At 36.4% G+C, this 72089-nt stretch overlaps 2 protein-coding genes and 1 long non-coding RNA gene across 3 annotated transcripts; 1 reads left to right on the forward strand and 2 right to left on the reverse strand.

Moving 5' to 3' along the window:
- Nucleotides 1-23501: 23501 nt before the first annotated feature.
- Nucleotides 23502-23931, reverse strand: LOC136207131 (uncharacterized). Its single transcript, XR_010676597.1, has 2 exons — nucleotides 23822-23931; nucleotides 23502-23750 (listed from the first exon to the last, which is right to left on the reverse strand). It is a non-coding gene; the product is annotated as an uncharacterized lncRNA (long non-coding RNA).
- Nucleotides 23932-28541: 4610 nt separating this feature from the next.
- Nucleotides 28542-30386, reverse strand: LOC136206703 (uncharacterized GPI-anchored protein At5g19250-like). Its single transcript, XM_065997848.1, has 2 exons — nucleotides 30298-30386; nucleotides 28542-29259 (listed from the first exon to the last, which is right to left on the reverse strand). The coding sequence occupies exons 1-2, from the start codon at nucleotides 30371-30373 to the stop codon at nucleotides 28772-28774; spliced, it is 564 nt and encodes a 187-aa protein (XP_065853920.1). The 5' UTR covers nucleotides 30374-30386; the 3' UTR covers nucleotides 28542-28771.
- A 4064-nt stretch (nucleotides 30387-34450) lies between these two features.
- Nucleotides 34451-35830, forward strand: LOC136207156 (NADPH-dependent aldehyde reductase 1, chloroplastic-like). Its single transcript, XM_065998440.1, has 3 exons — nucleotides 34451-34717; nucleotides 34779-35514; nucleotides 35596-35830. Exons 1-3 carry the CDS (start codon nucleotides 34592-34594, stop codon nucleotides 35616-35618), a joined length of 885 nt encoding a protein of 294 aa, XP_065854512.1. The 5' UTR covers nucleotides 34451-34591; the 3' UTR covers nucleotides 35619-35830.
- Nucleotides 35831-72089: the final 36259 nt, after the last annotated feature.

The raw sequence follows: 72089 nt of genomic DNA on the forward strand, positions 1-72089 counted from the left end.
AACGTGATAAAATAAAAGAATAACTAAATAAATAAAAAACTATAACATAAAAATAAAGGAAATGAATAAATTAAATAAAATAAAAGAGTCTAGTCCTCGGATAATACCTTAAATTCGGTATCTGACAGTCGAAGCCGATTGATTCCACGAGTCGTGATTTTCCGGTTTTTGTGTTTTTTTTAGTAAAAATTTAACTTTGGAAAATTTGGATTTTTTCTCTTGTCAATTAAATTGGCAAGGGAAGGCTTGCCCCCAATACACCCTTGTGGTGGGACCCCTCCCCGGACCCTCGCTCAGCGGGGACGCGTAATGCGACCGGGCCGCCCTTTTTTTTTTTTTTGGGAAAAAAAAATATTTTCTCCAAAAAATTGACTTTCTCTCTCTAAAAATGTTTAGAGTGAGAAAGCTCCAAAAATTCTCCTCCCTCTTCTTCAATGCATGGGGATCCGTGCCTTTTATAGGCAAACAGATCCCCGGTGAAATGGGCGACGTCCGAAAAAAATCGGGCGTCGCCCAAGAGGGTTGGGCGGCCGCCCAACAGCGTTGGGCGAGCGCCCAACGTTGGTGGGGCGCTCGCCCAACGGCCACCGGGGTGCGTATCGAGCCGCCGGGCGCGCACGCCCCGCGGCCGTCGAGCGTGCGTCCCGTGCCGTCGGGCGCCCACGCGTCGCGGCCGCCGAACGCGCGTTCCGTGCTGCCGGGCGCTCACGCCCTGTGGCCGACGAGAGCGCGCCCCGCGCCATCGGGCCCGTGCATCGCTCGGACGTCGAGCGCGTGCCACTTGTTGTTGGATACGTGCATCCGACGGACGTCGAGCGCGCGCCTCGCGCCGCCGAGCGGGCGTCCGACTGTGGTCGACCGCGCGTCGGATGCCGCTAAGCACTCGCACCATGCCGCTAAGCATTCGCGAGCCACCCCATTGGCGACAGCGGCTCGCAGTAACTCTTTCTTCCTTATTATGTACTTATTACTCTTTATATATTTTTTGTTGGTTTTTTTTTTTTTTCAAAAACTTCCGGAATCAATTGCTTCAACCGTCCTGTTTCCAGGTTTTCATCACAGGTCCTCCGACTCGGTGTCTACAATTCCATTTTGCCCTTATTTGCCTAAAATGATCAGAAAACGAGCCTAAACAAAAAAAAGTTAATAAAACATTTCCAATTACTAATTAACTCACACAAAGGCATATAAATGCGAGAATTGCTCGTTTATTTATGAAATAACACTAAAAACCGTCCTAAAACCGTACCCAAAGATAGGGGTTTTTGACCCCTATCAAACCTCCTCGCACTTAAAACTTTACTTGTCCCCAAGTAAACTAAAAAACTAAACCCGCAATCACGAGCAAGCTAGAAAACCTCCCGGTTTGACTAGGTGCTTGACACAATTTCGAGCATCTGTAATTACATGCATTCGAAAATACAAAGTAGAGACACGATATCCAAAAGCCGCATTTCAATTATCATAGGTCATATGTTTTAAGAAAAAGGACACATGTTCAATTAAACGAGCTTAAGGGGATCGCTAAGTAAAACACCTCACCATTGGTAGTTCACTCATTTCACACAATTTTGGTGGCTAAAGTGTTTACTCTCGGCTTATGTTCTTGCTTAGGATTACGTTGACTTTGCACGTTCATCTGAGTTCCTCTACTATGCTATATGACTCCGATGATATCAAAAACAGCCTCGAATTGGGGTTGTAATGTGGTTAGAGGGTTAACTGTACAACAAGGGTTAGTAGTTCTAGCGCTAGAAAAACAAAGTTTAAAATGGCTTTTAGCAAATATGAAGTGATTGAGCTTTTTATTCGTTATATTTTTTTTTTCTTTGAGACGTTTTGATTTCAAGAACTAGGGAATGAAGTTCTCCCTTTTTATTCGTCTCTTTTCTTTTCTTTTTCTGTTTTTCTTTTTCTCTTTTCTCTTTTCTTCTTTTTTTTTTCTTTTTTGGATAGTGATGCTCATTCACTTCTTAGCCTTTTGGCTTACTACTATGATGCCATAAACAAAGATAAAGCGCTAGAAGAAAACAAAGGCTCAATGCGAGCTTTGCAAAAACTGGGTTAGGACGAAAGAAAAATCTACAAACTACAAAAATATAGGCTCAAAGGGGCTTCCTAGAGTGGATGAAAAAGAGAAAATAAGGTAAATAAAAGGGTTAATTCTAATGAGGCTGATTTCATCGTCTATCATCTCAAATCATTGCATGTAGGTTCAACTTAGTATTAGGTGCAAAATCTGTAATCTTTCCACAAGTCAAAGCATTCACACAAAAAATGTCAAGAAAAAGAGCTTTTTGATGTTCGCTCTTAGGCTCAAATTCAACTCACAATTCTTGGGTTTCAATTTTTTGTTTACTAGTTCTCCCCAAACTCAATTTTAACATCACATGCCTTCAATTCTTAAGTTATCTACCTAAGTAATGATTTTAGCATTTCTTCAAAAGTAGGGTCTAAATGCAAACTTTAGCTCATGCTTTTACAGATACAAGGATTGTGTCCTACACCTAAACTAGTTGTCATGCAATCTTGGATTCGGTTCTCAGCCCTCAAGGACAAATAACGAAGTTTAGATTCGAAGGAGGTTCACGGTTTTAGGTCCTAAACATGCAAAAACATAAATAAAATCCGAAAACGCCAAACTAAACTAGACACGACGCAACAAAAATTTAAAAATTGTACAATTTTTGTAAGTTTGTCTACCCCTCCTCCTCACACTAAAAATATGCAATAAGTTCCAACATTGCATCACAAACCATAAAGAACAAGTGTAAAAAGTTAGGGTGGAGAAGACAACTTACTGATCGGCCGGGGGAGGTGGCCACGGCATGTTGTAGCGCTCACAGTAATCTGCCGCTATATATTCAAGGCCTGTGAGTCTCCGGTCCATGTTCTGCTCGAAGTTAGTGAACCGTTGGTCCATTTGTTGAACAGTATCGAAGGTCCAAAGGTTAAGGTCTCTCATCTCTGCCATCATGGTGTTGATGGCTTGGAATTGGGCCTCCGTCCCCGGCTCTTGGTGTTCTGTTTGGTCATCTGCTTCTACAGCTTCTTCTCCCTCAGGTTCGTCGTGCTTTCTCTCTCTTTGTCGTGGTGGGTTTCTTACCCATTTTCTTGCTCTCCCGCTTGAGCTTGCTCCTCTAGATGGGTCCCTATTTAAAACTGCATGAAAAGTAGACCTTCCCAAAAATGTGGAGTTAAGCAAGGTGGGTGGAAACCATCTTCGTTGATTTTCAAATTTTTGAATTGGTTATCAAGGAAGTTGGTTACCAAATGTCCAAGACCAAGTGATCCGCGTGCTCGAGACCTTATTGCTCTCATTTTTTCCTAGCAAGTTGTGAGCCACAAACTTGTGTATAAGGTTTAACAATGGGTCTAAGAGAGCGACCGGGCTAGCAGTGCGGGAGTCATAGTCTGATGAGCCTGTTAGTTGGAGCCAGGCATCATCTGGTATTATGGGTTCCTCAAAACCCGAGACTGCCTCTGGGTGGTTATAGACTCCCATTAAAGATGCTATCACAGTGTCACTGAGACGATAGGGTCTACCATTCAGTCTGAAAGAGTACTTTCCTGTTTCTATGGGCGGTTCCTTTTTCAAGGTGGTCAGAAATTCCATAGTGAAGTTATGATACACTAGGGTCCTTTTTGTGGCCAGTTTATACCAACCTTGGAATTTTAGGATTTCATTGAAATCCTTTTCCAAACCTATAGATGCTAGGTATGACTGATCAACAATGACTCGAGTTGCAAGGTCCTGCTTAGAGAACCGTGCATACAACAACCCCTCACGCTCATCAACTAGTCCAAAAGTAGGATTATACTTAGCTTGTAGGGTGTCACTGAATTCGATGTCAGAGTCAGCTTCATTGTCAACCATGATCTTGGCCTTGCCTTTCATTCCCATAGTACCTGAGAGATAGACCAAATGGACTAGTTAGAATTTCTTCACAAACATAAACATAAACCCCCAAACAACCAACAATTAGGCATAAACCATAGCTTAGAAACTTAGGGACCAAAACCATGAGCTTTCAGTCTCTAAGTAATTTACCCGTAATTCCAAATTCGTGCAAAATCAACGATGCCAGCGACCAAAATGCGTTAAGAATGTGATTTAGAATTCCATTGGTAAGTTTTCAACTATAAACTGAATAGTTGAACTTTGAGCTAAAATGGAGATTTTACCCAATTTGAGCAATTTCTCCAAATATTCACAAATTAAGAACAAAAATCATACCCAAACCACATATTGATCATAATGTTACTATATATTGCAAGAATGTCAAGAATTAAAAGCAAATAAAAGGTTATTTGAGAAAAAAGATAAAAAAACCCAAAACTTAGGTTTATCTCAAATCTCAAAAATTAACATCCTAAACTAAAATCTAAACCTAGAAACATGTTAGAAATCAAAAATAGGTAAGAATCCATACCTTAGTTGTTGAATTCGGGTTAGTATGGAGGATTTGGGGGTTAGGTTTGTGAAAAAAGAAAAAAGAAAAAGAGAGAAGGAAAGAAAGAAGAGAATAAAAGAAAGAAAGAAGAAGGAGGTAAGGAAGGGGATGATGAGTCATCCTCTAACCTTATCTTTTTTTTTAATTCGGGATTTTTAGAAATCCCGAACGGCTTTGTGTCGGCCGAGCTGGCTGGCTCGGCCGACCGGCTGGGCGAGCAGGGCGTCAGCGCCCAGCTCGCCCGAGCTGGGGTGCTGGGTGAAATATATATATATATATATATATATATATATATATATATATATATATATATATATTTTTTTTTGAGAGTATGGGGAGTGAAAAACTTGACAAATTAATTACCAACACGAAAATTATGAAAATAACAACCAAAATTAACAAAAAGAAAAGAAAAGATGCAGAAATAATTGTTCAAGCTTTGAATTTAAACCGAGGAGAACTCGATTTCTCCCCCTTACTCAATCCTTTCTCAGGATCTTTGGATTCTTCTCCGTTGTGTTTGGGAGAGAATCTTGTGGCCTTTCCTTCCTGTCCCTATTGATCTGGGCTACCTGATTGCTCAGATCCTTGCAGAAAGCTTCATTGTTGGCAAGCCTAGCCGAGATCTCATTCAAGAAGGTAACCACCTCGTCAGATTCCTTAGGAGGTTGCATTGGCCCTTGATTTTGCTGTTGATATGGGGGTATGCCAAGCCCCTGCTCTCTATGTTCCTGAACAAAACCGCTGGGAGGTTGAAGCACATTCTGATTTGAATTCTCGTAAGATAGGTTCGGGTGCTGAGGCCTCCTATAGTTGTTGTTGTTGCTGTAGGAGTTGTGGTTGTTGGGGTTGTAGTTGTTATAGTTCTGGTTGTACCTCAGTTGCCCCCCAACATAATTGACCATCTCCACCCCATCTTCAGCGAAAGAGCTCCCTGCCTGACAGTCCTTTCTATGGTGGTCGCCGCCACAGTGCACACAGGTGGGAGGTTGGCTGAATTTCGCCAACAGGACGTCCATCTTCCTATTCAAATCCGCAACAACCGGATTTTGTTCTTGTTCTTCCACAGCAAACACCCGCTGCCTTGTGGGGCCAGCGAGTTTCTCCTCTTGCCACTGCACACTTTTCCTAGCCAGCTCGTTAATCATGTCATACGCCTCTGTTGCTGTCTTCCTGATCAAATCTCCACCCGCTGTGGAGTCTACGACCGCCCTATTAGTGGGTGTCAATCCGTGATAGAAGACTCTCACCAATTGATGCTTGGGTATGTCATGATGAGGGCACATGCGCAGCATTTTTCTGAACTGGGTCCAAGATGTGTGGAGCGCTTCGTGCTCGGGTTGGTGGAAGGATGTGATCTCACCCCTTAGCATTGCTGTCTTCGAGGGAGGGAAGTAGTAGGACAAGAATTGCTTCTCCAATCCTGCCCAAGTCGTGATTGATTCGGGCTCCAGTGTACAAATACTTTCCAAAGCTTGCCCAGTTAGAGAAAATGGGAACAACTTTAGCCTAGCAGCATCTTGGGGAACCCCATTTGTTCTCGCAGTGTATGCGCACATTAGGAAGCGATCAAGATGATCATTCGGGCTCTCATGTGCTTCCCCTCCAAACAATCCGGTCTGTTGAATCAAGTGAATTATGCCGAACTTGATTTCGTATGTATTGGCCGAAATATTCAGAGTGGCAATGCCGGACAAATGCTGGTGTCGGTGTGGTGCCAGGATCTCACTCATCAGACGAGTGTCAGTTTCTGGCCCGATGTTCTCAGTGTTCCGTTCATTGTCAGTCATTTTGAAAGGCTCGATGATCTCGTCTTGCTTCAGTTTTCCAATCTGTTTGCTTCTGCGAAGAGTACGTTCAAGTTCAGGGTTAAGAGGGACACACGATATTCTCGCTGATCTTGTAGGCATATGCTGAGAAGAAATAAATACAAGAAATAAATGAAAGCAGAAGTTTTTCCTATGAAAGAAAATTATACACATCATACAAGGTCGCACAGTTTTATACAAGTATTCTTATTGGTTTATATTGACAGATATAGATTGGTGTACATGTGTTGGGCGATTTCCGCAAGTGCACGGTTTCGCTTGTAGTAATAAAAAGATATCGATCCCACAGAGAACGCTTTTTAACGAAAACTTATATTAATTCAGTTTAAATACAATTTAAGGTTTATAAAATAAATAAACGTTATTTGAAATTGGTTTGGTTTTGAAATTGATTGAATAAGAATTAGGGTAGAATGTGTAGAGTGTTAGAAATGTCTTCTGATTTAGGGATGAATTTACAAAACAGGAACATTTAGTTCTTTTTAGAAAAACGATTAAATGTATTCATTTACATTAAGCAAAGAAGTCAACTTTAAACTTTGTACATTATGAAAATGTAATATCATAAGCTCCTTCAATGTATTGGGCTTTGAACTGCTTTCGATCTTAATCCAAAGTATCGTGCCCTAATCAACCTGGTACTAATCTTTAACATTAAAAGTACCAACTCGTTTAGGTTGTTCAACAAAGTTTCCTTGTAATGATTTTGAATTTAACTACGTTTTAATGAAAACACCAGAACTCACTTTAGTGGATTGGTTACCATAAGTGCTACTTAAAAATGAATTGAAGAGAACCAACTTTATTAGATGAAATATGAATTGAAACAAGTTTACAGAGAACAGAAAGCATGGAAACTTTTGACGATTGCAAGTGAAAGGTTGTCAATTCTTCCCTTGGGCTTCGTTAGAGTTTGTCAGACTCCGGGGCGGATCCTCTACTCAATCTTCTCGTTGTATCTTCGTTATAGGGATGCGGACGGCCTCTACCAAAATGTAAACTAATAAGACCGAATCTAAACGCTACTGTGTTTGTAATTATCTTATAAACAATGTGTGTACACCATATTGCTTTTTACAGAATCGAACTCTAATCTTTGACTCATTTCTGAGTCAGAGTTTCTACATAAACTTTGCTCTAATCTAACTCTCTCAATATTACATTACATAACATCTTTTCTCTTCATATCAACTCTTTATTTATAGATGTTGAAGGGTTGTGATTGAAGTGATGTGTCCTTTATGAAGAGTTGTATCCGTTGGTTAAGAGTCGTGTCCGTTGTGAAGAATTGTGTCTATTGTGAAGAATCATGTCCGTTGTGAAAGGACGTCTTTATCCACTTGAACGAACGCGTTTCTTGGATTTTAAACATGTGTTCATTATACTTTGGCAGAATTTCTGCACTTACCGAGAATGGAAATTCTCTACCGAGGATGGGGGAGCTGACTTTGGTCTTTCACACGAAGGGAAGAAGGTGGCTGGCGAAGCGTGTCGCGGTCGAGGATGCAGGATTCGCGGTCGCGGCACGGAGCTTTTCCGGGCCTTATTCTTTTGTCCTCGTCCTTGATTTGGCGCTTTTGATTTACATCGTCTTTGACTCCTTTTGTAGGGTTTTTCTTCTGTTTTTGAGCTCTTTTCGTTCCTATTTGGATTTTACCAAATATTTAGGTACCTTGCAATAAAGAAAGATATTTGGAAGTAAAAGTACTCTAAATAGATATAAATAACATAAATTCATAACAATATTGATGTAAATATTAATGATATTTTAGGTATATTTTGGGCTTAACAAATCTCCACACTTAATCTTTTGCTAGTCCCTAGCAAAATTTTACTGAACTTATTCTTTAACTAATCTCTTTTTTGAAAATAAAACATATATCTTTGTGTTTACCTTTTAAATTAGTTAAGCCGAAAAGACTAACTTCGCATGGCAAATTTATACGCAAAATATCAAACTAACTTAGTATAAATACGATATATCATTCGTCTTGTATTTCAATGTTTAAATTGAAGTATTCGGGACGATGTAAGCACGCATGTTATTGAGTCTTTCATCTCAAGGCATTTCAAAGCACCAAATTTCCTTTCCCAAACCTAAATTATTATATATGATTTATTAAGTTTAATTTATTTGCTTAGTTACGCCCGTGATAAGGGTGGTCTCGACCGTAACTTTATATGCATTTTATTTGTGTTCGCTTAAGAGGTACCGACCATGCCATGGGTGGACGCAATCGTTACTTTAAACTTTAAACACGCTTAAATTTGTTTTGTTTAAACGTTCCTTTCATACCTCGATTGTGATAAGGGTGGTCGCAACCGTGGCCAAAAGTACGCTTTTACTTATTTATTTCTTCCCTTTCATACCTCGACTGTGATAAGGTTGGTCTCAATCGTGGCCAAAAGTTAAGAATATGATTTATTTGATATGAATTATAAATTGGGAAAAAGAAAGATAGCACATTCATCCTATATTGACTTAAAATCCAACATGTATTATGGCTAAAGTTTCCTTAAAAACTTCAATTGGTGTTAATGTAAGACAAAATCAAAATCGAGCTAAAATTTGTTAGTTCAATTTAATGCCTATAAACCTAATTGAAAATTTAAAATAAGATTTATTGTATCATGAATTGCATGATATGAAATAGAGATTAAAAATAAAGAATTTTTTACTTAAATACATTCACTCGAGACAATTTTTACTTAAAATCGTGTCGAAGATTTGTGAAAAATTTGAAAAATATTACCCGTATAGAAATATTATTTCTATAGATAATGATAACCTAAAAATAATCATAAGAAAAATGTTAAATAAATTGTGTTGCAATATATGTTGCATTTGCATAAAAGAAGTGTTGCATTTATAAATTATTCTTATTCGTTGCATTTATTCGTACTGAAATAAAATGATATATGTAATATCTCCTCCCACACTTAAATTGGACCATGTCCTCATTGGTGCAAAAATTGATAAAACACGAAAAATGGTACGAAAATAAGTCATACGAATGAAGAAAGAAAAAGTAGGAAATTAAAGTATCCAAATTATGATATTAAAATTGTACCAAACATAATATAAAATAGGAGTATTGTAACAAATCAAAATAAATGAGTAAAGAAAAGATTAGATATAACCTGATTACGTGATCGTGAATCTGGTGGAGACGGTGTGGTCACTACGCCTTGACGACGGAAAAATGATAATAACCGGCGTCGGGTTGACGTGTGTTCTCTCCTTAAAATATGATATTGGTGCCCACCACGGATCATCTTTGGAATGCTTGTAACGATATCATCTAACCATACTTTTGTGCTTGTGTGTAGGAAACAACATGCCCTTGTGCTTTGCATCCTCTACATTTCCATCATCATAATGCATATCGTCATCCCCACCAAAATGGGTTTGCTCATTACCATCCTCTTTAATACGAATCTCTTCATCCCCAACTGCATAAATTGGAACCGTTGCCCTTCCGAATCTGAAATGATGCTGAATGGATCCATATTCAACATGCAACAAATTATTAGAGGTAAAGGAATCCTAATGAGTAACCTTCTTATGTTTAGGCATGGTGTGGAAAACTTTTAAAGGTGTGGTTGGGAAAGAAGTATATTGGGTAGGTAAAAATTTGGTAAAAGTAAAGGTGATATGATGTGGATTTAATTGTACGGGGAAGAGTATGGAGTGTGTAATTTGGGTAAAATGGAAGGTGATGTTAGGTTTGTGTAAGGGATAGGTACATATAGGGGTGAAATATAGGTGTTTAGGAGTTATTGAAGGAACAGGAAAAAGTTGAAAAATTGTGCAAAATCGGATCCTAATTCCGTCCTACAGATCGTGTGTCGTGACCGAGATTCATGACTCTCGATCGCTGAAATACGCGAACAAAACTCTGTTTGTGCAATTTTTTGAGTAAATATGTCCTATAAATGAAAACATGTATACCTGAAACTTAAAAGCACAAATGAAAACATTAAATTCAAGGTAAACCAAAGGTTTATCCTTAGGAAATTGGAGAAATGAAACAAATAAATGCCTTAACAGAGTTAATGTAGAATCAATGTTCATTAATTCACATAAGGTAAATTAATCTTCTAAAATATAATGAATGTAAATTCATATAGATATTTATTCATGCTTAAAATATGAACCTTATACAAAATAAACCATCATTTAAATAATGAAACATTTAATCGTAGGCATTAACCTTATTCTAATTGATACAAGTTTATATGAAAAATTTGTATGTTTTATTTTAATAAGTTCATACTGATATATGCAATAATCAACACAATATAAGTTCATGATTTCATAATTAAATTTAAACTCAATGATTGCATGAAAATGAAAATTTATTAGCATGTGCAATAATTGATAATAATCATAATTTATTAGCATTAAAGTGATTCATACAGATTCAGGTGTTATCAGTGTAAAATCTGAATAGGCATAAATCAGAATGAAAAATTTTGATATATGAAATGAAATGAAGTTGTATTGCATAACACATGTGTACATAAATGAACAAAAATATATGTACAAGAAAGATTAAAAACAAACCTACATACAAAAACAAACAAATGAAAATGAAACAAATCAAATTATTAATCACTTATTTATATTAAATCTGAAACTTTAAAACTTATGTAGATGAATGAAATGATATACAGAGTCATTTTAACATCACATACACATTCATGTTTGAAGGTTATACTGACTCATTTTAATATTATATACAGATCCATTCTAATAACTTGCATAGTTAACATATACTAATAAAAAATAACCAAAGAATCAAAGTTGTATGCTATCAAAATTGAAAAATATATGTATAAAACAAAAATTAGAATTATCATATCAAATGAATGTTAATGAATTTGTTCAATATTTATTAATGAGTATACTGTATTAGTATGTAATATATATGAAAAGTCAGATTTTCAGAAACAGTTCTGAAATGAATACAGATTCATTAAAAATAATTGCAAATGCATGTTAAAAATTATATTGTTTCATTTAAACTTAAATTCGGATGTATTCGTATAACTTGATTGGTTAATGTATATTTAAGCAAAAAGAATCAAAGAATCAAACTTGATAATTTTATTAAAATTAGAAGACATATAAACTAGTTACAGAAAGAACAAACACAAAAACAAACCTATATACAAACGAAATATAACAAATAGGTTTATAATTTCTTCGTTCTTCATCATGTGTATGAATGGAAAACGGTGCACCATAGCATTCTGATAAATCAGGACGCTTGTTGCGTACAGCAGTAATCTTCTTGGAAGATTTATGCTTGGTAGTTATGTGTTGGAAATAGGAAAAAGTCTCTGGAACTTTTTGAAAGGTTTGAATAATTGAGAAGAAATCAGAATGGTTTGAAAGAGATGAAAAGTATGGAATCTGATTTTCTCTAATTATTTATAATGATGTTAGGAAGGATTAAAATGTCTGTTGTTGGTTTTGAAAGGAAGAAAAAGTTTCTGTAACTTAATTTTTAAAGGTGTGATAACTGAGAAGAAATCAGATTTTGTTTGATAAAGATGAATAGAAAATGTAAGTAACAAAAAAAATCTGATATTTTCCAATTATTTATAATCAATCCAAGACAAATCAATGTGTCTGTTGGGATTAAAAATGTGTAAATTTACACCATTTGGACATGAAGAAACTTAATTTTTCAAAACTTTCAACAATGGTGCATGAATTTTTAAGGTACAGGTCTGATACACCCGTACCGCGACCGAGACTTCAGGAGCCGCGGTCGCGGCACGCTAATTTTAATTTTTTTTTTAATCGCTGAAGTTACCGAGAATTCTGATCCTCGGTAAGTTCAGAAATTTTTCTTTTCTCTTCCTTTCCCTTAAAATTTTAAAATCCTGAATTCTCAACTGAGAATTCAGATTCTCTATAAGTTCAGAAATTTTCAAGGCTTTGAAAGTAAAATTCTCAACTGAGAATTCACATTCTCAGTAAGTTCAGAAATTTATTTTTCTTCCTTTTGCTTGGACAAACTTAGAACATGACTTAAATAAATTTTTATTGATTTTAAACTCGAAAAAACTAAAAATTAAAAATCATAAACAAATGTAAATTAAATTTAAAACAAGTAAAGATAAAAATAAAACAACAAACAAGATTAAGGATAAACAACAAAAGGTTTGAAAACTTACCTGGAAATAATTTCAATTTGGAATCAAAAAGTAGAATTGCATCCCAAACTTTGAAATTATTTTTATATCATTTTTTTTTCTTTTTGTTTTTCTATTTTTTTTAGCATTTTCTACTTTTTTAGCGCTTTCTTTTTTTTTCCTTCGTCTTCTCAATTTAAGGATCTAATGATTTCGGTTGAATGTCCGAACTTCTGGTTCAGCGCATGAAAAAAACTACGCACATGAACCGAAACTTTCAAAACTATATTAAAAGTATACAATTCCTTCCTGGAGGATAAGGTAATTTCTTCCTACTTCCGGTATTTCTGTTGCGAAGATGTAGGAGTTTAAGGTAGTGATAAAAAGGAAATTATTTGGGTTTAGTGTAGGAATTAAATAAATTTCTTAACAAAGAGATAAGATTTTTGGTGAAGGGTTGAGTTTAAAGAAAAGAGGTAAAGGTGTTTGGGAAAAGGTAAATTTTCTGGAAAAGTCATATGTCACGTCTGACATCCTGTTTCAAAAATTTTCTTTCCTCTCTGATGTATCTGCAAGCCGAATTTCTTTTCTATAGACTCCTTCTGTGAATATATTGATGATCAAATCTCCAGTTTATTGTTGAAAAGACTTGGATTTTTTATATCTGCAAACATCTAATTGCAAACGTTAAATATCAACGAGGATTTAGTCCTAGTGACCATCCTCAAAAACAAAATAAAAACTATAAAAATAAATAAATAGATGTATAAACCAAAATTCGAAATAAAACACGAAAAACATAAATTTTTGTTAAAAATTTGGCGTTCCCCGGCAACGGCGCCAAAAACTTGTTGAGCGATTTCCGCAAGTGCACGGTTTCGCTTGTAGTAATAAAAAGATATCGATCCCACAGAGAACGCTTTTTAACGAAAACTTATATTAATTCAGTTTAAATACAATTTAAGGTTTATAAAATAAATAAACGTTATTTGAAATTGGTTTGGTTTTGAAATTGATTGAACAAGAATTAGGGTAGAATGTGTAGAGTGTTAGAAATGTCTTCTGATTTAGGGATGAATTTACAAAACAGGAACATTTAGTTCTTTTTAGAAAAACGATTAAATGTATTCATTTACATTAAGCAAAGAAGTCAACTTTAAACTTTGTACATTATGAAAATGTAATATCATAAGCTCCTTCAATGTATTGGGCTTTGAACTGCTTTCGATCTTAATCCAAAGTATCGTGCCCTAATCAACCTGGTACTAATCTTTAACATTAAAAGTACCAACTCGTTTAGGTTGTTCAACAAAGTTTCCTTGTAATGATTTTGAATTTAACTACGTTTTAATGAAAACACCAGAACTCACTTTAGTGGATTGGTTACCATAACTGCTACTTAAAAATGAATTGAAGAGAACCAACTTTATTAGATGAAATATGAATTGAAACAAGTTTACAGAGAACAGAAAGCATGGAAACTTTTGACGATTGCAAGTGAAAGGTTGTCAATTCTTCCCTTGGGCTTCGTTAGAGTTTGTCAGACTCCGGGGCGGATCCTCTACTCAATCTTCTAGTTGTATCTTCGTTATAGGGATGCGGACGGCCTCTACCAAAATGTAAACTAATAAGACCGAATCTAAACGCTACTGTGTTTGTAATTATCTTATAAACAATGTGTGTACACCATATTGCTTTTTACAGAATCGAACTCTAATCTCTGACTCATTTCTGAGTCAGAGTTTCTACATAAACTTTGCTCTAATCTAACTCTCTCAATATTACATTACATAACATCTTTTCTCTTCATATCAACTCTTTATTTATAGATGTTGAAGGGTTGTGATTGAAGTGATGTGTCCTTTGTGAAGAGTTGTATCCGTTGGTTAAGAGTCGTGTCCGTTGTGAAGAATTGTGTCTATTGTGAAGAATCATGTCCGTTGTGAAAGGACGTCTTTATCCACTTGAACGAACGCGTTTCTTGGATTTTAAACATGTGTTCATTATACTTTGGCAGAATTTCTGCACTTACCGAGAATGGAAATTCTCTGCCGAGGATGGGGGAGCTGACTTCGGTCTTTCACACGAAGGGAAGAAGGTGGCTGGCGAAGCGTGTCGCGGTCGAGGATGCAGGATTCGCGGTCGCGGCACGGAGCTTTTCCGGGCCTTATTCTTTTGTCCTCGTCCTTGATTTGGCGCTTTTGATTTACATCGTCTTTGACTCCTTTTGTAGGGTTTTTCTTCTGTTTTTGAGCTCTTTTCGTTTCTATTTGGATTTTACCAAATATTTAGGTACCTTGCAATAAAGAAAGATATTTGGAAGTAAAAGTACTCTAAATAGATATAAATAACATAAATTCGTAACAATATTGATGTAAATATTAATGATATTTTAGGTATATTTTGGGCTTAACAAATCTCCACACTTAATCTTTTGCTAGTCCCGAGCAAAATTTTACTGAACTTATTCTTTAACTAATCTCTTTTTTGAAAATAAAACATATATCTTTGTGTTTACCTTTTAAATTAGTTAAGCCGAAAAGACTAACTTCGCATGGAAAATTTATACGCAAAATATCAAACTAACTTAGTATAAATACGATATACCATTCGTCTTGTATTTCAATGTTTAAATTGAAGTATTCGGGACGATGTAAGCACGCATGTTATTGAGTCTTTCATCTCAAGGCATTTCAAAGCACCAAATTTTCTTTCCCAAACCTAAATTATTATATATGATTTATTAAGTTTAATTTATTTGCTTAGTTACGCCCGTGATAAGGGTGGTCTCGACCGTAACTTTATATGCATTTTATTTGTGTTCGCTTAAGAGGTACCGACCATGCCATGGGTGGACGCAATCGTTACTTTAAACTTTAAACACGCTTAAATTTTTTTTGTTTAAACGTTCCTTTCATACCTCGATTGTGATAAGGGTGGTCGCAACCGTGGCCAAAAGTACGCTTTTACTTATTTATTTCTTCCCTTTCATACCTCGACTGTGATAAGGTTGGTCTCAATCGTGGCCAAAAGTTAAGAATATGATTTATTTGATATGAATTATAAATTGGGAAAAAGAAAGATAGCACATTCATCCTATATTGACTTAAAATTCAACATGTATTATGGCTAAAGTTTCCTTAAAAACTTCAATTGGTGTTAATGTAAGACAAAATCAAAACCGAGCTAAAATTTGTTAGTTCAATTTAATGCCTATAAACCTAATTGAAAATTTAAAATAAGATTTATTGTATCATGAATTGCATGATATGAAATAGAGATTAAAAATAAAGAATTTTTTACTTAAATACATTCACTCGAGACAATTTTCACTTAAAATCGTGTCGAAGATTTGTGAAAAATTTGAAAAATATTACCCGTATAGAAATATTATTTCTATAGATAATGATAACCTAAAAATAATCATAAGAAAAATGTTAAATAAATTGTGTTGCAATATATGTTGCATTTGCATAAAAGAAGTGTTGCATTTATAAATTATTCTTATTCGTTGCATTTATTCGTACTGAAATAAAATGATATATGTAATATCTCCTCCCACACTTAAATTGGACCATGTCCTCATTGGTGCAAAAATTGATAAAACACGAAAAATGGTACGAAAATAAGTCATACGAATGAAGAAAGAAAAAGTAGGAAATTAAAGTATCCAAATTATGATATTAAAATTGTACCAAACAAAACAAGAGCTAAAATATTATTAAAGGCGAAGAACAATGTCACAGGATACAATTAGCCTAGGATTCATAGACTGTATCAAAGAGTACAAACAAGGAAAGATAAAAGGAGATACGAAAATCCCTTTCAAGGAACCTGTCTACTCTACAGTCGGCTTCCTAGGTCTTAAGGACGAACCTTGAGTATTCCTCGGAGAACAGCTTTGAAGGAGCTTCAGTGGAGGTTAAAGAAGATGGATGAGATGGAGAGGAATTTCAAGGGGAAAGCTAAAGTAAATTACAATAATGAAAGATATTTAATTTTCAATGGAAAAGTTCTATTTATAGCTGTAGCTCGGGCCATCTTTTTGACCTGTTTCATGTCCTTGTGCAGGTGGGAAGTCGTGGGACCGGTCGTGGAGTCGTGGGGTCAAAACTGGCTTTTTTGACCAATTCCCGCAGGTCAGCTCGCCGAGCAGGGCGCGCTGCTCGGCGAGCTGGCCCTGCGCGGCCAGTTCGCCCGAGCAGGCCTCTAGAGGCCTGCTCGGCGAGCTGGTCTATAATGGCCAGCTCATCGTGAGCTGGCATGGCCAGCTCGCCCGAGCAGTCCCTTGGAGGCCTGCTCGGCGAGCTGGCCCAAAGGCCAGCTCGTCGCGAGCTGGCATGTCCAGCTCGCCCGAGCAAGCCCCTAGAGGTCTGCTTGGCGAGCTGGCCTAAAAAGGCCAGTTTGACGAGCCGTTTTGCCCTGCACGCTCCCGCACGGTTGCTCGATGTTCCACGATGTATTTTTCGCCCGAATTTATCCCCGCGCATGCACGAAAACTCCAAATAACATTAGTCTCGAGGCTAAATTGACCCGCCAATCGCTTATTTTGCGCAAACGCTCCGTTTGGTGCGACTTTTGGCGGATCAATTAGCTATAAAAGATAACGGAATTATAACGTACATGCCATTTTGGCCTTATTTGCCTAAAATGATCAGAAAACGACTAAACAACAACAAGTTAATAAAACATCTCCAATTACTAATTAACTCACACAAAGGCATATAAATGCGAGAATTGCTCGCTTATTCATGAAATAACACTAAAAACCGTCCTAAAACCGTACCCAAAGATAGGGGTTTTTGACCCCTATCAACCACATGTCTAGTGCATAGAGAGAAGTTTTGTCGAGCATGGACGAACAAGGTGTTGCACTTAGGAAACACCACAACCTGTCGAGTGGAGAGTTCATATGCACAGTTGAAACAGTGGTTGAATTCATCTACTGGTGCACTCGATACAGTGTGGGCGAAGGTGCACAAGGACATTGAGGCTCAGATCGAGGCGATCAAGTAAGACATTTATTCTATTATTTAATTTAATCTTTTAAATTGTAATCCATTAGTTTTGTAATACTTTACTGTATATAATCAGATACTCACTCGAGGACTCGAGAAGACGATCTGCGGTGGCTCACTGTAAAGAACTTTCCAGTATCTCGACTTACACGTTTCACATTACTGCTTGCGTGTATTGAATGATGAGCTCAAGCGTATGCGGATGCGTGTTGCCCATGACTCATGGCATTCCGTGTGCATGTAAGCTTAAAACGTATATTGACACAGACACATCGGTCCGTGCTGACCGCATCCCACTATAACAAATTTTGTGGCATAATGTGTATGTTTGCCATGGAAAAAATTTACTCGTGGCATAAATATATCTGGAAATCATAAGTTTGTACTGAAATTTATTTTTCTCGTGGCTAAATAGAATTATACCACGAATTTTGAATTCACGTGGCATAATTCGTGGCGCACGTGATGATTTGTTGTAGTGTCCATCCTTTTTGGAGATCTCTTGCGTTTGAAGGTTTGAGTGACATATCAGTTACTGCTCCTGTATATGCTGACGGGTCTGAGGATCACCGGTTTTTTGACTCTCTTATGGAAAAGGTTGAAAAATTAGATCCTTCAATGGTGCGTAGCATATCGATGATGATTCATGATCAGATAAACCCGGAACAAAGTGGCTTCAAAGAACCTGAGGTCAAAGACACTGTTAGGGGTAGACCAAAGGGGAATTCATCAACGAAATGAAATCCGAGTGCATGGGAGTACAGTCAGGCACCACGAGGTCAAGCACAGTCCTCAGGTTCGAGGAGTAGTCGTAGTCGAGGCCGATCCTCATCCTCATCTGTGCATAACAACGAGATGCCGGGTATATTTTATTTTAGTAATATATATGTTAAAGTTAAAGTAAATATTTTTTTTTGATGAATTTCATATATTAATATTTTCTGCTGGATTTGATGCGGATATCGCCGGTTACCACCATTTACATCGGGTTCAAGGTCTCATCGTACCATTTATTACTGGATACCATGATGTTGTAGCAGATGGTAACTGTGGATTTCGTGTTTTAGCCGATGCCATCACCTATAACCAGGAGGAGTGGAAGCTTATGAGAGTGTTATAGAGAATGAGATGCGGGCAAACCGTGATCTGTATGCGCCAGTATTCGGGAACGGATTCGATGCTGCCCTCACGCGTATTAAATGGGCAGGAGCGGGGTGTAGTGAGTCCCACTGGATGGTGAGTCCGGATGACTTATATGCTGGTGCATCTGTTTTGAATGCAGTAATATTCCTTTTTACTACATCACAGTTAGGATGTTGCACTATACTGCCGATGCGTTCGGACGATGGAAGACCACCAGAGCGAGAGATTGTGATTTGTCATTTGGGGAGTTATCAACACTACATACGTCTTTATTTAAGACCTGCATTTCCAGTGTCTCCCATTGCCACCCAATGGCGTATATTTCGTGATCCGAGTGTTCATCACTTGAACAATCTATACGCTGAAAGGAGAGCGGCTTGGACTAGATTATATTAGTTTTATGTGTTGTAATTAATATTTATTCATGAACTTATATTATTGTTACTGATTTTAGTTAAAATTGTATGGTATTTTTAGGTTTTAAGTACAATTCTGTAGTTACGGGTTTAACGGCCTATTTACGGGTTTAATGGCCTATTTTTTTTGCCAATCTGTCATGAGGGCGTGTGGCTATCACGCCTCACTGCATGGTCGAGCGTATGGCTATCACGCCTCACCGTGTGGTCGGGCGTGATAACCACATGCCTGACCATGTGGTTGGGCGTGTGGCTATCACGCCCGACCACACGGTGAGGCGTGCAACTATCACGCCTGACCACGAGGTGAGGCGTGATAGCCACACGCCCGCATTACGGAAAGGGAAAAAAATAGCTTTTTCACCCTCATAACCCATGAAAGGGCATTTTCGTACTTTTACGTGGTTAGGGATGGGAATTTGGGACTGGGTTTAACAACACTTAGAAATTTGGATTTAGGGAGTACCTAATATGTCCAAAATATTACAATTTTGAATTTGGACAAGTCTAACACGTAATGAGATATATTTAATTTTTTTTATTAGTTCAATTCTAGTTTCTAAAAAATTCTAATATTTTTACATTTTTTTATTTTTAGCTTTAAAATTTTATAATTTAATTTAGAAATTAAGTTGTTTGAGTCTCAAAAATAAGATATTAATTTTTTTTAATGGAAAAGACATAATAAAAATGAGTTCAAAAGTGTTATGAAAATAAAGGCTGCTATTACGGCTGTCAATTATGCTTTCGAAAGAGGTTGGTACAGGCTGTGGTTGGAAAGTGAATCAGCCTATGTGGTCTATATGTTACATTGACGCTCGCTGAAAATTCCGTGGATTTTAAGATGGGATTGGGAGGATTGCCTAAGTAAAATTGACAAAATGCAAGTGGTAACCACACACATATATCGGGAAGGAAACAAGGTGGCTGATTATCTTGCCAAATTGGACCGTTTAAGTCAAAATCCTAGATGGTGGGACTCTCTCCTACGGCTTGTTTAGAGTTTGTTAATGAGAATTTTATCAATCGTACTGTTTATCGGTTTGCTTAGATGTTCTTTTAACTTCCTTTGTACGAACTTATTTTTTTCTTTTCTTCTTCAATAAAGCAGGCTCGGTGTCCTTGGATTAGCAGGGGGTGCCAACCTAGTTGGGATTCCCTGTCCCCAGGAGCATCACACCTTGTTCCAATTAAAAATAAATAAATAAATTAATTAATAATGATAACATAGTTTTATTTTTATTTTTTTGATAGAAAAAAGAAAGGAAAAGCAACAAAACAAAAAAAAGGCCTATCCCGTGATTAGTCTAGGAAAGCTAACCCCCACCACATCCTTGAAGAGGAAAGAATAAAGGAAAGTAGGAGGAGAAGGGAAAGTAGTGACCCCAACATCTTCTGTCAGCTGCTAAATTTATTTTAAATATAATTATATTAGTTAGACTTAATTTGAAATTAGTTTCTTTAGTTTTGGCCAAGCCGGCCCCATGTCAATGTAAACACAGATGTATAATAGTGCTTATTTACTGAATTTGAATGTCTAATAGCAGATGTATTTTTAGTAATCAACATTTGCTTTCTTCAAAAATGTTTTTTTTTTTTAATCTTGAAATGATGTCTTGAAAACAAGGTGGAAAGAAATTACAAAAATACATAATGGCACTTGTGTATGGGTCGGCAAAACATTTTTTTGGTAGATAATAGATAAAATAACAACAAACAGTAACAGAATCGAAAAAAATCAAGAAGCCAGAAGTCTCAAACAGGATCTGCCTGCACGATCTTCATAAAGAAGATGAGATAACAAGGTAGGAGCTGTCTGTAACACCGTAATACCTGACACCAGACTGATAGCAGAACGGGCAAGGAAATCTGGACACTTATTACACTCCCTGTAGATGTGGCACACCGTAATATTCTCAAACCGAGACACGAGGGATTTAATACCCCGAATTAAAGCACGAGCCGGGTGAAGAGGCTTATCCGAATTAACCAAACTAACCGCCTGAAAACAGTCAGACTCCGCAATCAACCTCCGACAATTAGAATCCAACGCTAACTTAAGATAAGTTAAAAACCATATATATATATACATATATATATATATATATATTAAAATAAAAAAGATAATTGTATTTTGTTTTTGGCTTAATACATTATTTGCATTTGAATTTGTTCAAAAAGTTTGATTGGTTTCCTAAATTTTCAAAGTGTCTCGATAACCTTTCAACTTATATAAAATGTTCAGTTAGCCCACTAAATTTACGTAAAATGTAATCAATTGATCACTCGGTTGCAAAAAAGTAAATTAAATATAGAAGATGTATTGCACACGTCTTAAAAAAAAGTAAAACGACCAAGATCGGAGTATGCGGTTCTAATATTAGAATTGATAAGTTTTATAGTTGAACAAGTCATAACTTTTTTTCTAATTTATTTTTGGATTATATAATAACATTTTAAGATGTGTGGAATACATATTCTGTATTTAACTTATTTTTTTTACAACCGAATCATCAATTGATTATATTTTTAAAAATTCAGAAAATCAATGAAGTTTTTTTTTTTAACAAATTCACAAAACAAATGATTATTAAGTCTTTGTTTTTTTTGGCTCCATACATCATTTCCTCCGGAATTTGAAAAAAGAAAAAAAATTTGATTAGTTTTAACTCATATTCTGGTAGCTTTTTAATTTATTTAAAATATTTAGATAGCTTTTTCAACTTATTTTAATAAAAAAAATAAATTGCATAGTATGTGTTATTACATATTTCCTTTAAAAAGTGAAATGATTGAGGTCATGAATATCAGAGGCAGCTGAGAAGTAAATATGTATTAATTTTAAAATAAAAACCTTATTTTGTTTGGATTAATCCCTTAAAGGGGATAATTTTAATAAAAAATTATTCAATTGGTTGTGGTCGGAAAATATTTGTTTAAAGGGGCTGTTTTCCAACCACAGTTAAAAAGAACAATTTGTTTTTAATATAATACTTATTACGGCGCCTTAATAATGAGCATCTATGTTGATAGGAATCAATTTCTGTCAACTAATATATTTTGGGCAGTGGTGTGAAGCCACTGCCCAAAATATAATATTTTTTTATTATATTATTAAAATAAAAATAAATATATATAAAAATTATTTATTTTATAAAAATTTAATTAAAATGTAAATTCGGATTAAATCTATGTTTTGTTTGAAACGTTATGGTTAAATATTAATAAATGAATATGTTATTAATGCACTAAATACTAAATATATTTTTTTAGTAATATACTAAATATTAACTTTAATATTTTAAACGAAGTGCAGATTTAGCCGTAACGTTAAGGTTAAATATTTAGTACATTACTAATAAAAAAAAATTAGTGTATTAATAACATAGTAAAATATCTTACCAAAAAAAAAATAACATAGTAAAATATTTTAGACAATTTTAAAAAAAAATTGTGATTAATTTAAACCGTCTACAATATTTTACTGTGTTATTAATGTAGTTACAATTTATATATATATATATATATGATATTGCTTCAATTTATCAACAAACGGGTTTAGAAGGTCCGACGTAGCTAAATAACAGTCAAACAAGTCTTTTCAAATTTTCGGTAGCACGTGGTTAAAATTAATTTTGCTTTGAAACGTTAAAGTTAAATTTGCATAATTTCATACGGTAGGACTAAATCTGCACTTTGCTTAAAATATTAGGGTTAAATTTATACAATTTTATACATTACGACTAAATCTGCACTTCCCTTGAAGCGTTTGAGTTAAATTTGCACAATTCCATACGTTAATAATACACTAAATATTTAACCGTAACATTTCAAACGAAATACAAATTTAATCCTAATGTATGAAATTATACAAATTTAACTCTAACGTTACGGATATAATTTTATTTTTATAATATAATCAATTTTAAAAATTTTATTATATAAGTTTAAAAATAATTATTATAAAAATAAAATTTAAAATTTATTTTATATAAATTTTGGGTAGTGGCCAGTTGTTAACAGAAATCCTACAAAGGGATTCGTGTCAACATACCCTATGACGCCGTAATAAGTAATATAATTATAAAAATATTTACTTTTTTTAACCAACAAACAAAGAATTAATCCTTTTTGTTTCCAATTTCACTATAAAAAGTTTTAGTGGCTCAGCTAATGATACTAAAAAAAATTAAATCAACACAAAAATTACATTCAACAATAGCAATTGAATTAAATATAAATGAGATTATCAACAAAACTAAAAATAAAAATTACAAATATGAATATTGGAACCACCAGGAGAAAAAATGTTGAAAGAAAGAAAAACTCAAATACAATTATTGTCAAAATTTTGATCATAATGATAAAGACTTTATAACCAAACCACAACAACAAATTGTAACGAGTCAAGAGATTGAAAATAAAGGATGTCACTTGTTCGTTATTTGTAAAATAAAGATGTGTGGTTAATAGAAAGTGGATGCACTAACTATATGTCTAAAAATCCTCGTATCTTCACCAATTACATTCAAGTTCCAATTACGATATCAATGGAACTCTAGTAAAAGTAGAAAGCAACAGAACGATCTTCATATATTCTTAATTAGCATAGGATACTTTTGATATCATCTCTTTAAAAACTTACATCCTTATCAAAATAGAAAAATATATATTAGAAATATAACATATCTAGGAACCCTTTCCTAGTCAAGATTCCAAGACGTGTAATGCTGTCTTCTTTATCTGCATTTATTAAATAAAGCATATCATTAACACAATTTTTGATACGAAACACGAAATTACGAAAATAATACCGTCGGAGAGTAGTGGTGAAGAGAGGAAGAAGATGGCATAGAGAAGAACTGAGCGGCAGATGTTGAGATTCAGAGAAGAACCCATTTTGGTAATTACTCCAATATTGAATGTTTGGATTAGGAATGAAATAAATAATATAAGGGAGAGGGCTTTTATGTGTTTATTAACTAGACATTCCAAATTTCTCCTCAGCCGACAACTATTTACCTACTGTCTATCCACGTGGCATCCATGCATGCATTCTCAATTTTCATAATAGTTATTTTTTTGTAGGTTTAATGTTTCTCCAGTCCCATTAACTTGTCCAAATTGATCATTTTATCTATCCAACTCATCGAATGTCCTATTTACCTCATTAACTCCATAAATATAATATTTTTCATCCTCTTAATTTGTCCAAATTTATCATTTTACCAATTCTCAACTCATCGAATATCCTATTTACCCCCTTAACTCTATAAAAGTGGTATTTCTCATCACTTATGATCCTATTTACTTTCTTAACTTCATAAAAATGGTATTTCTTATCCTTTTGTAGTAGTAAAAAAATGAAAAGAGAAAGAACGAATAAAAAATACAAATAACAAAAACATTAACATAAACAAGTTAAATACATTATATGTAGGGATAATGTACCAAAATATGCCTATAATTTTTGGAGAAGTATCAATTTAGGTTCCACTTACAAAATAGCATAAATATAGATTTAACGTTTAAAAAAAGTTATCGGATTGTAAGGGGTGAAAAATACCACTTTTATGGAGTTAAGAGGGTAAATAGAACATTCTATGAGTTGGGGGGATAAATGGACAAGTTGAGGGAGTGAGAAATACCACTTTTATGGAGTTAAGGGAGGTAAATAGGATATTCGATAAGTTGAGGGAATAAAATGACCAATTTGGACAAGTTAAGGGGGCTGGAAAGCATTAGGCCTTCTTTTTATTTCCAAACCTTAAATCCGGCGGTAATTGAACCACACCGAACAAAGCTTTGGTCTATTTAGATTCGGTTTGTTAGAAAATTAACGAGTTGGATTTTAATATTCTATTTATAAATTTCACTTGTGAACAATTTATTATTTATGGCTCTGTTTTGTAAATATTTTTTTGAGGTAAAATTAAAAATTTGAGCCATTTTAAATATTTTGACTAGTCAAACATCTAGTAGTAGTGTTTGATGAAGAGAGGTTTGAAAAAGTTTATTGGATCCAAAAGCTAATTTGAAAATACTGGTTTTATGAGCCTTTTCAACTAGGCGTATTGCCTAATTTTTAAGGACATTTTTACACCTAATTACTGCCCTTTAACCTTAAATAAATGTTTTACCATATCATTATTTGTTATTGGCTTAATATATCATTTGCTCGCTGAACTTGTCCAAAAAGCTTGATTGACCCATGAACTTTCAAATTGTTTCGACAGCCCCCTGAACTTGCATAAAATTTTCAATTAGCCCCTTAAACTTGCGTAAAATGTAATCAATTGATCACCCGGTCGCAAAAAAGTAAGTTAAATGCGGAAGATGTATTGTACGAATCTTTAAAAAAAAGTAAAACGACCAAAATCGGAATATGCAGTTCTAATATTAGAGATGACAAGTTGTATAGTTGAGCAAGTATTCATTTTTAATTTATTTTTTAATCATGTAATGACATTGTAAGATGCGTGGAATACATCTTCTGCATTTAACTTAACTTTTTGTGACCGAATGATCAACTGATTATATTTTACGCAAGTTCAGGGAGCTAACTGAACATTTTATGCAAGTTCAAAGGGCTATCGGGACACTTTGAAAGTTCAGGGGGCCAATTAAGCTTTTTGAACAAGTTCAAGAGGCAAATGATGTAGCCTTTGTTATTTTACACAAACAACTATTATCAATCAACTAAATTTTATCAAATAAGTTTACACAATTAGTTAGCCAAATTAACTGACCAAAAAATAATCAACAAATAACTAATGTAATTAATTAACAATTATTTACTAAACGTGACCAATATTGAATTGAAATTTTTTTAACACAAAACTACGTTAGCTCTAAAACTTATACAAACTAAATTTATTTTAAATATAAATATATTAGTTAGACTTGATGTGAAATTAGTTTCTTTAGTTTTGGCAAATCCGGCCCATGTCAATGTAAATACAGATGTATAATAGTGCTTATTTAGTGGATTTAGACTAATAAATGTTTTTTTTTAGTAATGAACATTTGCTTTCTTCAAAAAAACATGTTTTTGTTGATGTCTTGAAAACAAAGTGGAAAGAAATTACAAAAATATAAAATCGCACTGGTGTTGTATGTGTCGGCAAAACAGTTAAAGATAAGTTAAAAACTAAAATTATAATCAGGCAGCAGATTAACTTTTCCGTTTTGACAAAACGGCTACGGCTCTTATATGGTGACATTCTGCTCCACATTTCTATCAATCGTCTATTTTTTACGACCTTTGTAATGTTGCTTATTTTAATTTTCTTAATTTTTCTGTTTTGATATTCTTCTTTTCCTCCCTTTGTACTTTTCTTTTTTTTTTTATTAATAATATTTCGGGTTGATTTGGTGTGTTAGGGGTGCCAACCTAGTTGGGATGTCAAGCCACTTAATCGTGTCCCAATTTTTTTTTTTAAAAAAAAAAGTTAAAAACCAAAAAATATGTATATTTAATATTAAAATAAAAAAGATAATTGTATTTTTGTTTTATCCAAAAAGTTTAATTGACTTCTAAACTTTAAAGTGTCTCGATAACCCCTTCAATTTATATAAAATATCCAGTAACCCACTAAACCTATATAAAATGTAATTAATTGATCAATCAGTCGCAAAAAAGTAAGTTAAATGCAGAAAATGTATTGCACGCGTCTTAAAAAAAGTAAAACGATCAAGATCGGGGTATGCGGTTCTAATATTAGAATTGGTTGAGCAAGCCATAACTTTCTTTTCTAATCTATTTTTAAATTATGTAATAACATTATAAGATGTGTGGAATACATCTTCCACATTTAACTTACTTTTTTTTACAACCGAGTGATCAATTGACTATATTTTATGCAAATTCAGGAGACTAACCGAATATTTTATACAAGTTGAAGCAATTATCGGAACATTTTGAAAATAACAAATTCAGAAAATAAATGATTTATTAATTCTTTGTTTTTTTTTTGGTCTCCATACATCATTTTCTCCGGAGTTTATAATTTTTTTTTTATTAGTCTTAACTCTTAAAATATTCTGGTAGCTTTTTAATTTATTTAAAATATTTAGATAGTTTTATTGACGTATTTTAATAATAAAAAAAATAAATTGCATATTACATATGCCTTTTAAAAAGTAAAATGATTAAGTTCATGATATAATATCAGAGGCAAAAGGTTTCATAGTTGAGAAGTAAATATGTATTAATTTTAAAATAGAAACCTTATTTTGTTTCTAATTTTAGAATATGAAAAAATTACATTTAACAATAGCAATTGAATTGGATATGAATGAGATTATCAACAAAATTAAAAATGAAAATAACAAACTCGAAGCTGGAAATGAATTGACTCGTCGGTGTTTAGAACTAAAATTAATTTAGCATTTGCAAATGATAATTGTTATGAATGATTAAACAGGAATCTAAGCGAATATAGGCCGAAACCACTATGAGAAAAAATGTTGGAAGAAAGGAAAACTCAAATATAATTATTATCAAAATTTTGATAATAATGATAAAGACTTTAGATCCAAACCACAACAACAAGTTGTAGCGAGTTAGGAGATTGAAGACGAAAGATGTCACTTGTTCGTTGCTTGCAAAATAAAGATATGTGATTAATAGAAAGTGGATGCACTAACTATATGTCTAAAGATCTTCACATCTTTACCAACTAGATGAATCTATTCAAGTTCCAATTACAATGTCAATGGAGCTCTAGTAAAACTGGAAGGCATCAGATCACATATTCTTAATTAGTATAAGAGACTTACTTTTGATATCCTCTCTTTAAGAACTTACATCCTTATCAGAAAAGAAATATATATATATATATTAAAAATATAACATATCTAGGAATCCTTTCCTAGACAATTCCAAGACGTGTAATGTAATATCCAGCAGCTAATCTAAATCCCTCAACATTTGGTTCGAGCTATCCGACTTAGATCTCGAATGCAAACACAACATATAATATTCATCATGTTACCAACTACTAATTCAATTGTTCATATATTGTTTGTTTTTTTTTAACTAGTTAAGTTAGTTGATTTTCTGTTTAAAACAGCTATAAACAACTGTTTCTTAATTCTAACCAACAACTTCTACTCTACTATTTGGAGTGAACATAAAAAAAAACTTCCAAAAGGAGACCAAACAAATACTTATGACATGTTTAGTTCAACCGTTCATATTAATATTTATTGTTGTTGTAACATTTTGTTGTTTCTAGTAGAAAGCTGATTTTCCTTATAAAATAACTATTAACCATTATTTTTCAATTTTAAGCAAACATAAAAAAGGCAAAAAGGAACTAAAAAAACTTATATTTAATGTATGTTCAATTCAAATATTGGTATCTGCTATTTATTATTGATGTTACTATTTGCGGTTGTCAATACCGGCTAGAACTTGATCGATTTTATTTATCAATCCTAACCAAACATGTCTATTTCTCTGTTGATGGTCAAAAACCAAAAGATAGATACTAAACGTACATTACTAAAATTTGACATTTGATACCAATCTTCCATAACACCCTTCTTCTTTCACCATAAATACAAAAACCACACCACAAATGTACTTAATTTACATTTACAATCAAATCTATACATATTCATTTATTACAAACACATAAAAATTTGCAAACAATAAAAAAATATTAATTACAAAATTACAAATTAATAAAATCCCACTCCAACAAGTAAAAAAAATAAAAATCAATCAAACAAATAATCACAAGAAAATCATAACCAAATTAACAAATTAAATTAAACCAAACAGAACCCAAAATCAACGTCCCGAAAAACCCAATAAAAGACACCAAACTACTAGCCCCCGAAGAAGCAAAGTCACCGTCCACCGTGTTAGTACCCAAAACCACCACCATCCAATCCCCGTCGCTGCTAATTCCGGCCTGAGCATAGCCGGAGTTATTTAAGTATTTGGCAAAATTGGTCTTAGTGTAATTAGTGAAAACTTCAATTACGTCCAAATCAGGGACACAGACAGGTAATACAACACTATGTTTGGTATGATTAACGTTAATTTCACATTTGGATAAGATGTGATGAGTGTCTTCATTTAATTGAAATGGTTTGAAATTGTTTTCACATGTGTGTTTTTTGAGAGTCTGAGCTATTCTGTCAGCTACACATGATGCTTCTTCATTCTCCGAGAGTATTGGAAGTCCCATGTATGCTCTGTGAGTGTTTAAGGTTTTTAGAAGATCTTCCTCTTCATCGTCTGTAATAATCAAATTAGATAGAAATAAGTAGGAATATTGGAATCCATTTTGTTCTTAATTAGGCTTAATAATGGTATGGGACAATGTTGGACTCAGATAACAAAACACATGAAACGAGGCCGGACCCAACAGACTTTTATCTAAAAGTACTCAGTTCAAGTCCAACCCAGCCCGCTGTTAATTTAGACGAGTTTGGATTGAGCTGGCTTGGGCTCAAAAATGATATCCCAAGTCCAGTTTACGTAAACCCACCTAAATATATATGTATAATTTTTAATCTTAAAAAATTAAATTTTATACTTAAAAATAAATATTAATTAATAAACGGGCCGGGCCGGACTGGGCCCGTGCTATTTTTATAAATCCCAAACATGTCCAAAAAAAGGTAGGCTTTAAAGGGGCTAGGCCAAAGATAAAGTTTTATATCCAAGTCCGGTTCAAAGGACATGGGCCTAGATGGATCGGACGGATACCCATACCTTTGAACAGGTGTACTCTTAACTAGAACTGTTCATGGACGGGCTGGGCCGGACCCAACATACTTTTGTCTAAAAGTACTCAGTTCAAGTCCAGCTTAGCCCGCTATTAATCTCAAGTCCAGTCCATATAAGCCCACCTAAATTTAATCTTAAAAAAATTAAATTTATAATTAAAAATAAATATTAATAGATGGGTCGGGCCAAACTAGACCAATGCTATTTTTATAAATCTCAAATCCGTCCAAAAAAGAGGTAGGCAAGGATAAATTTTTATATCCAAGCCCGACCCAGGGGGACACGGTCCTGGACGGACCGGGCGGATACCCAGACCCGTGAACAGGTCTATTCTTAACAGAGCTTAAAGGTAGGCTCGAGGATGCCAGCACACTCTATCATTGTTTGGACTCGAAATTGTTCCTCGTTGAAACATTGAGGATAAAATTTTACTATTTCTTATTCTTAATTATTTCCCCGAAAACGTTAAGAGCAAATTTAGAGTTTATTTGTTAATTAAATAAAAAAAATAATGATAAAGTGGAAATGCAAGTAAATATATACCAGAATAGACAGGAGAGGCAAGCAAGAAAGTTGCAACAAGCAAGACAAGAAAGAGTTGAGACTTGAGAGAAGCCATAATTGTTGGTAGGATAATAAGGTAGTGTTTGGATGTGTCTATATATATATATATATATATATATGTATGAGATTATTAATTAATTAATTAATTAAAATGAAATTAGGGTAGGAATAATCTAAAATAAACTTTGTGTAGCTTAAGCTAGCTAGCTATTCTTCTTCTTTTGAGTTGGATTATATACTTTTCTTTCTTTTTTGGCTTTGCTAATTCGTTGATTTGCCTTGAATCTTAAGGCTGCTTTCAGATTCCATTTTTCATCCTCCAATTTTATGGGTTGAAACCCAACCATTATGTGTACAAACCTATGAAGCATGGATACGTTATAGACCTAACGTATCACGTTTCTGATAGGTATCCGATACGGAAACGCCTGGGATACGTTTCAGGGCCGTTTCCATAATATCCGAAAGTTGGACACGCGAATCAGTGAAGGATACGTGTATCTAAGCCAAAAAAAACCAATCGATTCTTCAAATGTGAAAAAAACAGAGGTTCAACTTCAATCATCGATCGTTATTTGAAATAGATTTAGAGAGCAGGAATATGCAAAGATTGTGTTATCTGTATGTGCTGAGAAATTAAGATCAGAGGTAACCCAAAAGACATAGTCTATGAGAGCAGTTACAGATTCATCAATCTTATCAGAAAAACAGAGTGAAACAGAGTATCTGTATTCACTGCAGAAAACCAAATGACATGGAGGAATTAATGCCAGAAACTCTTAATTAATCATATATAAAAAAAATATATTTTTAATATTTATGAATGTGCCCCAATATTTTTAATATTTACATGTTTCCGTGTCGTGTGTTTTATAAAAATGACGTTTCCGTATCCGTATCCGTGTCCAGGCAACATAGGTACAAACAAATTCTGGGGAGAGTAGCCCAACCACCCACTTAAATATATATATGAGTTGAAACAAATTAATAATTAGACCTGACTATGAATCGAGATATCTATACAAATTCTTCAAATCCACATTCAATTAACTGAGATTAAATAGAATAAAATAATATTGGAATATGGTTATTTCCGTCTATATATCTCTAAACCCAATTTGAAATCTATAGAAATAGTCCAGCCCAATCCATCTAGGTTATTATTATAAGTTAATATACATAAATATATCTATAATTTGAAAATATAAAAATAAATTTATACTATTAAATAAATACTTGTAAAAATATTTGTTATTTATCTATATCTAACAATATATTAATATATACTTATTACTTATTGATGAGATATGGGGATCAAACCTAAGAAGCCCACATGTGGCCCAATACCAATGCTAGCACGAGATCCATGGGCCTGCTCGTAATATTTATTCCTCACATAATACTTTTTTTAAAAAAAATACATAATTTTTCCCCACATATCAAATATTTATTCTGAATTAAGGAATTACAAAAATTAAATTATTAATAACATAAATTATACCTATTTTCATTTTGTGACATAAAATCTTTCATCATAATCTTATTATGTAAAATTTGGATCGACATTGGGAACAACGTCCATTCTCGGGATATAAAATGGAGAAGGTGGAGTCTTATTAAATTGTTCATCGTATTCTTGTTCGTCAACTACATCGTCAATGCCAAATATCTGTCTCTTGCCCTCAATCACAACAGACCATTGAGTATCCACAGGGTCAATCATGTAGAAAACTTGTTTTGCTTGAAATGTTAATATGAATGTATCTTCATGATGCGGAAACAGTTAAAATTTACGAGGTTCAAGAACCCATGTTCATCTTGTTGGACACCACGACTATTATCAACCCAGCTACATTAAAACAGAGCAATATTGAAATCAATATAATCTAGCATAATCATATTTTCAATTATTCCACAATAGGATTTTGTTACATCCCCACTAGCATATCCTGGTGACTTACTAGCATATCCTGATGACAAAGCTTCCAATGTAACACCATTGTCGATTTGTCATCTTGATGCTTTGTGTAAAATATCCATTAATATCGTACTATTTTGACTCGAACTTTACAACCATATGCTAACCATCTTAGTGTGTCAGACACATCATTAGGCTTGAAGAAATCACCTTTTCCTTGAATCAATTTACAAATAAGAGTAATGCAACTTTATCAATGCATGATCATTTTAGAAGGATATTTAATGCGGAGGAATGTCATATGCTCATTCAAGTATGGATGAACTTCTTCAAGATTTTGCAAAACATAAAGTTCCGCCTTTACCATCAATTCAACACCAATTGTTATAGTTTTGTTTGCAATAGTACCTTACCATGAAGCTTATCTTTATGTCAAGTTTTTGGAACTCCAATATCTTTTACACCCGTTAAATACTGAGCACACCAACCTGGCACCTCCTCAACCACTATTTGTTGGACAATGCTACTTTCAGGTCTAGCTAGATTCATAACTCTACCTTTTAAGACGGCCATTTCCCGTTCAAAGGGATACATGCATCTCATACACACTGGTCCATATAATTTTATTTCACGAACAACATGAACGACCAAATGAGGCATCGCGTCAAATAATGAGGGTGGAAAATACATTTCAAATCCACACATTGTCTGAATGATATCGGCATGCAACTCATCTAATCTAGTTGGACTGATCACCTTGCTATAAGTAATGTTGAAAAAATACATAATTTGCTAATAGTATACCTCATCGAATCGCAATAGGTAAGAAATTTTGCATCAAAGGCATGACAATCGTGAGATTTCATTCCAATTAATTTCAAGTTGTTCTTACGAGTTTACGAAAATTTGAAGAGTATCCAACAGGTACCTTTGCCATGCAAAGCCTCATAAAAGCAGGTTTTCTTTATCTTTAGACAAAGTGAAGCAAACTGGTTGAAGATAACAGTGTTTCCATTTTTCTTGTTGTGCCAATTCAAATCGACCCATTGCAGCCATGTCTATTCTAGCATTCACTTCATCCTTCATTTTCTGGCATGCTCAGAAGTGTCCCAACAATGACATCACATATATTTTTCTCAATATTCATCACATTAGGTAATGCCTTGCTTCCAAATGTTACCAATATAAGAGGTTCCAAAAGATTGACATCTTCTGGTACGTAGCCGCCCATTGAATTACTTTTGAAAGGTTTATCGGACTCAATTTTTAATGTCTTACTGAACTCTCTGGTAGAAGTTGAAGACCACAATGCACGATAAGACTAATCTTCTCCAAAAGCTAACCGGAAAATATTTGCTGCAAGCGAGGTGGGAAAAATTTTGCCATAATTTTTTTACAAATTTGAAAGTAGTAACCATTTATAGGAGCCAAGAGACAATCCAAGAGAGTAAGAATGAATAAAACTCAAAAAAATACGAAGCAACGACTTTTTATAACCCACAGAAAAATTAAACGACATCTCGAACAAACACAACCACACCAAAGCCGCCACATGACATTCATATTGCTCCCCACATAAAGAAGTCGGCTGATCTCGAAGGTCAGTCATTGTCTCCCATCTATATTAGAACATATTATGGAGAAATATATATATATATATATATAAATTTTCGGTGTTTTTTTGCTTGAGAAATTATATCAATAAAAAAATTAAATTAATTACATAAAAAAGATTATAAAAAGTAAAGAAAATATTTTAACATTTTAAAAAAATTAAAACATTTTCATAAGTTTTTTAAACCATTAAATAACCACCCAACAATTCTTTTCATTTTCTGTGTTAAACTATAAATTTTATTTTTCAAATATAAAATTTTCTACTCAATAGTGTCTGAAAAAATATTTTCCTCTAAAAATATTATGAGATTAGTTTTTGTTGATTTGTCCCATTATAGAATTTCTTTGTAGGAAAGGATAGGAACATATGGAGAAAAATTTAGAAACTCAATCCAGAATACATCCCAATCTCAACAACACTGTCCGTTTCCACAGACGTGTCCACGGTCCACGACCTTCGCTTCTTTGCACACGTGTCTCCTCTTTCCTGCCACCTGTTTCCTACGTGTCAATCCTTCACTTCCTACATCTTCCATACTTACAGCTTCCTCAGCCCTTTCCTCCATCGTTCTACTTATATAAATGCTTCCCCGATTCCTTTCTTCCTCACGCAGATCCTCTTCCATCTTCCCGATCAAATCCTTTATCAGAACATACCGGAAATCCAACTTCCTGGCAACAACATTATTAGTTCCTGCAACTCAGAAATACACTCCTACTACTGTAATATTCACAAGAATGGCTTCCGGAGGCACTCAGAATTTCCCTCCTCAAAAACAAGATACTCAGCCCGGAAAAGAACACGTTATGGATCCAATCCCGGAGTTCGCTAAGTCCGATTACAAGCCCTCCGATAAGCTCCGGGTAAGAAATTTTATATTTACGATTTTGTCATTTAAAAACCTAATTTGACCACATTGTGTAGGGAAAAGTGGCCGTAGTAACCGGCGGAGACTCCGGCATTGGCCGAGCAGTCTGCCAATGTTTTGCCCTAGAAGGCGCGACAGTAGCTTTCACATACGTGAAAGCTCAAGAAGACAAAGACGCCGACGACACACTCAATATCCTAAAAAAAGCGAAAACTCCCGACGCTAAAGATCCAATCGCGATTCCGGCAGATCTAGGATTCGACGACAACTGCAAAAAGGTCGTCGACGAAGTAGTAAACGCGTACGGCCGAATCGACATCCTCGTCAACAACGCGGCGGAGCAACACAAGTGCGGCACGGTGGAAGACATCGACGAGGAGAGGCTCGAGAGAGTTTTCCGAACAAACATTTTCTCATACTTTTTCATGGCCAGACATGCCCTTAAGCATATGAAGGAAGGAAGCAGTATAATCAATACGACGTCGATTAATGCGTATAAAGGGAACGCGAAGCTTCTGGATTACACATCGACGAAAGGGGCAATTGTGGCTTTTACTAGAGGACTTGCGCTTCAGCTTGTGAGTAAAGGGATACGGGTAAACGGTGTCGCTCCGGGTCCGATTTGGAGTCCATTGATTCCGGCATCGTTTAGTGAAGAGGAAGTGGCGAATTTTGGGAAAGAAGTTCCGATGCAGAGAGCTGGACAGCCGATTGAGGTGGCGCCGTCGTTTGTGTTTCTTGCTTGTAATCACTGCTCTTCTTATTTTACTGGACAAGTGCTCCATCCTAATGGTAATTAATTAGGGTTAATTTTTGGATTAATTAATTTATTTATAGTTATGGGTAATTAATTAAGTAATGTGGTTTTTACAGGTGGAGCTATTGTTAATGCTTGATCAATGGTGGGACGGTGTCGTTTTGGTGGTTTTGGGAAATGATCAGCTATAGCAGATCTTTTTCTATTTTGTTTATAGATATGCTATTTTGTTTATAGATATGAATGTGATATAGTGTAAATGGTTGGTTGGTTTTGTAATATATGGAAATAACAGTCATAAAAATAATATGAGTTATACAAGTAGATAAATTAATAATTTTTTTAAAATAATGATTTTTTTTTCTTGGACCATATCACTAATTTCATACTCGATAAATCATATCACTAATTTCATACTCGATAAATTAATAATTTTTATAAATTAATAAAATTTTATGGTTCTTAACATTATTAATTTATAAAGGACTCGATAAATTAATAATTTTTATAAATTAATAAAATTTTATGGTTCTCAACATTATAAAATTTATAGAAATTTTACTGTATGTGTTCTATTTTTGTATAGTTTTTTATTACTGATTCACTGGATATCATGTACTGCAATGCAATTTTTTTTATGAGCATATTTATAAATACTATAAGAAAATATTTACAAATACCATAAGAAAAATACAATAAGAGTATGAAAACATAACATCCATAAAACTAAGCAAAAAATATAATAAAAAAACAACCATAAAACTATAAAGGGATTATAAAGAACCAAATCACCTGTAAAGGGATTGGAATTAAGAATAAGAAAAATAAAAACTATAATAAATAATAAAAAAATAATGAAATATATAAATATGAAAAAAAAAATAAAAGGTATAATAAATAATAAAAAAATAATGAAATATATAGAATCTTAATATTATTGATTAAATAAAAAATAAAAAAATTAATTAAATAAAAAGATAATAAAATATATAAAATGCTGGTATAACTATAAAGAATGAGATAATAAAGAATATGAAAAATTTATAAAAAGGGAAAATAATGAAATATATAAAATTTTAATAAAATTAAAAATTTATAAAGAACTGCTTCAAAGTTATCAGAATTTATCAGAAGTTTTTTTATTTTCAGACTTTTTGCTATAGTTTGAGGTCAAAAAAAGTCTCCTAAAAGCTCAGTAGAGAAAGAAGAACCGATATCTAAATTCTGAGAGAATTTAGAGATCCATCTGCTTTCATCGTCTTTCAGAACCTTTTCTGCGATAGTTCATGTTTTTTAAACAAGAGCCATCAATATTAAGTTTCACTATGCCTTCTTTTGGAATACTCCAGTCTAATAGCTGGGTCTTTTTCCTCTTAGGCTCCTTTGCTACGGGGTCTTCACCGTAGCTATCAACCATAGTGCAAACCTTCTTGAAGAAGAAATCCAAAACATTAGGCAAAACAACCGATTCACCTCCAAAAATCTCCTCATTCCTTCATCTCCAAATTCGATGGCAAACCACCACAAATAAGATAACCCCCTGATTCAACTCTGCCAAAAGATTCCCTTTAATCCCATCCACAAACCAATCAATCTCAGAGTAGGCAAAAAAAGAAGAAAGAACATTAACAGGGAGAACCTTCCTTCAAACCTCTTTACTTTTCTCACAGTCTTTGAGAGTATGGCACAACGTTTCTTCATGACCTTTGTATCTGCCACAAGTTTCAGACTCCACCAAATGCCTCCTCTTCCTATTAGAGTTAGTAAGCAACCTATTTTTAACCCCTAGCCATAGAAAGCTTCTAATACGGTAAGGCACTTTTAAGGTCCAAATTATTTTCCACACCCCTGAGTGAGACGTATCCAAATCCTGATAGAAAGCCTGATACGCCGATTTACAAGAATAGATCCCATTGTTAGTCAAAGACCAATAGTAGCTATCCTTGTCTTCAATCTTAATAATGCAATTTGCCGGAATAGCCTTAATTTAATCGAAGGCATTAGACGGATTGGAGCTTCCTTTGATTGTCTTAGCTTTGCTCATATTTATAGGGAGCAAAATCGTGTAGCGGTCCTTCTTGCGGTTGAAGGGATTTCAAGGATGTTGGGGCTTTCAACCTTTTCTTTTCCTCCGTCTTTCATTTCTTCACTGGTCTTGAATCATGTGGTGGGGGTCAGTTTTCCCAGACGGATCCCGGGTTAAGCGTTTGTTTGTTTTGTTTGTTTTTTTCTCTTTCCTTTCCTAAAAAAAATTTATAAAGAACGATAGAAATGAAAAATTTATAAAAAAGAAACAATTTAATTATGATAAATCTATATAAAAGAGGATTTTATATGAAAGTCCAGATTCTTTAACTTATTAAAAAATCTTCCATTCAATAATTGACATCTGTCCTTCTAAAAACTCTTTTTCACGGCAAAACACGTTCTCCATCTCCCTCCCTCCTCCATTCTCACCCCGATTGCCGATGCTGATGAAATGTGGTTGCCGATCTCCACTGTTCTCTTTCAGTCTGTTCATCAGCGTAGGGAGACCTGTCATCGATTGATTTTTCCTTCGTCAAATTCTCTTCTCCGTTTGCTTCTTAATCCATTCCTCTCTCTCTTTTGATCTGCAAATGAAGGTTAAGTTCTTTTTGCAGAATCTGTTTTAACTATGTTTTTGGAGAATCTGCTTTAACTATGTTTTTGTAGAAATAATCTTCTGCAAGGACTTCTTCTTCCCTTCTTTGGTACATCTTCAATGCCTATAAAAATAAATGACTGATATTTCTTTGATAAAACCTTGATAATCCATAGAAAAAATTATCGGAGACGAGAGAGAGGGAGAAAGGGAGACGAGAAAGGGAAAAATGGGTTAAGTGACAGAGAAATTGAAATGAAATACTTATTTTTGAAAAAGATGGATGGAATGGAAGAAGGTAAGGAACCAGAAAATCTGAATAAAAACAAGACTGTATAATTTCTCTGAAAATCATATATCCAATTCAAAACAGGTCTCACGACACTGATGAACATGTTTCAGAACGGTGGAGATCGGCGATGACACTCCATCGGCAGCGGCAATCAAAGTGCACAAAGAGCGGATGAGGGAGATGAAGAACGTGTTTTGCTGTGGAAGAGATTTTTTATTTGATGACCTGATATAAGTAAAGACAGATGTCAATTAATAAATGGAAGGTTTTGTTTAGTGAGTTGGAGAACCTGGATCTTCGTATAAAATCTCATATAAAAGGTGATAAAGAATATGAAGAATATGAAAAAATCTATAGAATGAGAAAACAATAAAATATATAAAATTTTAATAAAATTAAAAATTTATAAAAAAAAACAATGAAATATATAAAATTTTAATAAAACTAAAATTTAATAAAACTAAAAATTTATAGAAAATGAAAAAACAATAAAATATATAAAATTTTAATAAAATTACAGAGAAATAATAAAGAATATGATAGGCATAATAAAATATAAAAAAAATAATGAAATATATAGTTTTTGAAAATAAAAATTTGTAGAAGAATAATTATAATTTGATCTCTATCATTCAAATAATTATAATTTGATTTTTATCATTCAAACCAATTTGATCATTTGGAACAGGAGAAAGTATTGTTCTCTAATTATAAAATTTATCAATTTTGTTATTATAACATTTTTTTCACCTAATTGGTTTAACAATAATTTAGAAGCAAGTAAACATGAAGAAATTGAATGAGCAAACATAAATATAATATTTTATTTATATTTATTATATGATAGTATTATTTAACAAATTTTATTCAATAGACTGGGTTGCATAAGAAAATACAAATTTAAATGATTTTTCTTTTTTTTGATAACGGCATACAACCCTTAGAAGTAGAAATGCTAGAAACCCTAGTGGTATAAGGAGATATGTTGGGATGATAGGAGCATTGCTGCTGAAACTTCCAGTCCACATATTATATCGATCTTTCATTTTTCTACTAGAACCTGCGTTTATGCATGCACATAGATTTAGATTATATAAAATGAATTGAAATGAAATGAAGTTTTAAATAATAAGTATGAATACTAACCTGAAACCAGCAGGCTTGAAAGTATCACAAGAAGAAACGTTGGGAAAGAAATCATATCTATGTCTGTCTGTTTTTTTTTTAAATTAGGACTTGTGTTTCTGCTTCTATTTGTGCTGTATGTTTTTTGTATTTATAGCACTAAAATGGTTAGATGAAATGGATTATCTAGAAGGTGAAATTAGAGTAAGAAAAATGGAAAAAGAAAAAAAAAGGATTTACTTACTGTAATTACGTGAGTATTTTAGGTGGAAGGAAACATTTATTTAGAAAGTAAAATCAGGCGGGTAACAAAAATGGAAAAAGAAAAAAAATATGATTTACTTACCGTAGTTGTCGTGAACAATAAATATGATTTTTCTTTTTTTTCCAAATAATTGAAGTTTGAAAAGTCTGATATATATATATATAAATGATTAAGTTTATTAAATTAATTATTTTATATGTATTTTTTAATAATAAAATAATAAAATTAATGTTTTAATGCGGGTGAAGATTATATATATATATATATATATATATATATGCATTAAACATTAATTTTATTAGTTTATCATTCAAAATACTGAGTAAATGATTAAGTTTATTAAATTAATTATTTTGTCTGTATTTTTTAATAATAAACTAATTAAATTAATATTTAATGATTAAAGATCTCAAATTCAAGGTGAAAATGGAGAAAATGTTATTGTATATATAAGAATAAAACTTTCTTAATTAGAACCATTTAAGATTTATAAGATATAATATATTCTTTTAATTGGTGTAATAAACAAAAGAAAATTTTATAGTGTAAAAATTAATTTAATTAATAAAAAGGACTAAAAATGATATTTCCTAACAAACAAAATTAGATGGATTAAACATGATATTAGAAGCCGGTAAAGTATGTTATTAATTTGGTATAAATCAAAATTATTAACAACCAATTTATCTAAAGTAACAACTAAATTAACTACATTAAAGTACAGATATGGGGTGACCCTTGGCTCCCAGATGATTCAAACCCGTATGTGGAAGGTGACCGATTGAGTGGAATTGAGCTAGAAATGGCGGCGGAGCTCCGTGATCCAGTTACCGGGCGGTGGGATACTGAACTAATTAGGAGCATATTTCCGCCTAGAGACCAACGTTTTATACTCCAGGTTCCTCTGTCATACCGACGCGATCGTGATACATGGTTTTGGATGGGAGAACGATCAGGGATCTACTCAGTGAAGAGCGGGTATCGCCTAATGCGAAGAGGTGTATCTGTTCCTAATGAAAACCCGTCGCCTGTGTGTAATCTAATATGGGGGTTGTTCATTCCTCCTAAAGTAAAAAATCTAGCTTGGAGAGCTCTTTCGGATTGTTTACCGTCTAGGAGATTATTGGCTAATAGACGTGTTCCGGTCACGGAGGTTTGCCCTCTTTGTTCGGTAGAGTCGGAAGATACCTATCATGCTTTAATCAGCTGCGGGATGGCAAGAGCGGTGTGGACATTATCCGGTATTGGCGATGTTCATGGCCTATTCACCAGTTTCGGGGACTTCTGGTTGGTTATCTCAGCCGCGAAAAGATCAGGAAATTGCAGCGATGATTTGTTGGGTCATTTGGAGCAACCGTAATGATGTCGTATGGAAAAATTCAAAATCCCCAGCGGCAATCTTGTTCAGCAGAGCGAACAATTTCCTGATGGAATGGCGAACAGCCCAGTACACTTTCTCAGCGGCCCAACAGCCCCTTGCAAGTCGAAATGAGCAGTGGTCAGCCCCACCCCCTGGCTGGCTAAAAATGAATATAGATGCTGCAGTGTTTGAGACAAGTGCGGCTGCGGGGTTTGGACTCGTGCTTCGTAACCTGCGGGGAGAATTTGTTACTGCAAAAACTGGGCTATTTTATGGTATTATCGACCCGGCGTTAGCTGAAGCTCTAACGGTTCGTGAAGCTTTGAGTTGGACGAAATTAAAAGGTTGGCATCATATTCTCATCGAGACGGACGCACAGATTGTTACGCAATGAATGACCAGTGCACCAGAGGCTACTTCACCTTTTGCTGCCATAATCAAAGATTGTAATATGTTGTTAACCGAGTTAGATAATTGCTCTGTCAGGTTTATTAGGCGAACTGCAAACGGGTTAGCACATTTAGCTGCTCGTTCAGTTTCTTCTCGCGATTGTAGGGGAGAGCGGGTGGATAACCCCCATTCTTTTCTTTGTAACGCATTAGCTCCGGCCTTTTAATGAATTTCATTCATTCTTTCAAAAAAAAAAGTTATTCTAATATTTTGTTTTAATACTTTTTTTTTTTATTATAATTCTGAAATTTGTTTAACTGATTTTCAACTTTTGTTGGTGTATATCTTCGTTAGAAATATTTTTTACCTTTGTAACAACTCCATTAAAGCTATTCTAATACTTATTTATTTCTTATCATTTATCTTTATAAATATAAATAACTTACTAAAATCTAAAGCCTAGTCCATCCCTTTTAGTAAAATGGAAAGCTACACAAGAAAAAAGTTCATTCTCTCATACAACAATTTAAACAAATGAGATGAGTAACCTAATTTGTAGGTAGCACATCAGCCACACTTTTTCTCACAAAACCCTCATTTTTACGCACCCAGCTACTCTTCTATTCTCTTCACCCAAACCTCGTTTTTGTTTTTCCCCTTCAATGGCATCGTCGCGGTTGCCTTGTCAGGGACAGATCCATGACTTTCAATTAGTGTGGATAATATATCCAAACAAATAATTACAGTAGAATTTTAAACTTCATTTCACAAGTTCATATTTCTTGCCAAATAAATGAAAATTCCTTTATGTGAAAAACATTGATCTCCTTTTACTCGTTTTTTTTTATAGAATTGATTATTGAAGTCATCAATAAGCATAGAGAGTAAGTTGTTCAAAAAGGATTAAACCTCTGTTTGGGGCTTTAATTATAAATTATTATCCTCAACTTTCCTAAGACCAGCTCCACCTTCATGCTTGAACCGACAAACATCACTCTAGGGGTTGAGATGAACTTTTTGAACACCATTAGTATCACCCCACAAAAATCGAAGATTAAGCTTATCGAGCTCCTTCAAGACAGGATTAGGAAGTAATAAAGATTGCATAACATTGTTAGGAGTGGAGCTAGTGACCGATTGAATAAGTGTCATACAGCCCGCAAGAGAGAGGGCATTAACCTTCCAAGGTGACAACTTATTACTCACTAAATCAACCGTCTTATGAAAGGTTGCTTTAGAAACTCGACAGCTGAATAGAGGGACACCAAGATAACTTCCAAGAGAACTAGTCATAGGGATACCAGTGATAGTACTGAGTGTGTTACAAAGAGAGGAAGGCATGTTTTTGGAGCAAAGCATTCTGGACTTTTGAATGTTTACCTTATGGCCTGAGGCTTGACAAAAGGTCTCAATAATATCCATCATAGTTTGAACCTGTGCAACCTCTCCATCCACAAAAAGCATCACATCAATAACGAAAAAGATATGTGATAGTGGAGGGCAATGTTGGTCCATTGTAAGGTTGCAAATATAGTTCCAAGGGGGGGTTAGGAACTATTTTACCTTTTTAAATAATTAGGGCTAACTTCTTTTTCTTAAGAAAAAAGTATATGACAGCGGCGCTGAGTAATCAGCAAGACACTGGCTTAGTCAACTGGTGACTAGGTCAGTTTCGTTGCTTAAGTCAGGAAATAGCACTTAGAGTCTATTCCTGAACTAAGTCGTTTGCAGCGCACAACTCAGCTTGACCTCTTTACTTGGTCAGTTTTTAGTTTATATTAAGCAAGCAATATATTAAGGAGTTAAGGGTTAGAAATACTTCACTCAGTGGAGTTATCCAGGTTCGGCTTCTTCTAAACCTACGTCCTGTCCCCGGAACACGTTCCGAGCTTTCAAATTCACTACTGAGCTCTTTAAAGGTAGAGACTCAAAAACCATTTACAAATCAGAAGCTGAGTATAACAAGAGTACCTTCCTCTATACCTCTACTCACTTCTATTCTAATTCACTAAGTACTAAAACCGAGTACTCAGCTTCTCCTTTCTAATTCTAGAAATGATTAAGATTTGTCCTAAACAACAATTGCTAGAATACCTTAGATGATTGGGAGTCAATCACTCTAGACTTTTACACAGATGTGAAATTGTAGTGTAAGATTTGCTTTGCTTTTGTATGCAGAACTTTTGTATACTTTTGGTCAGCGTAACGGCTTTTGCTCAAAGTTCTGTATTGAATGAGGATTCTGAAAGCTCTATTTATAGAGAGCTGTGAGAGCATCTGGTTATTTCGAATTTCGAAATAACCGTTGGAGGGAAACGGCTACATATCGTTTTCACTCAGTCTGTTCAGCAGTTCTCTTAGCCAATCAGATTCCAGCATCTTCTGTTCTTCGGTCAGTGTGGCAGTATGTTCCTCCAATTCAGGTAATGTCAAACAGACAGCTTCCTGCGTCTTCTGTTCTTTACTGAAAGAGAAAATACTTGGTCTGGAAGTTGCCTTGTGCTCAGCGGCTGTCTTGTACATTTTGTCGAGACAGCTCAGCAACTTCTTACCGAAGTTGTCTACGTGGATCTTCTGGATCCTTCTTTGCTCAGCTGCGTTTCAACACTCAACGGCAGCGTTTTGTAATACGCGGGCTGAGTGGTCTTGGCCTTGTTAGACTTGGGCTTTGACTTTCATATAGGGCTTGGGCCTTATGATCTTTATGTCTTATAACAATTATAAACTCAACATTGAACAAACACATTAATAACAATAAATCAAAGCATTTAAACTTAGTGTGTTGTAGAATATTTAGATGTACTTAAACAATTTTGTCAAATCAAAATCCTGTGGAAAGGTGTTTCAACAAACTCCCCCATTTTGATGTTGGCAAAACTATTCAGCAAGGAACTCAGCATTGAGCTCCCCCATGATAGTTGACCTATTTGACTAATTAAACTCCCCCGTCAGGGCTGAGCTACTGACTTAGTTTTAATCTAAACATTTTAAGGTTTAATTGAATAAGTCTAAGGTCAGTTTTCAAGTATAGGTCAACTTATGGGATATATTCTATTTTACTCAGTCTTAGCGGAAGTTTTGTATAGTAAAAGAGCACTGAGTAATTGATTGTTCAATGGTTCATTTTAGACAAGTTCAAACATTGATTTTTTACGCAGCATGCATTCAAATATTTACTGAGTTTAATTTGTATTTAGAAGATGCATTCATAATACTTAGCATTGAATAATAAATGACACAAGTTGAGTTAATAATACAAGTATTATAATATAGAACAGTCAGCATACATAATACATGTTACACGAAGAGAGAAATAAACTAAGTGTAGACTAAGTTTTAATGGGCTATCTATTTCTTCTTCTTTTGCTGACTGTTGCCTTCAGCTTGAGTTCTTCGCTGATCTTTCTTCTCCCCCGTTTTGCCAGCACTGGGTGGAGGCAGCTTAAAGGAATCCAAAAGAACAGCTCTGGTGAGCTCAGCAGAGAAGGTCTTCAAGCGATCAGCACTCTCGTCTATTCCATCAAAGATAGGAGCACAGTTGCTGAGGACCTCAGGACTAATACCAATGTCAGCAGCACTAAGCATACTGAGTACATAAGCTTGTCCTTTTCCCAGCCATGTGATTGTGTCTGTCAGCGCAGCAAAGGAGTTGTGAAAGGTTTTGAGAAGTGAAGTATCATAGTGCTCGCGCTGAAGATTAGTGTGTCTAATGATAGGGGTCAAAAACCCCTATCTTTGGGTACGGTTTTAGGACGGTTTTTAGAGTTATTTAGCTAATAAGCGAGCAATTCTCGCATTTAAATGCTTTTGTGTGAGTTAGTTAAGAATTGGAAACGTTCTATTTACTTTTCATCGTTTAGGCTCGTTTTGTAATCAATTTATGCAAATATGGCCGAAATAGCATGCGTATTAGAATTCCGTTATCTTTTGAAGCTAATTGGTCCGTCAAAAGTCGCACCAAACGAAGCGTTTGACGGATCAATTTGGCTTTTGGACTAGTGTTTTCTGGAGTTTTTATGCGTGTGCAGGTGTAAGTTCGGACAAAAAAGGGCATAGAAGTCACTCGGTATAAATCGAGCACGCTTCGGGCGAAAACGCTCGGTGAGCAGGGCCCCATGGGCCATTTCTGCTCGCCGACCAGGCCTCTGGTGGCCTGCTCGCCGAGCAGGCCGCCAGAGGCCTGCTCAGCGAGCAGGAGCCTACTCGGCGAGCAGGGCGCCAGGCGCCTGCTCGGCGAGTAGGAGCCTACTCGCCGAGCAGGCCGCCAGGCGCCTGCTCGGCACGAGCAGCCTTCCCTGCTCGGCGAGCAGCCCTGCGGGAATTGGTCAAAAAGACCAATTCTGTCCCCACGAAGCCACGTTCTGCCCCACGTCTTCCTACACCAACTAGGACACGAAAATAGGTCAAAACGAGGCCCGAGATGCGTCTATAAATAGGATTTTTCCATTGTAATTCAATATCTTTCGTTTTTGTAAATTATTTTAGCTTTCCCCTTGTAATTCCTCTCCATCTTCTCCATCTTCCTCAACCTCCATTGAAGCTCCTTCAAAGCTTTCTACCGAGGAATTATCAAGGTCCGTCCTTAAGATCAAGTCGCCGGCTGCAGAGTAAACAGGTTCCCTGAAAGGGATTTTTGTATCTCCTTTTATCTTTCCATGTTTGTACTCTTTGATACAGTTGCCGAACTTGACTTATTGTATCTTGTGACAATTACCTTCGCCTTTAATAATAATTTAGCTCTTGTTTTGTTCTATGTTTATTGTCTAATCTTTGTCTTACGCTTTATTCAATTGGTTTAACTCATTCAAAAGCCCCAAAATCTAGTAGGCACATATTGCGAGCTGAATCTGACCTAGTCAGAGCCTAGGAGATTGACAACCTCTTAGTTGATTAAGCGCCAATTTACTGAGCCTTAGACCTAGTTTCGGCCTTAGGGAATCACGCGCTAGGAACCTCAAGAGGGTAAGTAGGGTTAATCGCCTTGAATATAAGTGACTCAGATTAGGTCTTTATTCAATAGACTTGATAATCTATCTTTATTATTATCGTTCATACCATGTTCCTTCGAATAGTTTCATTAATGAAAGATCAATTAGGGGTAGAGTAACTTAGTTAGGCTTAGAATAACTTAGCTAGGATTAGATAACTTAGTTAGAACTAGATAACTTAGCTAGGATTAGCATAATTCAACCTAGGAGTAGATTAATATAAACAAAACAAACTCAAAACCCCCTAAGCCTAGATAACATCCGAGATCGAGTAGCTCGGTACTTGCAGAAATAAATCCTGTGGACGATAACCTGGACTTAAACCAGAAATTTATTACTTGATAACGACGGGGTACACTTATCCCTTAGTGAGGTTTCGCAGAAACCGCATCAAGTTTTTGGCGCCATTGCCGGGGATTTATTTCTTCTGCAATATCGAACCAAAGGTCGACTTGTTAGTTTAGGCATTCTTTGTGAATACTTTCTTTGTTAATATCATATATACTTGTTTATAATCATGATTCTTTTTATTACGTATCTATATCGTTTATACTTGTTTATATACACATATTTATATATACTCATTTATGATAACCATCCTTGTTTATACTTACGCTTGTTTATATTCATTTGTACGAACATGTAGCTATCAACTTCATCTATACGTGTCTGTATATGTTTATCTATACCATTCTTATACTTGTACAAAACTGTATAATTTGTATGATTTCCCTTCAGCTTTCATTTATTTCTGTATTTATCTTTTCTCAGCGTATGCCTACGAGATCAGCGAAAATACCGGTTGTCCCTCTTAACCCTGAACTTGAACGTACTCTTCGCAGGAGCAAACAGATCGGAAAGCTGAAGCAAGACGAGATCATCGAGCCTATCAAGCCTCTCAAGATGACTGACAATGAACGGAACAATGAGCGGAACCCTGAGAACACCGGACCAGAAAACGACACTCGTCTGATGAGTGAGATCCTGGCACCGCACCGACATCAGCATCTGTCAGGCATTGCTGCTCCAAACATTCAAGCAAATACATACGAAATCAAGTCTGGTATAATTCACTTGATCCAACAGACTGGACTATTTGGAGGAGAAGCACATGAAAGCCCGAATGATCATCTGGATCGCTTCCTAATGTGCGCAGACACTGCAAGGACCAATGGGGTCCCCCAAGATGCTGCTAGACTGAAACTGTTCCCATTCTCTCTGATGGGGCAGGCTTTGGAATGGCTGAGAACACTGGAGCATGGTTCGATCACAACATGGGCAGGGTTGGAGAAGGAATTCTTGTCCTACTACTTCCCTCCCTCGAAGACAGCAATGCTCAGGGGTGAGATCACATCCTTCCACCAACCCGAGCATGAGGCGCTCCACACATCTTGGACTCGATTCAGGAAAATGCTGCGCATGTGCCCTCATCATGACATACCCAAGCATCAGTTAGTGAGCGTCTTCTATCACGGACTAACACCCACCAACAGAGCCATTGTCGACTCCGCAGCGGGTGGAGATTTGTTTAGAAAGACAGCAGCAGAGGCATATGACATGATTAACGAGCTGGCCAGAAAGAGTGTGCAGTGGCAAGAACAGAAGCTCGCCGGCCCCACAAGGCAGCGGGTGTTTGCTGTGGAAGAGCAGGAACAAAATCCAGTTGTTGCGGATTTGAGTAGGAAGATGGATGTACTGTTGGCTATGCTTAGCCGACCTCCCACCTGCGTGCACTGTGGTGGCAACCACAATGGAAAGGATTGTCAAGCATGTAGCCCTTTCGCTGGAGATGGGGTGGAGATGGTCAATTACATTGGGGGCATCCGAGATACAATCAAAACTATAACAACGGCAACCCCAACAACTACAACTCCTACAACAACAACAACAATGGCAACTACAGGAGGCCTCAGCACCCGAACCTCTCTTACGGGAATTCAAATCAGAATGTGCTTCGACCTCCTAGCGGATTTGTTCAAGAGCATAGAGAGCAGGGGCTTGGCATGCCTTCATACCAACAGCAAAATCAAGGGCCAGTGCAACACCCTAAGGAATCTGACGAAGTGATCACTCTTCTGAAGGAGATCTCGGCTAGGCTTGCCAACAACGAAGCCTTCTGCAAGGATTTGAGCAATCAGGTAGCTCAGATCAATAGGGACAGGCAGGAAAGGCCACAGGGTTCTCTCCCGAGCACAACGGAGAAGAACCCAAAGATCCTGAGAAAGGATTGAGTAAGGGGGAGAAATCGGGTTCTCCTCGGTTTTTAATTCAAAGTTTGAACAATTTGATTCTGCATTTTCTTTTCTTTTTGTTTTTATCTTGTTCTCATTTTCTTTTATTGTTTTGGTTAATTGAATTTTGATCTCGTTTGTTTATTTACACTGTCAAACTTTGTTCCCCCGCACTCTATTTAAAAAAAAAACGAATTTCACCCAACCCGGGCAAGTTAGGCACTGCCCAGCTCACCGGGCTGGTCGGCCGAGTCAGCCGGCTCGGCCGACACGGGCTGTCCGGGATTTTGAAATCCCGAACCAAAAAAAAAGAGAGAAAAAGAAAGGAAGAAGAAACAAACAAAAGAAAAAAAAAGAAAAAAGAAAGAAAGAGTAAGAAGAAGGGGGGGTGACTCATCATCCCCTTCCCCACCTTCTTCTTCCCTTCTCTCTTCTTTTTTTTTATTCTATTCTTTTCTTCTTCCCTTCTCCTTCTCCTTTTGCTTATCCAAAACCTAACCCCCCAAATCCACCATTCTAACCCGAATTCAAGATTTAAGGTATGAATCTTTACCTATTTTTTATTTCTAACATGTTTCTAGGCTTAGATTTTAGCTTAGGGTGATAATTTTTGAGTTTTAAGAAAAACCTCAGTTTTAGGTTTCTCTCTCTTTTCTTAAATTAATCTCTTGTTTGCTTTTAAATTCTTGATTTCCTTGCAATTTATGTTAACATAATGATTAATCTATAGTTTGGGTGTGATTTCTATTCTCAATTTGTGGATATTTGGAGAAATTGCTCAATTTGGGCAAAATCTCCATTTTAGCTCAAAGTTCAACTATTCAAATTATAGTTAGAAACTTGTCAATAGAGTTGTGAATTACATTCTTTTTATGTTTTAGTCATTGGGTATCTCCAATTTTGCATGAATTTGTGAATTTCGGGTAAAACACTTAGGGACCAAATACTTATGGTTTAGTCCCTAAGTGCCCAAAGCTATGACTTTTGCCTATGAATGGTTTGTTTGGGGGTTTATGTTGAAACTTGTAAATATGTCCTAACTTTCCCATTTTTGGTCTATTCCTCAGGAACTATGGGTCGGAAAGGCAAAGCTAAGATCGTCGTCGAGAACGAAGCCGAATCCGAGGTCGAGTTCGACGAAAGCCTCCAAGCTAAGTATGATCCACCCTTTGGTCTTATTGATGAACGTGAGGGAATTTTGTACGATAGATTTTCCAAGCAAGACCTTGCTACACACGTAGTTGTCGATCAAACCTTTTTATCGAGTCTAGGCTTAAAGAAGGATTTCAATGAAATCCTCAAATTCCACGGCTGGTATAGACTAGCTACAACACAGACTCCGGTTTATCACAACTCTACTATAGAATTCTTGACCACTTGGAAAAAAGAGCTACCATTGGGCGGTGGGAAGCATTCTTTTAGGCTAAACAGTAAACCTTACCGCCTTGATGCTACCACACTAGCAGCCCTAATGGGAGTTTATAATCACCCAGAGGCGATCTCAGATTTTGAGAGGCCTATAACAAAAGATATTGCTTGGGAACAATTGACAGGCGTATCAAAATTTGACTCCCAGACTGCTAGCCTAGTCGCTCTCCGAGACCCACTTCTCAATCTCGTTCACAAGTTTGTGGCCCATAACTTGTTGGGCAAAAATGAGAGCAATAAAGTCTCAAAGACGGAATTGCTCATACTATGATGTGTGGCCAACCACAAGCATGTGGATAATGTTAAGACCGTATTTGAAGGCTTCTCAAGCCAAACGAGCAGGAAACGTGGTTCCCTAAGTATTGGGCACTTAGTTACCAACCTGCTTGAGAGCCAATTCAAAAATTTGGACAACCTCGAAATTGCTATTTACCCTACTTTGCTTAACTCCAAGTTTTTGGGGAAATCTACTTTTCAAGAAGTCTTAAACAGGAACCCAACCGGAGGAGCAAGCTCCAGCGGAGGGGGAAGAAAAAGAGCACGGGGTTCACAACAACAAAGGGACGAGGAACCCGAGGAAGAAGAACCTGCGACAGCAGGAGACCAAAGGGAACACCAAGCGCCGGGGACGGAGGCCCAGTTCCAAGCCATCAACACCATGATGGCAGAAATGCGAGATCTTAACCTACGGACCTTTAACACTGTTCAACAGATGGACCAACGGTTCACCAACTTTGAGCAGAATATGGACCGAAGGCTTTCGGGTCTTGAATACGTAGCGGCAGATTACTGCGAGCGCTACAACATGCCTTGGCCATACCCCCCGACCGATCAGTAAGTTGTCTTCTCCACCCTAACTTTTTACACTCGTACTTCATGATTTATGATGCAATGTTGGAACTTATTGCATATTTTTAGTGTGAGGAGGAGGGGTAGACAAACTTACAAAAATTGTATAAAATTTTAAATTTTTGTTGTGTCGTGTCTAGTTTAGTTTAGCGTTTTTAGGTTTTGTTTATGTTTTTGCATGTTTAGGACCTAAAGCCGTGAACCTCCTTCGAATCTAAACTTCGTTATTTGTCTTTGAGGGCTGAGAACCGAATCTAAAATTGCATGACAACTAGTTTAGGCGTAGGACACAACTCTTGTAGCTGTAAAAGCATGAGCTACAGTTTGCATTTAGACCCTACTTTTGAAGAAATGCTAAAATCATTACTTAGGTAGATAACTTAAGAATTGAAGGCATGTGATATTAAACTTGAGTTTGGGGAAAACTAGTAAACACAAAATTGAAACCCAAAGAATTGTGAGCTGAATTTGAACCCAAGAGCGAACATCAAAAAGCTCTTTTTCTTGACATTTTTGTGTGAATGCTTTGACTTATGGAAGATTACAGATTTTGCACCTAATACTGTGTTGAACCTACATGCAATGATTTGAGATGATAAACGATGAATCAGCCTCATTAGAATTAACCCTTTTCTTTACCTTATTTTTTCTTTTTCATCCACTCTAGGAAGCCCATTTGAGCCGACATTTTTGTAGTTTGTAGATTTTTCTTTCGTTCTAACCCATTTTTGCGAACCACAACTTGGTTCGCCACTTAACCTTTGTTTTTGCAAAGCTCGAATTGAGCCTTTGCTTTCTTCTAGCGCTTTATCTTTGTTTATGGCATTACAGTAGCAAGCCAAAAGGCTAAGAAGTGAATGAGCATCACTATCCCAATTACAAAAAAAAAGAGAGAGAAAAACAGAAAAAAGAAAAGAAAAGAGACGAACAAAAGGGAAAACAAAACTTCATTCCCCAGTTCCTAAAAATAAAAAACGTCTCAAGAAAACATCCCAAAAGAAAAAAAATAAGGGATGAATAAAAAGCTCAGTCACTTCATATTTGCTAAAGCCATTTTAACTTTGTTTTTGTAGCGTTAGAACATTTAACCTTTGTTGTACCTTTAACCCTCTAACCACATTACAACCCCAATTAGAGGCTGTTTTTGATGTCATCGGAATCATATAGCATAGTAGAGGAACTCGGATGAACGTGCAAAATCAACGTAATCCTAAGCAAGAACATAAGCCGAGAGTAAACACTTTAGCCACCAAAATTGTGTGAATGAGTGAACTACCTATGGTGAGGTGTTTTACTTAGCGATCCCCTTAAACTCGTTTAATTGAACATGTGTCCATTTGCTTAAAACTATGACCCATGATAATTGAAATGCGGCTTTTGGATATCGTGTCTCTACTTTGTATTTCCGAATGCATGTAATTACATATGCTCGAAATTGTGTCAAGCACCTAGTCAAACTGGGAAGTTTTCTAGCTTGCTTGTGATGGCGGGTTTAGTTTTTTTTAGTTTACTTGGGGACAAGTAAAGTTTTAAGTGCGAGGAGGTTTGATAGGGGTCAAAAACCCCTATCTTTGGGTACGGTTTTAGGACGGTTTTTAGAGTTATTTAGCTAATAAGCGAGCAATTCTCGCATTTAAATGCTTTTGTGTGAGTTAGTTAAGAATTGGAAACGTTCTATTTACTTTTCGTCGTTTAGGCTCGTTTTGTAATCAATTTATGCAAATATGGCCGAAATAGCATGCGTATTAGAATTCCGTTATCTTTTGAAGCTAATTGGTCCGTCAAAAGTCGCACCAAACGAAGCGTTTGCTCAAAATAAGCGTTTGACGGATCAATTTGGCTTTTGGACTAATGTTTTCTGGAGTTTTTATGCATGTGTAGGTGTAAGTTCGGACGAAAAAGGGCATAGAAGTCACTCGGCATAAATCGAGCACGCTTCGGGCGAAAACGCTCGGCGAGTAGGGCCCCACGGGCCATTTCTGCTCGCCGAGCAGGCCGCCAGGCGCCTGCTCGGCGAGCAGCCCTGCGGGAATTGGTCAAAAAGACCAATTCCGCCCCCACGAAGCCATGTTCGGCCCCACGTCTTCCTACACCAACTAGGACACGAAAATAGGTCAAAACGAGGCCCGAGACGCGTCTATAAATAGGATTTTTCCATTGTAATTCAATATCTTTTGTTTTTGTAAATTATTTTAGCTTTCCCCTTGTAATTCCTCTCCATCTTCTCCATCTTCCTCAACCTCCATTGAAGCTCCTTCAAAGCTTTCTACCGAGGAATTATCAAGGTCCGTCCTTAAGATCAAGTCACCGGCTGCAGAGTAAACAGCTTCCCTGAAAGGGATTTTTGTATCTCCTTTTATCTTTCCATGTTTGTACTCTTTGATACAGTTGCCGAACTTGACTTATTGTATCTTGTGACAATTACCTTCGCCTTTAATAATAATTTAGCTCTTGTTTTGTTCTATGTTTATTGTCTAATCTTTGTCTTACGCTTTATTCAATTGGTTTAACTCATTCAAAAGCCCCAAAATCTAGTAGGCACATATTGCGAGCTGAATCTGACCTAGTCAGAGCCTAGGAGATTGACAACCTCTTAGTTGATTAAGCGCCAATTTACTGAGCCTTAGACCTAGTTTCGGCCTTAGGGAATCACGCGCTAGGAACCTCAAGAGGGTAAGTAGGGTTAATCGCCTTGAATATAAGTGACTCAGATTAGGTCTTTATTCAATAGACTTGATAATCTATCTTTATTATTATCGTTCATACCATGTTCCTTCGAATAGTTTCATTAATGAAAGATCAATTAGGGGTAGAGTAACTTAGTTAGGCTTAGAATAACTTAGCTAGGATTAGATAACTTAGTTAGAACTAGATAACTTAGCTAGGATTAGCATAATTCAACCTAGGAGTAGATTAATATAAACAAAACAAACTCAAAACCCCCTAAGCCTAGATAACATCCGAGATCGAGTAGCTCGGTACTTGCAGAAATAAATCCTGTGGACGATAACCTGGACTTAAACCAGAAATTTATTACTTGATAACGACGGGGTACACTTATCCCTTAGTGAGGTTTCGCAGAAACCGCATCATCTAACATGGTCAAATATCTTCTGGGAAGTGGTCAGTATTTGATCCTGTTTGAGCTGGTCGGTGTCCATTTCTTCTTTATGCAGATTGAGTAGACAAACTGCCTCACTGAGTTGCTCCATTGAGCATTGAGATGTGTTTGCGAGCTGTGCATTGGTCTTGTTCTGTTCAGTATGAAGCTGAGCAAACAACATCTTTAACTCAGAGGAAGTGGCGAGATTTGGGTTCACAGCTGACAGGTTCTGAATTTGAGAAGACAGAGAGGTGAGGTACTGTACCGTTGTCAGCTGGATCTCAGCCAGCTTAGCAAGTGAGTCCTGCCTAGCTTGCTGTCTTTGTGAAGATAGTAAAATACTCAGCAGATCCTTTAGCTCCTTAACTTCAGTGAGGAGTTGAGTTACTTGGGAAGGCTGAGTAGTTTCTATGTGTGAGATGGCAGCAGCAGGAGGAGTTGAGTGCTGAATATCTCTGATCAAAGCCTGTACTGAGTCGATAATTCGTTGACTGGACTCAGTGACATTGATGGTGGCCTGAGAGATTGGATGGATAGCAGTTTGACCGGATAGAGAGGAAGTTGCTGGGTCAGGGACTGGAGTTATTGTTGGGTTCTGCCCATGTGTTGATTGTGTAGTTGGTTGGTTAGCAGATTCAGTCTCAGTGGTGCAGTCAGGTTGGATAGGGTCAGAACTGACTGGTACTGAGTTGTCTTCGAGGTGCTGCTCGGTTTGGATTGGTGGGTTTGCAGAGATAGTTTGTTCGGCTTGTTCCTGAGTAGAAACAGAGGCTTGTTTTTCTACTGCTTGTGAAGGCTGAGTAGATGGTGCAGAAGGAATTGGCTTACGGAAGAATGTCATTTTGACCTTGGAAGGATCATGCACTGGGGCGCTGACTGGTTGGTCTAAGATGTTGGCCTTTAACAGTCTTCTTCTTGTCTTTTGTACAAGAGGAGGCTCAGCATGATTTACATTAGCTTGAGATGGAGAACCTTCTACATTCTGATCAGCAGTGTGCTGGTCAGTTTGCTCTTGTTGTTGTTCAACTCCATCAGCTGACTCAGTGTGAGCTTGGTCAGCTTGATTTTCTTCACTAGCTGTCTCTTCAGAGTCAGCTTCTTCCTCTTGCTCTTGTGCATTCCCTTCATCCTCAGTATCTTCGTTCTCAAGCTCTTCCTCGAGCTGAGAGACGAAATGTTCATCTAGGTCCACTTCATCTTCCCTTTGCTCAGTTTCTTCAGCATGATGTGATGCCGAGGTGACAATGAAGTCAAAAGGTAGGGCATCAATAGGTGAAAGGGTAGAAGTCTTCTGCTTCTTTTGAGGAGGATCAGTTGTATCCTCAGTTGCAGGCTCATCTTGCCTGCTGCGTTTTTCGGCTGACTGCGTATGGTCTTGATTTGACTCAGCAGCCGATTTGGACTTCTTGGACTTAGGCTCAGCTTCCTTGGATGGGTGTACCAGTAGGCTTTCTTTTTCTGATAGCTGGAGCTTTTGTCCTTTTTCCTTTGGCTGGAACAATTACCTCAGCAGGTAGCTCATCTTCAGCTTGCTCTTCTGGCTGCTCAATGAATTTTCCTTTCTTCAAAGGCTGATTAAACTTGAGAGCACGCAGTGATGCTGCTATGATCTCATATCCCTTTACACATGCTTCTCCTTGTAGATCGACCTTATGGTCAACTAAGGTCTTAGTGATAAGTGAGCCTAGCCTAAGATTATTTGTGCTGCGCAGGAATCCAGCTACTAGAAACACTGGCATGTTGATCGGCTTGTAGGTCAGCATGTGCCAGATGAAGCACATCTCGAAGTGGGACGCTGAGCTGGTGCAGTTGACCTTCTGGTAGATCAGTTGGACTAGCAAGAAATGGGCCATCTTCTGATGCTGACCCATAGACGAGCTGGATACTTCTCCAATGTACCCAGCAGGCTTACAGAAGGTTTCATCATAATAGATGTCCTCCTGGTCACCATTCCTTCTCAGCTCAGCACCCTCAGTCTTGAGGCTGAGTAGAGATCCCAGATAGGTTGGGTTGATGAAGATGGTCTTTCCTCTTACTTCAGTGACTAGATAGTCATGGTCTTTTGCGTCAGCTTTGAGGTTATGGTAGAATTCCATAACCAAGTCAGGGTAGGTTGGGAACCGTAGAGAGAATAACTCATTCCAGCCGTTGTTCTTGATCCAATCGCAGAATGGTTGTTCTGAGTCAATGAAGGTCTGGGATACCCAGCGAGAAGGTTCCACTTTCCATTCTCGTACATTCTCGAATACTCGAATGTATTGTCTAGGTTTAGCTGGTTTCCCCTGAGCTTGAATGGCTTTTTCTTTGCTATGTGCAGCAGCTTTGGAGGGTGAAAGCTGAGTTGAGGGGTTGTTGGTTGTTTGTTCATCGGTGGTGGTCTTGGAACGACCGGCACCAGAGACGTTGAAGGAGGCTTTAGTCATTTTGGGAGAGAGGTGTGTGAATTTAGGACTTAAGTTCTTAAGGAATTCTGAAGCTTTTGAAAGTTCAGTACGCGTAAAGAGCAAGTAGTGGGGAAATACCCACTATTTATAGACTTTACAATTAGGGTTTCCGTTTGAATTTAGGTCGGTTTTACCCTTGGGTTGTCCAATCAGCAGAAATCCTGACATTTATGACACTTTATGACATATTCGGCGCATGCGTTGTACAGGTGTCATTACGCGTGCGTTTGCATTGAATGCTAATGATTACTTTTACTCAGCATTTGTTGTTACAAACGTTCCATATTCTGAGTAGTCAGTTTTGTGCAACGGATAGTTAGAGTAATTAGTTACTCGGTCTGAGATAACTTACTCGGTGTGCATTAATTACTGGGCATGTGATTTTGACAGATAATATTTAAGCACTCAGCATGTTAACATTCAGCATGCATTATATCACATTTGTACTTAGGAATTTAAGACAGTGGATTAAACATACCAATGGCTTCTCTCAGTATGCTGAATTGCTCTCGTGCTAGAGGCTTTGTAAAGATATCAGCAAGCTGCTCATCTGTTGGCACATAGGTCAGCTTGATTTCTTCCTTGAGTACATGATCTCTGATGAAGTGATGTCTTATGCTGACATGCTTCATCCTGTTGTGCTGGATTGGGTTCTTTGAGAGGCCAATTGCACTTTTGTTGTCGCATTTAACTTCAATTGTCTTTGTTTGAACACCATAATCTTCAAGCTGTTGCTTAATCCATAGGACTTGAGCAACACAGCTTCCAGCAGCAATGTACTCAGCTTCAGTGGTAGACAGGGCTACTGACGCCTGCTTCTTGCTGAACCAAGATACAAGACAGCTTCCTAGGAAATGGCATCCTCCAGAGGTGCTTTTTCTTTCCAGCTTGTCCCGTCCATAGTCAGCGTCAGTGTATCCGATCAGTGTAAAATCATGAGTATTTGGATACCACAAGCCTGCATTCACTGAGCTTTGCAAATATCTAAGGATCCTTTTTACAGCTATGTAATGGGATTCCTTGATGTTAGCCTGATATCTAGCACAATAACATACTGAGAACTGAATGTCCGGCCTACTTGCTGTTAAGTAAAGTAAAGAGCCAATCATACCTCGGTACAACTTGCTGTCTACTGACTTACCATTTTCATCAGCGCAGAGAACAGTGTCAGTTCCCATAGGAGTGGATATTGGCTTGCAATGTTCTAGTTCATATTTCTTCAATATCTCCTTGGCATATTTAGTTTGACTGATGAAGATGCCATTCTTTCCTTGTTTGATTTGAAGTCCAAGGAATAAGTTGAGTTCTCCCATCATTGACATTTCGAACTCAGTCTGCATTTGCTTACTAAATTCCTTGCACATAGATTCATTAGTAGCACCAAATATAATGTCATCTACATATATTTGAGCCAGCAGGGTATCTTTACCCTTCCTCTTAATGAATAAGGTTGTATCAGCTTGACCCCTGACATAGTTTCTAGTCAGTAAGAAGTTGGTCAGCCTCTTATACCAAGCACGTGGTGCTTGCTTGAGGCCATACAGAGCCTTTTTGAGTTTATAAACGTGGTTTGGGAACTTAGGATCCTCAAACCCTGGAGGCTGATTGACATAGACTTCCTCGTTTATCACTCCATTAAGAAATGCACTCTTAACATCCATTTGAAACAGTTTAAAATTCATATAAGATGCATATGCACATAAAATCCTAATTGCTTCTAGCCTTGCCACTGGGGCAAAGGTCTCACCGTAGTCAATACCTTCTTGCTGACTGTAGCCCTGAGCTACAAGTCTTGCTTTGTTTCTGACCACGTTTCCTTGTTCATCCAGCTTGTTCCTGAAGACCCATCTTGTTCCAATGGTCTTTTGGCTCCTTGGATGTGGCACTAGCTCCCATACATTATTCCTCCTGAATTGGTCGAGTTCCTCTTGCATGGCATTCATCCAGAATTCGTCATGCTCAGCTTCAGCAAAGTTCTTCGGCTCCTGAACTGAGACGAAGGCTACATTGCCGAGATACTTCCTGAGTTGATTCCTTGTCATCAGGGTATTTCCAGCTGAGTCAAGAATTGCATTTTCTGAATGCCCTCTTGGGACTCTTATCTCCTTGGGTAGATTCGTGTCTTGTTCTATTCGTGTTTCAACATTCTCTGCAGAAGTAGATTGGTCAGTGAAAACAATTTTAGGTTCACTCTTACTCTTGGTCAGCCGTTTTGTGAAGGACTCGGTAGCTGGTTCTTGATCAGCATGTGCTGAGTTTGGTTCATCTTCTATCAGCGGCTGGTATCTTCCTGCAGGGTCAGTTTCATCGAATTGCACATGTATAGACTCTTCTAATGCTTGGATTCTCTTATTAAAAACTCTGTATGCTTTGCTGTTTGTTGAGTAGCCTAGAAAGATAGCCTCATCAGCTTTTGAATCAAATTTGGCTAAGCTATCTTTGGTATTTAAAATGAAACATCTACAGCCAAAGGCACGAAAGTATCCAATATTGGGCTTTCGTCCTTTCTAAAGTTCATAAGGGGTTTTCTTAAGTATAGGTCTAACTAGAGCCCTATTGAGAATATAGCATGCTGTGTTAACAGCTTCTCCCCAAAAATACTTTGGAAGTCTATGCTCATCCAGCATTGTCCTGGCTATTTCAACCATAGTTCTGTTCTTCCTTTCTACAACCCCATTTTGCTGAGGTGTTCTAGGAGCAGAAAAATTATGGTCAATGCCGCTGGCTTCACAGAATTCAACAAACTTTTGGTTTTTGAATTCTCCACCGTTATCACTACGGATATGAGCTAATTTTAGGTCTTTTTCATTTTCAATTTTTCTAACCAAATTTGAAAATGTCTCAAAGGTCTCATCCTTGCTGGTCAGCAAGATAACCCACGTATACCGAGAGAAGTCATCTACAATGACCAGGGAAAACCTTCTTCCACCCAGACTCAGCGGCTGGACTGGACCAAAGAGATCCAAGTGTAGTAATCCTAACGGACGTTTAGTTGAGACAATGTTTTTACTATGAAAAGATTGTTTGGTTTGTTTTCCAGCTTGGCAAGCGTGGCATAGTTGATCTTTTTGAAATTTAAGTTCAGGCAGTCCCTCAACCAATTGCTTTCTTGCTAATTTGGCCAGGAGGTCCATGCTTACATGACCAAGTCTCCTGTGCCATAGCCAGGAATTTTCTTCCTTTGTGACTAAGCATACAGTTTTTGAAAACTTTTTTTCTAGGTTCAGCATAAAAACGTTATCTATCCGAGGGGCAGTTAAAATCAACTCATTTGTTTTTCCCTCATATATTTTACATCCAGTATCATCAAATATAACTTTTCTCCCATTGTCACATAGCTGAGCTACGCTGAGTAAGTTATATTTGAGTCCGCTGACTAGGGAGACAGATTCAATAGTGGGATTACCTCCAACGGTGCCTGATCCTACTATCTTACCCTTTCTGTTGTCTCCAAAACTTACGCTTCCTCCTCATTTACGTTCGAACGTGATGAACTGAGTTTCATCACCCGTCATATGCCTTGAGCATGCGCTGTCAATATACCACATTTTTTACTTCTCGGCACATCTCAGGCTTACCTCATTAGATTGCTCTTTATTATCTGACTCATCAGATTGGTCAGCATGCTCAGAAATGCATGGCTCAGCAAGTTCGTCAGCCATAAAGCATATCTTCACTGACTCTGTGGCCTCAGCTTCAGTTGATGAAGAATCATCACTGTCACTCGATGTTGCCACCATTGCCTTCTTGCCATTCTTTTTGTCTTTCCTCAGCGTTGGGCAGCTTGACTTGATGTGGCCAGTTTGATGGCACTCAAAGCATGTAATGGGCTTTGAGCTGTCCTTCTTGTATTTGCTGTCACTTGAGTCAGCCTTATACTTATCAAACTTTCTATAAGGCTTTTTGGAGTATTTGTCATTTCTTTTGAACAGTCTCTTCATTTTTCTGGTGAACATAGCCATCTCCTCATCGTCAGTCGAGCCATCATCAGTTGAGTCAGCTTTCATGACAAGTGACTTTTGCTTCTTATCTTCGGATTTTTCTTTCACCTCGAAATTCTTCATAGATATCTCATGGGTCAGCAGTGAGCCGATGAGTTCATCATATTTGTAGGTGGTTAAATCCTGAGCTTCTTCAACGGCTGTCTTCTTGGCTTGCCAGTCTTTAGGAAGACTCCTGAGTATCTTTTTGACTTATTCTTCCTCAGTGAAGATTTTTCCAAGTCTTTTGAGCTCATTTATGATGTTGGTGAATCTTGCATTCATTTCAGAAATCCCCTCGTCATTGTTCATTTCGAACAGCTCGTACAGTCTCATTTGCTGGTTCACCTTGGACTCCTTTACCTTGTTGGTTCCTTCGTAGGTGACCTCCAGCTTCTTCCAGATCTCCTGTGCTGACTGACAACCTGATATTTTGTTGTATTCTGCAGCATCCAGCACACAGTGAAGCATGTTTATAGCCGAAGCATGATTTTGTAGCTTCTTGAGATCATCCTCTGTCCATTCAACCTCAGCTTTTAAAACTGATTGGCCAGCCACAACTTTCACAGGTACAAACGGGCCTTGGACTATAGATAGCCAGGCACTCATGTTTGTAGGTTGAATAAAGTTCTTCATCCTATTCTTCCAAAAGGTATAGTTTGACCCGAAGAATAGGGGAGGCCTAGTAATGGACAGCCCCTCAGGTAATATCTGAGTTGTCTGGTTTCCAGGGAGAAACCGAGTGCTGTTTTCGCCCATGGTATGGATCAACTCAAGGTTGTTAGACCTTTAGCAATGAGCTTTTAGGTTCTGATACCACTTGTTGGTCCCTTGTAAGGTTGCAAATATAGTTCCAAGGGGGGGGGGGGGGGTTAGGAACTATTTTACCTTTTTAAATAATTAGGGCTAACTTCTTTTTCTTAAGAAAAGAGTATATGACAGCGGTGCTGAGTAATCAGCAAGACACTGGCTTAGTCAACTGGTGACTAGGTCAGTTTCGTTGCTTAAGTCAGGAAATAGCACTTAGAGTCTATTCCTGAACTAAGTCGTTTGCAGCGCACAACTCAGCTTGACCTCTTTACTTGGTCAGTTTTTAGTTTATATTAAGCAAGCAATATATTAAGGAGTTAAGGGTTAGAAATACTTCACTCAGTGGAGTTATCCAGGTTCGGCTTCTTCTAAGCCTACGTCCTGTCCCCGGAACACGTTCCGAGCTTTCAAATTCACTACTGAGCTCTTTAAAGGTAGAGACTCAAAAACCATTTACAAATCAGAAGCTGAGTATAACAAGAGTACCTTCCTCTATACCTCTACTCACTTCTATTCTAATTCACTAAGTACTAAAACCGAGTACTCAGCTTCTCCTTTCTAATTCTAGAAATGATTAAGATTTGTCCTAAACAACAATTGCTAGAACACCTTAGATGATTGGGAGTCAATCACTCTAGACTTTTACACAGATGTGAAATTGTAGTGTAAGATTTGCTTTGCTTTTGTATGCAGAACTTTTGTATACTTTTGGTCAGCGTAACGGCTTTTGCTCAAAGTTCTGTATTGAATGAGGATTCTGAAAGCTCTATTTATAGAGAGCTGTGAGAGCATCTGGTTATTTCGAATTTCGAAATAACCGTTGGAGGAAAACGGCTACATGTCGTTTTCACTCAGTCTGTTCAGCAGTTCTCTTAGCCAATCAGATTCCAGCATCTTCTGTTCTTCGGTCAGTGTGGCAGTATGTTCCTCCAATTCAGGTAATGTCAAACAGACAGCTTCCTGCGTCTTCTGTTCTTTACTGAAAGTGGAAATACTTGGTCTGGAAGTTGCCTTGTGCTCAGCGGCTGTCTTGTACGTTGTCGAGACAGCTCAGCAGCTTCTTACCGAAGTTGTCTACGTGGATCTTCTGGATCATTCTTTGCTCAGCTGCGTTTCAACACTCAACGGCAGCGTTTTGTAATACGCGGGCTGAGTGGTATTGGCCTTGTTAGACTTGGGCTTTGACTTTCATATAGGGCTTGGGCCTTATGATCTTTATGTCTTATAACAATTATAAACTCAACATTGAACAAACACATTAATAACAATAAATCAAAGCATTTAAACTTAGTGTGTTGTAGAATATTTAGATGTACTTAAACAATTTTGTCAAATCAAAATCCTGTGGAAAGGTGTTTCAACAGGCAATGCCTATCAATCTTGACTGGATTAAGACGCTGATCCTGAATTGCATCCTGGATCATATGGGCAAGCCTCTCCATAGTAAGCACAAAGAGGTACGGAGATAGGGGATCACCTTAACGAACCTCTAGAAGGCCGGAAGGGATAAAAAAAATATCTCTATTCAAAAGAACCTGTAAAGATGATGAAGAAATACAAGAGTGAATAATATGACACCAACTCTTGGGGAACTTCGCTTGACAGAGAGTATCAGTGATGAAATTCCAATCAAGCCGATCATAAGCTTTTTCAAAGTCCAATTTTAGCACCACCATGCCATGTTTCCTTTTCCTCATATGCATAGAGTGCAAAACCTCTTGAGCAATACAAATGTTATCAACCATTTGCCTTCTAGGGATAAAGCTACCTTGGTTGGGCCCAACCATAAAAGGTAAAAGGTTGCAGATCCTTGTAGCAATAATTTTTTTGACAATTTTATAAATAACATTACATAGGCTTATAGGCCGCATTTGGGTAAAAGAATTGGGACTGGAAACCTTGGGAATTAAAACAATTAACGTGGCATTAGCTTTAGCTATATCTTCCATACCATTAAAGACCCCATAAACAAATTGCAACACACCATCCTTCACTGAATTCCAGTGCTTCTGGTAGAAGATAGCAGGCAAACCATCCACTCTTGGGGCCTTGATTCCCCCCATTCCAAAGATCACTGAATGAACATCCTTCTTAGATATTGGAGCAAAGGCCACCCGAAACATGTCCTCTAGAGGCCTATCAAAGGTCGAAGTAGTCACCAGCTGCTGCTTAGGACCATACTCACAACTAAAGAGGCGTTGGTAAAACCCCACAGTCAATTTGTTGATCTCATTCTCATCGTAAATCCAATTCTCCTTGTCATTCTTGATTGCTTCCACTCTATTCTTTCATCTTCGGATAACGATAGCTAAATGAAAGTACCTAGAATTCTTGTCCCCTTGAGTAATCCACTATTTTCTAGACTTTTGAAACCAATAAAGCTCTCCTTGATTCAAAACTCTGAAAAGTTCATTTTGCAGTTCATTGTGGAATCGACACAGGTTGTTGTCCGAACGAGTTTCAAGCTGTTTTTGGATACCAGTAATACGCCTTAGTAAAACTCGCTTACGACCAAGAATATTCCCAAAAACCAACTTATTCCATTTGATTGCTTCCTCCTTGAAATTTGCAGCTGCTAGAAGAGCATCATTACCAGGTTTCCACATTGAATTAACAAAATCCTTGAAAAGAGGGTGAGTCTCCCAAGCTAAGAAATATCGAAAGGGTTTGGTCACATGAGAGGATTGACAACCATCCAATTGAAAGAGTATCAGGCAATGATCTGAATGCCTAAAAGGAAGATTTAGCACATGAGATTTTGGGAATGACAATTTACCAGAATCATTCCCATAAGCTTTATCAAGGCGAACAAAAGTCTTGTTACACTTCCAAGTAAAGCGATGCCTTGAGAAACCAAGATAAAAAATACTACAGCTGTCCATCTCTCTTTTGTGCCTCAAACACTGATTCACGTAATGAAACCTACCCACTTTCTGATCTTGCATCGAAGAAATATCATTGAAATCTCCCAAAAGGAACCACGACCCTGAAATATCTCAGAGTCCAGTCCTTTCTTTTTATTACCGGAAAGCAAGTAAAGAATAGAGGTGATTCTCTCCCAATTGGTTGGACCGTAGGTGCGATGATTTACTTCACGGGTGAGGTCTCTGGTTCAAGTCCAGGATGGCCTAGCTGCGCCAAAGAAAAGAATAAAAGAAGCATCTGACTCCTTCGTGCATGCTCCACTTGGCCCGGGGGGATATAGCTCAGTTGGTAGAGCGGAAGATCTTCCCAAATGAGCTTTCGGTTAAAGGGTATAGGAGAAACATAAATGAAAGTGATTTTACATACTTCTTTACCATTCCTCCATATGCCACAATGAATAAACTGGGCATGAACAGACAATGCAATAATATTAGTAACAGAAGGGTTCCAGAAAACCCAAATGCCTCCAGACCTACCTTGAGCTTCAGACCGGATACACTCCCATTTCTAGAATTTGTTAATCACTTTATCCGAACTCGAACCACTGATCTTAGGCTCAAAAATGGCAAAACACGCAGGATTGAACTCCTTAATCAAATCTACAAGATGGGTGCGAGTCGCCTTGTTCGCTGCTCCACAGACATTCCAAGTTAAAAAAATCCATAAAAATTGATAAAAAAAAAGGACAATGGCCACCCATTAGGCAAGATATTTACTCGCGTCTCCACCCTCACGAGTAGATGTTTCGCCAATACCTTTAGCAACCTTAGAATTAATGCTCTTTTTCATACCTCTATGCCAATCTTTAGTAGCTTTCAATTTGTCATGCATAATACTAGGCTTATCAGGCTTGGAAGGCTTTTTATGAGAACTCTTAATAGGTGAGATAACCATATTTCGCTGATTGTTATGAGAGATAACACTTGGAGGTTTAATATTGTGACCATGTTCAAACAAATGATTCACAACATCAGATGCCATATTAACTCTTTGGACCGTCAGCTAGCTTGAATCAACTTTCTGTTCACCAGTCACAGGCTCTTGAACAATATTAGCTTCCTCTAATTTATTCAACACTTCAAATCCCGATCCCACCACATTCGAGCTCGAACTTCATCCGGGTTATGCAAAGGGAATGAGGGGTCCTTTGCCAACCAATTAGTGGTGTCAAGGCTTTGTTCATTTACAAGTTTACTTCCCAAGTCTTAAGTTCGTTGTCCTAATTATTTATTGAGATGTTGTTCTCCTGGCTGATCTTTTGGCCACCATCCAAGGGCCATAATCCTGAGTAATTTCCTCCTTGACAATGACTTTATGGCCAGGCTCTTTGTGAGCAACATCCTTATTACTCTCATCCTTCCGTTCGAGACAGGAATCAAACACAAGACCAGACATCCCACACTGATAACAAATGTCATGGATACCTTCGTATTCAATTCGATATATGGATCGATGAAGCCTGAATTTAGACAATAATGGTTTAGTAAGATCAACTTCAATACACACTCGGGTGAATTTCCCTCGTTCAGCTCCCATAGTTTTAGTATCAACATGGTGGACTTTCCCTACCAGACTACCCAATCTAATCATGAATTTCTCGTTATAGTACTCAATAGGAAGACCATGAAATCTCACCCATGTCACAATCTTCTTGACAGTATCATCAGAGGAGTCAAAATGAGGTACCCAAAGTCTAATAGTTAAGCAATGGTTAGCCACGATATATGGTTCCTCCATTCAAGGCCTTTAAATAACCATTGTAGTATCAAACTTAACAATGTAGTAATCATTTGCAATGTTTGTAATAGTAAAGGCGCCAAAGTTTGCTCACATTTGCTTCATCCGCAACCAGTGACTCTAAAGAGATTGTTTCTCTTCATTGGTCAATCGAATAGTAGCGCAAAGCAGATCGTCATCATCATCCTCTTCCATCTCCAGTTCTTCGTAGTGCTCTTCACACCAATCAGAGGTGAAGTCGGATAATTGTTCCATAGCAACAGAACCATCCACGACAGCCACAGATCGCCATGTTAACTGTCTCTGGATCGACGATTCCAAAAATGGTTCAGAGTTTTGCCCCAAATCATTGGTAATCCATTATTGTCTTTAGAATCCTTGAACCCACGATCTAACGGTTTGTCAAAATTAGCCATCGATTCAGATGAAGAGAAAGATGGAGGACGATCATCCGCCATCGTCAGTTTTCAATAATTAGTGAAAATATATCTCAAATTTCAGATAATGAAATATTAATAATTTAGAATCTGTAAAAAAAAATGTTGAAGCAATAATGAAATATTAATACGTTTTGGATAGAGAATGTAAAAAAAAATATCAATACAATAATTTATATATTATTTGCATTGTGCAAAAAAAAATCAAAAAACAATATCTTCAATATTATTATTAAAAAATAAATTTAAGTTCCATCAGATGTGTACCTCGTTATATCTATAACCAATTTATTTTTTGTTAAAAAATTGAGTTATTTTCGTTAAGAAAAATTGAAGTCATATGTGAAAGATTTTTAAAATATCCTTTGTTTTTTTTATTATTTAGCTATGAAGTTATAAAATTTAGAAACAATTATTTTTATATGTTGATTCATATTTTTCACGCTCAATTTTATATTATAGTTAATTGTATGTGAAAGTATCTAAAAGTAAGAGTAAGACGATGTTGAAAATTCTTATTGAAAGTAAAGATTTTTTTAATTATTTTAAAAAATAAAATAATTATATGATTAAATTTATTTATATTTTATTAATTTAGTTTGTAAATAATATTGAAATCGAATAGTATTTACATTTAAAATTTTATACTCATAAAAAATTAAAAAATTATAATAGATATTATACATTGCATAAATTTCATATTGATTTATCTTTTATTTTACTTGGAGTATAAATATATATTAGTTTGTATATAGACATGATTTAAAGGTGTCGTCATGATGATACAAACACACCAAAATTACCTTCTAGTATGACAAAAGAAAAACTAACTGCTACTAATTTCCCGTTAAACTACAACAGATGGATTGATAAAACCATTTTTCTATGGTAGATGTTACAAGTATTGTATAAAATACTTGTAACCTCTTACTCAAAACTCCTATCCTCTAGTTTAAATAAATTTATTCATTTTTTTCAATATTGAAAAAATACAGAATATCCTTATTGCAGATAGCTATAATATTAACTACTCTAATTGAATAATTAATAATTTAATATTGTTTCTATTAAAAAATTATTAATATTTGTTGATAGTAAAAAATGAGAATTTCTTTTATAAACCCAATCCATTAATGAAACCATAATGATTATATACGAATTTTATTATATGTATTTATTATTTTTTACCTATAAAAGATAGGGTAAATAATTATAAGGTCCCTATATTTTTATCTAATGCACTATTTAATCCATGTGTTATTAGAAATAATTATATAGTCCTCCAGTTTTTGTTTTTGCTAACTCCTTAGTCTTTATGCTTGGGTCAATTATCAAACTATGCTAAATAAATTTTAAAATACCAAAATTACCCTTTACTTTGTATTTTAACAATAAAGCATCTATTTTTCCTATTTTATATTTTTTCCTCTTTTTTCCTAAATAATCACAATCTCTCCAATATGAATTCATTGATTTGTTAATTTTTATATAATTATAGAACTTTAATTTAATAACGTAAATTTAATTGAATAAAAAAAAGGGTAAATTCCAAAAAAAATCCCTGTGGTTTGATGTTGTTCCAAAAAAACCCTTGTGGTTTGGTTTTACAAAAAAAAGGACCGTGGTTTGCGCCGTTACAAAGAACGCAGAAATGGAGAAAACGCCGTTTAAGTAAGTGACGTGGCAAATGGTATATTTGTCTGAAAATGTTGGGAGACCTATATAAGCTCCAGAACTCGTTCTTCTTCCCCAATTGTCTGCTTCTTCTCACTTTCTTCGTTCGTTCGAAAACCTAAAATCAAAATTCCTTCAAATCATGTTGAGTAATTAACATGTTCGTGTTTCTCTTGATGTTTCGAAGGTAAACCCCAAGATTTCGCATTCCAATTTCGCTTAATTCGTGTAGAATTGAGTGAACCCTAAAAGCTTGAAGAGATGAGTTCATCGAATTCAGGATCTTCTCAAATTTAATTGGGCCAGTGGCATGAATCATACTGCTTCTGTGGGTTTAGAGCTCCAATCCGCCGAGCATCAACAAAGGTAAACAATGGAAGGAGGTTCGTTGGTTGTGCGAAATATCCTGATCGAACTGCTTGTCGTTATTTTGAGTGGATTGATCCTGATCAGTTAGAAGTTTATCGTGCTCGCTTGGATGAACTCGAGATGGAGGTACAGTCTATTTCTGAGGGTAAGAAAAAGGTAGAGATGGAACTCTTGCAGGAGAAGGAAGAAAATGGAAGACTGAGAAAGGAACTTGTGCAGAAGAACGAAGAAAACAGAAGATTGAAATCAGAAAATGGGTGTTTAAAGAAGAAATTAAATGTTATTGGGATTGTATTGATAGTTGGATTGATTGTGAGGATGATTGCCAGCTTAGAACATGATAGTAGGGTAGATGGTAGATTTGAGTTGCCTTAGTGGTAGGAATACTACACTGTGTAGTTGGATTGTAATCAAAATTTGTAATGCCATTTACCTGTTTGAGTAAATGCTTGTGTGAAAAATGAAGTTGGATTGTAATGCAAATTTGTAATTGTGTCCAACTTATTGTCTTGTGATTTTGATTTTGTGCAACTTATTGGATTGTGATTTTTGTGCAACTTATTGGCTTGTGATTTTGAGTTTGTGCAACTTATTGGCTTGTGCATTTTGTGCAACTTATTGGCTTGTGATTTTTGTGCAACTTATTGGCTTGTGTTAATTGTTACCCAAATGAATTTGGCTTGTGATTTTTGTGCAACTTATTGGCTTGTGTTAATTGTTACCCAAATGAATTTGGCTTGTAATTTTGTGCAACTTATTGTTAGCTTATGATGTTGTGCAACTTTGTGCAACTTATTTGCTCTTAAATGTTGTTCTTACACAAAAATGTTAACAAGTTCATATCACATAATATGTAAATTCCAAAGGTATGACATATAAGTCATTGCATTGAACCTTAATTGTCAAACAAAAGGTATTACATATAAGGCATTGGAAGGTACCTATAATGCCAAACAAAAAGTAGTGTATGTATATATGAAGGGCATAAGTTGTGATTACCCTATACACAAAGTGGTGTACCATAAAGGTCACAATTCACAAAATATACAAAATGGGCAGCAAAAAGTAGTATTCCAATATGCATATCAACAATGTTAGTAGTCTTCAACATTTCCATTGAAATGGCCATGCCTCTTGGCTAAATCTGCAAGGTTTGCAGCCCTTCTTGGTCTTCTTGGGACACTTGGCTCGGGTTCATTTGGGTTGGCTCGTTTCTTGGAGGTAGAAATGGTTGGTGCCATGAAATTTCTGCCCCTGCCCCTACCTCTGGCTCTGGCTCTCACCACTGGTTCAGTTTGACCTATTGCGGAAGGTTGTGTTGGGGGTGGCTGTGAAGCACTTCCTCTACTAACACCACCAACATTTGCTCGTGGTTGTGTTGGGGGTGGTTGTGAAGAACTTCCAATTACATGTCCTTGCTGTATCATATTACACCAAGATATAACTAAATTGCATTATTATTCCAACAATCATCAGGAAAACAGCAAATCCAACAAATCCAACCAACTTACACTATAATGTACAGGGCTGGAAGTGGTTGCATTAGGGACCTTTTTAGGCCTGCCTACCTTCCTAGGTGGACTTCCCTGCAAATATAAGAAAAGAAATACGCATTTGCCTCAAACATAAGAAATGCTACATGGTTGTATAATGTTGATTATCCAAAATTTGTATAGACTTACTTGAACTTGGTTACCACTCCTTTTGTTGTTTAACTTACGCTGCCTTCTTTGCCACGGTGTTTCACCTGTAACTCCAGCTTTGCAACCCCTAGCATTATGGCCAAACCATTGACAAAGCCCACACTTCACACCACCTCCTATCCTCGAAACCTTATGAGGGTTCCTTGGTTCATCAGCCCTCCTATTCCTTCTCTTCTTTGGTCTTCCAGGTGGTTTAAGTACAATTCCAGGATGAATGTCAGGTAGTGTTGTCCTTTCCCATTCCTCTTATGATGGCACAGGCTTGAATACATGTTGATATACTGCCAAATACGTTGTCTTCGAAAAATATGCATGCACATATTGCTCTGGTTGTTCTCTTTGATACATGATGGCAGCCACTGCATGTTTACAAGGAATACCAGAAATGTCCCACATCCTACATGTGCATGTCTTATCCTTAAGATCCACAACAACATTCTTTCCATAATGACTAACCTCGTACAACTGATCACCTGCTCGAGTGCAGAAACAGTTTCTACTATCCACTTTTACCTTCTCAAGTATTTCCTGGTAATTTGGACACACATTCCCAGTGTAGTTCTGCATACCAACGAACTTAGTATACTGTCTCGCCATGAAGGCTTTCCTGATCCACTCCAGCAGACTAAGTATAGGCAACTCTCTACAAGGCAATATCATCCTGTTAAATGACTCACATATGTTGTTTTGAATTGCGTCACACTTTGTTCTAGGGTCGAAGTGACTCCTTGCCCATGTGTGAGGATCATGGTCCATCACCCATTGATGAGCCGCAGGGTCAAATGCTTTTAGTTTCTCCATATGATTCTCCCATAACTTTTTAGTACCAGCTGATGCAGCCTGCCATAAATGGTCTTTGTATTCAACCCCTTTGAATCTCATTTTCATGTTCTCGTACATATGCTTGACATAGAAACGATGTTCCACATCTGGCATTAGCTCCTTCATAGCTTGAACTAGCCCCTACAAAAGAAGAACAAACCATAATTAGTCAATTGTAAATAAACACTAACAAGTAAGTACTAAACGTGACTAACCTTTTGTTGATCCGACATGAAGACCCATCCAGTTTCTCTAACCGTTCCATAATCATCCTGCAAAACTTGTAGAAACCATGCCCATGATTCTTTGCACTCAGAGTCAACAACAGCAACAGCAATTGGAAATAGGTTCTCATTGCCATCTCTACCAATTGCCGCCAACAACTGCCCCCCCATCATTCCTTTCAAATGACAACCATCTAGGCATATAATTGGTCGTAGGCCAGAGAAGAATCCTTGTTTTTGGGCAGCCATTCTTACATACATGTGTTGAAACATAACAATCTCCCTAGGAACTCCTACCCCATGGTCTAGCTTGAGCTCGGTTTTGATTTTCACAACAGTTCCTGGATTAGTGACTTTGAGAGTCTCTGCATAATCATACAGTCTCTTATATTGATCCCTAACTTGACCAGATATAATTTTTCTCACCTCGCTCTTAGTCCTATAGCACTTTCGAATAGACACCTCATACCCCAAATCCCTCTTAATCTTATTCTTCAAGTATGCAACTTTCAAATCCTTATCATCCCTCATGTCTTCCAAATACTTCTCACAAAGGTATGAAACCTTGACAAATTTCTCATTGTATTGCCTAGGACACGTATGGTTGAGATTACATGTCTTTATCTTAAAAGTTTGAGTGTTTCTAACCATAGATCCTCTAATCCTGAACTCACAATCCTGGGAATCACATCTCACATGCACCAATGATGGTCCATTCTTACTAAAACGAAATGTATGCCCTCCCTCTATTGCCCAAGCCCTCAATGCCTTTCTAAACTCCTTAGCACTCCTAAATATCATACCCAATGCCAAATTTTTAGTCCTTGCATT

This window comes from Euphorbia lathyris, chromosome 9 (assembly GCF_963576675.1).
Source record: "Euphorbia lathyris chromosome 9, ddEupLath1.1, whole genome shotgun sequence".
Taxonomy (NCBI): Eukaryota; Viridiplantae; Streptophyta; class Magnoliopsida; order Malpighiales; family Euphorbiaceae; genus Euphorbia; species Euphorbia lathyris.

Excerpts from the sequence above, each read along its gene's own strand:
- LOC136207156 (XM_065998440.1), top strand. The coding sequence starts at position 34,592 with ATGGCTTCCGGAGGCACTCAGAATTTCCCTCCTCAAAAACAAGATACT. Across the intron at positions 34,718-34,778 it reads AGCCCTCCGATAAGCTCCGG|GGAAAAGTGGCCGTAGTAAC; the intron begins GTAAGAAATTTT and ends CACATTGTGTAG. Across the intron at positions 35,515-35,595 it reads ACAAGTGCTCCATCCTAATG|GTGGAGCTATTGTTAATGCT; the intron begins GTAATTAATTAG and ends TGGTTTTTACAG.
- LOC136206703 (XM_065997848.1), bottom strand. The coding sequence starts at position 30,373 with ATGGCTTCTCTCAAGTCTCAACTCTTTCTTGTCTTGCTTGTTGCAACT. Across the intron at positions 29,260-30,297 it reads TGCCTCTCCTGTCTATTCTG|ACGATGAAGAGGAAGATCTT; the intron begins GTATATATTTAC and ends TGATTATTACAG.